Raw genomic sequence first — 63,653 nt, forward strand, 5'->3', positions numbered from 1 at the left:
TACAGTAGTCAACCCAACTGGAGATAAAAGCATGGATGAGCTTCTCTTGGTCTTTTTGGGACACCAAGCCCTTGATTGTGGCTATATCTTTAAGATGATAGAATGCTGCTTTGGTGACCGCTTTGATATGACCGGTGAAAATGAGATCTGAGTCTATCAGAACACCAAGATTACGCACTTGGTCCCTAATTTTTAGGGCCTGAGAATCCAGCTCTTTACTAATACTAGTTCTCTTAGTTTTGTTGCCAAACACAATCTCTGTTTCATCTGGGCTTAATTGTAGACAATTGTAGACAAATTGTAGATTTTGGTTCATCCAGGCATTTATGTTCTCTACTCAGTGTGACAGTGGACTGAGTGGACTGAGAACTGATCCCTGTGGAACTCTGCATGTCATAGCCACCCTATCAGATTCATGATTACCAATGTTGACAAAGTAACTCCGCCCATCTATATAAGATCTGAACCAATTAAGGACTGTCCCGGAGAGTCCTACCCAATTTTCCAGCCTATCTAGGAGTGTTCTATGATCTACAGCGTCAAATGCTGCACTGAGATCTAATAAAAACAGAACTGTTAGTTTATCTGAGTCAGTATTCAGCCGTATATTACTTAAAACTTTTATCAGAGACATTTTAGTACTGTGGTGGAAGCGTCGGAAGCCTGACTGAAATAGGTTTAAGAGACTGCTTGAGTTCATAAAACGTCTGAGTTGATTGAAGACAACCTTCTCAATGATCTTGGCTATGAAAGGGAGATATGATACAGGTCTATAGTTGTTCAAAATAAATGCATCCAGTGTTCTCTTGTTTCAGCACTTCCTGTTGCACAGGAAGAAGGAACATCAGCTGACCAGAATAGACTAAACACACCTGCAGTTCAGATTCCTCCGTTGCCATAGGTACCCACTTGTTTTGAAACTAGCAGGTTTTAGAGGTTTTGGGAAAATGCCTGATTGCAGAGAGCCATGAACTATTTGCTGCAGATCCATTGTTTGACTGGGTCCGTCTAATACTTTAGATTTTTTTCACTAAAGAAACACAATTCATTACATTGCTCAGTGGACATGAGTTCTGATGCTGTCTACTTAATTTTTTTTTTAAGCTTGTCGCCCGTGGCAAAGAAATTGGGGGTATTGTTGATGTTCCGGTTGATCATTCCCGATAAAGGTTGCTGTCTGGCCCTGTGTATAGATGTGGATTTGATAGTGGATTTGAGTTTTAAAGCATAAATAAAGCTAGGTTGTTGTGGGTGTGTCTGTCTATCTCATTCTGAATGTGTGTGTGTGCGCGTGTATTTAGGTTAAGGTTAAAGTTAGGGGTTATAGGGACAGAAATTATTTAGTTTTTTTTCAAAAAAGACCAGTATAACGTGTGTGAGTGAGCAGGAGGTGAAATATCCCACTGGCCACCAACGCTGAGGACCACTTCCTGGGCTACAGGAGGACACCCCTGTGTGACAAGTCTGTCAGACATGTGACGGACATATCCGACCTCTGTGAGCCGTACTGGTGCTCACACGGACATAGACTAACCCAGTCTGCGCCGGGGACAGTCTCTGACGTGCTTTTGACAGACCCCCTGGTTGGGTCCTGAAAGATTACATCACATATCTTCATTACGGGGAGTGTGTAGCCTGACTGTTACGAACACTGGACCAACAAACACATGGTATCTGCCAATCTGCTCTCGAGCGAGACAGTTAAACCCACTTGCTCCAGGGTAGTTGTAAATAACGGCAGGCGCCCGTGGCTTTGAGCGGTACGTCTCCAACACGCCAGTGTAAATTCAAAGGGCTAAAAACAAGTCTGTCTAGTATTTTATTCTCTCTCTCGGAATGTGATTATGCCCTTGGGGTTGGTACATAGTCATAAACATTGAGACATTTAGACATAATCAGAATTGTATTTGCTAAAATGGTGCTGCTACTGATAAACAATATATAGAGAGATTACACCTATGCTTCAGTACGTTTACATATATTATCAGCAGAAGAGTGGAGAGATTTTGAAATAATGTAAGATAAAGAGAAAGTGTGAGAAGTGATTATATAATATATTGTGCATAGATAATCAGTTGATGTACATTTACAGGATCTGTAGAGTATATATATATGTAAGGAGCTGAGATGAGCTTGAGCACAGTATAGTGTATATATAAATTTAGTTAACAATTAGAACAATTAGGTGACACTTGATCGGCTGATTTTAATCTTACACATCTCTACTGGAAAGACATTATTGGTTGAAAAGACAGTGAAAATGTCTTGAAATGTGTTCACGTAATTGTGCTCAATGGGAGATGTTTTTTCTTCACACTGGTGCAGGGAACACATCCTCTGATGTGCCTTCACAACATGACATGAAATTAGCTAAATATATCTTTGTGAAAGTGCTCCGAGTCATTTATGTGCCTATGAGGAACTTACTGCAGAAGTGTAACTATCACAATTACTGGTAATACTGTACCTTAAGGTTTAACCAGAAGGCATTAGGGACTCTGTTGGCACTCCAGTGTGGTCTGTCAATCTCTAAACAAGCATGATGGTTAATTAACTTTCAGTTGTCCACATGCTTTTCCTTCTGAAAACATGTTCAGATGCAAAACCAAATAATACAACGACGTTGAATGACGCACACCATGTTTTCCATTGACTCCTGTTTACACCCCTGGATGCACTCTGAGCCTCAGTCAGCAGACCTAACATAGATGTTAAACAATAATATTGAACACCTTTTTAAAAACCAATATTTAGATACATAAAATAAGAGAGTGACAGGCTAATCTCACGTGATCCACTCTAAAAGGAAGCCAACAAACAAAAATACCCAGAGCAAAAGGCAATCTGGCACAGAGGTTACGTCTTAAATGGCTCCCTATTCTCTAAAGGCGCCTGTCAAAAGAAGCACACTAAAGTGGGAGAAGTGAGACATTTGGACCGAGAGCAAGTTATCCACGAATCAGAACATGACTACCGTAATGCTGAAGTCATTCATGTCCAGGCTTGTCCTCTGAATGAGCACGTCACTGTTTTTGGAAAGGTCATCCTCTGTGTGTGTCTGTGTGTGTGTGTAAGTGTATCCACAGTCAACCAATTAGCTCCACTTAGCTAGGGAAGACCAGACAAACAGAAGGACTGGAGCTGTTTACCTGTCAAACTAACTCCAGTGACACACTGCTGCTTCTAAATGCCTGGCTGCCTTTTTGTGTGTGCAACTCCCTCTTTGTTAGGGGTGAAACCACGTCTGACCCAAAACACCCGGAGGCTGGTCAAGGGACCTGTTGCCATGGCTAATGACGTTTTGACATGTTTTGTTTTGGTTGTGTTGCCATATGACTTAAATCTTTTTAGGGTTCAAAACACAATTTTTAGAGCTTAGTCACATCTGTGAGAGGGACTGTCTTGGAAACTGTGTGTGTGTTGGTTAGTGTATTCGGAGAAACATAGGTGTGATTATTTGTGTTTTCTATGCCTCTGAATGTGACTCTTGTTGAACCTGTTGACCTGGAAACTGATATCCCATTGGCTTCACACACACTATCTGAGCTCTGGGTCCTGTCGAGGGAGACAACACAGTAGGTGATAAACTCCATTTTGTATCTGGAACTGTTTATAATTATATACATTGGGGAGAACAAGTATTTGATACACTGCTAATTTTGCAGGTTTTCCTACTTACCAAGCATGTAGAGGTCTGTAATTTTTATCATATGTACTCTTCAACTGTGAGAGACGGAATCTAGAACAAAAATCCAGAAAATCACATTGTATGATATTTAAATAATTAATTTGCATTTTATTGCATGACATAAGTATTTGATCACCTACCAATTAGTAAGAATTCCGGCTCTCACAGACCTGTTAGTTTTTCTTTAAGAAGCCCTCCTGTTCTCCACGCATTACCTGTATTAACTGCACCTGTTTGAACTCGTTACCAGTATAAAAGACACACACTCAATCAAACAGACTCCAACATATCCACAATGGCCAAGACCAGAGAGCTGTGTTAGGACATCAGGGATGAAATTGTAGACCTGCACAAGGCTGGGATGGGCTACAGGACAATAGGCAAGCAGCTTGGTGAGAAGGCAACAACTGTTGGCGCAATTATTAGAAAATGGAAGAAGTTCAAGATGACGGTCAATCTCCCTCGGGCTGGGGCTCCATGCAAGATCTCACCTTGTGGGGCATCAATGATCATAAGGAAGGTGAGGGATCAGCCCAGAACTACACGGCAGGACCTGGTCAATGACCTGAAGAGAGCTGAGACCATAGTCTCAAAGAAAACCATTAGTAACACATGACGCCGTCATGGATTAAAATCTTGAAGCGCACGCAAGGTTCCCCTGCTCAAGCCAGCGCATGTCCAGGCCCGTCTGAAGTTTGCCACTGACCATCTGGATGATCCAGAGGAGGAATGGGAGAAGGTCATGTGGTCTGATGAGACAAAAATAGAGCTTTTTGGTCTAAACTCCACTTGCCGTGTTTGGAGGAAGAAGAAGGATGAGTACAACCCCAAGAACACCATCCCAACTCTGAAGCATGGAGGTGGAAACATCATTCTTTAGGGATGCTTTTCTGCAAATGGGTACAGAACGTCTGCACCGTATTGAGGAGAGGATGGATGGGACCATGTATCGCGAGACCTTCCCTTAGTAAGAGCATTGAAGATGGGTCGTGGCTGGGTCTTCCAGCATGACAACGACCCGAAACACACAGCCGGGGAAACTAAGGAGTGGCTCCGTAAGAATCATCTCAAGGTCCTGGAGTGGCCTAGCCAGTCTCCAGACCTGAACCCAATAGAAAATCTTTGGAGGGAGCTGAAAGTCCGTAACCTGAAAGCGACAGCCCCGAAACCTGAAGGATCTGGAGAAGGTCTGTATGGAGGAGTGGGCCAAAATCCCTGCTGCAGTGTGTGCAAACCTGGTCAAGAACTACAGGAAACGTATGATCTCTGTAATTGCAAACAAAGGTTTCTGTGCCAAATATTATTTTCTGCTTTTCTGATGTATCAATTACTTGCAATAAATGCAATGCAATAAAATGCAAATTAATTACTTAAAAATCATACAATGTGATTTTCTGGATTTTTGTTTTAGATTCCGTCACTCACAGTTGAATAAAACCTGCAAAATCGGCAGTGTATCAAATACTTGTTCTCCCCACTGTATAAACACCTATATAGATAGCTAGATTGATACATGGATTAGATAGACAGACAGACAGACAGACAAGTGCAGGAGCTCCACAAACGTTTTAAGCTTATATTCTATAAAAATCACAGGAGTTCCATCAGTGCTACATTTGACATGCCAGGACAGTGCGTTCCAGAGATCTCTTGCCTAAGTCAACAAAGGGCCACAGGCACTTTCTGTGTAATATTTACATGTTTTGGAGCACAGTGATATGCTGTACAGAAGACAAGGCCTGGGAAAGTGTCAACTGATAAAAGAACGCTGTGGACCTCTGCATACACTTTTTGTAGGATCTTGGACATAATTAAAAAATAGATCTCCAAATTCTATTCCCTTTACAGTCCGCTAACCTGGTCTTAAGTACAGCACTATAAAGGGAAAGGGACATTTAAGGACACAATCAAGACAACATTTCATAACAGGTTTAATTGACCAATAAAGTCCATGTGTGAGTTAGGTAATGGTACATGACCCAGAAGGAGCTCAATAAATCTATTTGCAATGTTCTCTTGTTCACGTCGAATCAATTTCGGTACATTAAAACCTAGGGGCTATGAAGAAGGAATCATTGTTTTTTCTGCCCTACTTTTAAGGCCGCTAAAACACAAAGACTCATATTGAATGAAGAAGGAAAATGAACGATTGTTTAACTATTTATCAATGCTATCTATCTAGCTAACCTACTTCGGATCAGATTAGACATGATGGCTTAAATAATTGAATTGCTAGTTAGCAAAACCAAGTGTTTTATGATTGCTACAGTTATAATATAAAAGCTCTAATAACACAGGTTTTTAAATGGATAAAAATCACCATGAATTTATGGCATTATTTAATTTTTACCTTATCCAGAGCGACCCGTACCAGGTCGGAGTGAAGCATGTTGAAATGAGTAGAATTCTATTTTCACATACAAAAGTGATTGCTTTTGTAAAAAATAAATAAAATAAATCACAAATATAATCGTCAAACTCGTTTAAAAAATTGGAATAGATTTGTTTCTGGGCGACACAAGAATGCGGCCATGACGACAGCACAACCTAACCGCACAGATGTCTACTCCTCTCCACTTCTTCCAGCTGACTTCGTCAGTTGTCCAGTTCACCGCGGGCTACCTTAATTGAACAACCTCCGTTTCAACCCAGACTCCTGCCACTACCACTGTCCCCTTTCTGAACTTCCAACATATTTCCAGCAATGTGGTGGTCTCCTACCCAGGAATCCAGGGCCGACCCTGGTCAGTTACAGACGTGCCGGCAGTGGAACGCAGGCTTATATGCTCCTCCATTGATTTCCAAACTTCACTTCAACCCCTCACCCAAATTCCTTCCACTTACACAGTTTTAGGTCTCTGTTCAACCGTATCCTGAAAACCCAGCGCCAGTGTGATTGGAAATGTTCCCACACTGTTGGACACTGTATTCATAATAAACGCTGCTCATGTCAACTCAATTGGAAATAATGAAAATTTGGTAAAACCTGATTAGCTAGCCCCTCTCTCACAATGCAATGTACATTGTACGTGTAAAAATATTAATACACATGCTCAGAATGTTAGTGTGATCAATGTAAATCACGTGAATTTGATGCTATAAGTGGGGCTGACAGACGGTAGCTCCACTACAGCGTAATTTCGTATTTCAGACCTGATTTGCAGTCTGTCTGTCTGGCACCAACATTAGTCGTCAAGAAGAGCGAGGAGAGTAGATTGTGGTTTTTGAAGAAAAAGTGGCTAACGGTTAGCATACAAAAGAAGGCACTCTTCTGTTTTCCATATCTGCTATTTGGTGGAGATGGTACTTGGTCGAGGACGGGTTACAAAGATTTGAAACATCTTTCTGAGAGGATTGCAAAACATGAGAGCAGCGGGAGTCATCTGGACAATGCTGTGAAATTGGGCTTACTTGGAAGGGTAAATGTCGCAGCCCAAGTTGACAGTGCATACAGGCGCTCCATCGAGTAGCATAACAAACAGGTGGAGGAAAACAGGTATGTTCTCAGTCGGATCATTACATGTATTAAACTGTGTGGAAAATGTGAAACCACACTGCGAGGCACGACGAGTCAGTGGACTCCCTGAATCCTGGAATATTCAGATGAATTTTCGAGACTATGTGTGAGGGCAATTTGAGAGTTCAGAGGCACTATGACGCTCAGCCCATCTTCAAAGGGACATCTAGCACTGTACAAAACGAACTGTTAGACTGTATATATGTATATAAGTGTACAGGGAGGAGATTGCCAAGTAAATGGACGAGACATAATTTGTTGCCATACAGGCACCATTGAAGCTGGGATAAAAGCTGATTGCTCAGACTTATGATGGTGTGGCTGTAATGTGTGGAAATGTCAGAGGGGTACAGATGCTAATGAAAGAGACATACCCACATGCCCAGTTTGTTCAGTGCTATGCTCACCAGCTGAACCTGACCTTGCAGCAACTTTGTTCATCAACTTTGATGAGCATCCTGAAGGTGTTTTTTTGCAGATTTAACAGTTTTTTCTCTGGCGCTCCAAAACGTGTTGCGGCACTTGCTGAGGCAACACAGAGACGCATTCCAAGGCCACCCGCTGTACGATGGAACTTTAAAAGTAGAACTGTCAATGCAGTTTTGGAAAACCGCGCTGCGCTGTGCTGCTCCTGTGTATGGAGGACATACAGTGGGGAGAACAAGTATATGATACACTGCCGATTTTGCAGGTTTTTCTACTTACAAAGCATGTAGAGGTCTTTTATGATTTTAAAATAATTAATTTGCATTTTATTGCATGACATAAGTATTTGATCGCCTACCAATCAGTAAGAATTCCGGCTCTCACAGACCTGTTAGTTTTTCTTTAAGAAGCCCTCCTGTTCTCCACACATTACTTGTATTAACTGCACCTGTTTGAACTTGTTACCTGTATAAAAGACACCTGTCCACACACTTAATCAAACAGACTCCAACCTTTCCACAATGGCCAAGACCAGAGAGCTGTGTAAGGACATCAGGGATAAAATTGTAGATCTGCACAAGGCAGGGATGGGCTACAGAACAATTGGAAAGCAGCTTGGTGAGAAGGCATCAACTGTTGGCGCAATTATTAGAAGTTCAAGATGACGGTCAATCTCCCTCGGTCTGGCGCTCCATGCAAGATCTCACTTCGTGGGTCATTAATGATCATGAGGAAGGTGAGGGATCAGCCCAGAACTACACGGCAGGACCTGGTCAATGACCTGAAGAGAGCTGGGACCATAGTCTCAAAGGTAACCATTAGTAACACACTACGCCGTCATGGATTAAAATCCTGCAGCGCATGCAAGGTCCCCCTGCTCAAGCCAGCGCATGTCCAGGCCTGTCTGAAGTTTGCCAATGACCATCTGGATGATCCAGAGGAGGAAATTGGAGAAGGTTATGGGGTCTGATGAGACAGAAATTGAGCTTTTTGGTCTAAACTCCACTTGCCGTGTTTGGAGGAAGAAGAAGGATGAGTACAACCCCAAGAACACCATCCCAACCGTGAAGCATGGAGGTGGAAACATCATTCTTTGGGAATGCTTTTCTCCAAAGTGGACAGGACGACTGCACCATATTGAGGGGAGGATGGATGGGGCCATGTTTCGCAAGATTTTTTACAGACTTCTACATGCTTTCTAAGTGGGAAAACCTGCAAAATCGGCAGTGTATCAAATACTTCTCCCCACTGTATGCACACAACCAGGATGGGATGAGGCCACCATAAGTGAGGCATACGGCCTGTCAAAAAAACTCAGGGACCGAGCCTTTCTGCAGCTGCTGGATTTTTTTTTCTTCCTTATGCCAGAAGTTTATGTTTTATACAAAACTCTGCAAAACAGAGCAAGCGTGCATCTGGGATTAGCAGTGCGCTCACCCGTTTCAAGGAGAATGTCCAGAATATGCGGAAGCAAACTGATGAATGGGCTGCCAACATTTACGATGGAACAGACAAGCCAGGCCGACGAGTAACCAACACAGCGCACAGTGATGAAGGAGGCATGTTTCATCTCCCAGGTGGAGCAGAGGTTTTCACAATGTGACCACCTGATCGCTGCCAGGCTGGTTGACAGCTCACTCTTCCCACAATATGTCCTGTCATTCCCTACATCTGAGCTTGACTGTGAGGTGAAACTATGGCCTCTAGGAAACGAGGAAAAGTTGAAGTCTGAGCTGACCACTCTGTACCGCCACACTGAGCTTAACACTGGTAAGACGGCCCTGTCTCTGTTAAGATCCATCCATGAGAACAACCTAGAGGAGGCTTTTGCTGAGACTGTCACTCTGCTGAAAATTATCATAACAACACCTATGATGACATCCGAGTCAGAGAGGAACTTTTCTACCTTGAAAAGGATAAAAACCTTCACTCGCAATACCATGGGACAGCCGCGACTCAACGCATTGGCCATGTTGACCATCGAAAGCCAGCTGATTCAGCAGCTACATGACTTCATTCCCAAAGTAATTGAAAAGTTTGCCCAGAGGAAGAACCGCCGCGCTACCTTTCTCTTCAAGTGAGCCCTCAGCCTTGGTGAGTGAAAGCATATTTTATCATCCTGCCTTTGTGGTGCTGGTCCGTGCATTGGTCATATTTTAGCGCTGGATCGATTGATATAGATGGTGACGAGTGTCAGTTGTCCATGCTTATCTATTAAGGTTGTTGTCATAGAATGAATCTGAATCCCTAAAAAGTTGTCTTTCCGCTTCGTTGGGCCTTTAGGAGCGTTGAGCTCATTGCTGTTCGTGTATGGCCCTGTAGGCACATTGGTTCTAAGCTTGGTTGCATTCCTAATTTAGGTTTATGAATGTGACTGTGGTAATTTTACATGTGTGTGCGAGAGAAGGACAGCAATTACACAAGAAGGTCTCTCTCTCTCTCTCTCTCTCTCTCTCCAGTATGTGTACTACAACACCTGGTAGAAGCAAGCCGCTCGGTCGTTACAAGTGTTTAGTGGAGCCACGCTGTTTGTTGATGTGTTAAATAAACACATCAGTAGAAAGAGGGAGTTTTGTAGCTTTACTGGTATGTATCCTATATTCTGAAATAGTTTGTTCCCCACCAATAAAAAAAAAAAGCCACTGCAAACATTATCTAAACAGCCCAACAAGTCTTTATTGCACAACCTTGACAGAAGTCCTAACCTCTCCATTCTGTTTTATAAAGACTGCCCTGCTTCATTATTAGCATAGCATTGCCAAAATCAACACAAAAAACATGTATTAACCTGTTTCGATAAACATACATTACATGACTGAGTTACATCACCCAAGTTTTATTTATTTATTTTTCATATAAAATCCTGGTTGGAGGATTCCCTGTTTCGGCTGACCCAGTAATTCCAGGAATATTCCAACCAGGATTTCAGCAAAAAATATCTAAGTCAGATATGAACAGTTCCTGTTTCTGAATTTTAAACTGTCATAAACAGCAGGAGAAATAATGTTTAAACAGGCAATGCAAACGCCATGTCGGCATTTGCCAACATTTAATTAGACCACACGTAATTATCATATTGACATATGAAATCTGGTGCACTGGGCAATTGAACAGAGACACCTCGGAACAGTAATCGCTGACTGACATTTCCCTTTCACAGACACCTTCATCCAGGGCACCTTCCAGTCAGTATATTCATCTTAAGGTAGCTCACCACTTATTTAATCAGGTATCTAGCACCTGTGCCTGGAGGAAGTTTTTTTTTTCATGTTATAGCTTCAAGATTTACCTAGAATTGTGTTCTTATGTATTTGGTTAGTCCTGAGTGGGTGAATACCAGATGTCTGTTTTGCTGATTTCAGGCACATTCAAGTAAATGTGAAAGGTAATTAAAGGTAATTAAACGGTAGAGGCACTTTGAGGTCTTACAAAACAACATATTGGCATAATATCTCATGACTAATTTGTAACATGCAGCATATGAAACATTTCAAAATAGATGTTATAGAACACAATTGGATGGTGCGATACAGGACTTGAGCGCCACTTTTAAAACGGTTGTCTGAAATTACACAAATACCCGAGGAGTGCATTATTAATGAACTAGCTCAAATCTGATCTTGATCTAGCAAATACATTTCAAGTCTGTTTCTATTCTCCATTGTGTTATTCCATATTCAACATGGCGGCTACAACATGGCGGTCAATGCTAATGGGTCACTCCCTCTAGTCACATCTGAAATATTTAAGGTTGTGACGCTCAGGGAGCTCTTCCTTGTTCAGTTCACTGGCCTCTGAGCTTCAGGATGGTTTCCACAGCCTCGGCCAGATTGTTCACATAACCATCGGCTGTCACCGTGGGATGCTTCTCATCGATGGGCCTTCAGGAGAGAGAGAGAGAGAGAGAGAGAGAGAGGACAAACATGCACGTGAGAGACACATCAAACGCAGCCGTTTAGTGTCACCGCGCAGGGGAGACCGACACACAGCAGCACATCGGTTCTTTGGTGGGTGTCCCTTTGGTTGATGCCTGGCAATGTGGGTGGATTGATTTCCTGCCTGTTGGGCCCTGTCCGGGGCCTCCCCCGAGTAGGGCCACAGTGTCGTCGGACTCCCCCGTCTCAGTTCCAAGGTGTTACGCTGCTATATTATTGTGCTGGGGGATTTGAGGAATGCACTTTCTAACTTTTCTCAGTCTCCTCCAGTTTTAAATCTTAGGAGGAGATGAGGTCCTGGTCCACACCTGCGGAGTACCTGGTTTGGGGGGCCCGTTGCTGTCCCTGTCCTTGTCCACCTGGTCATACTTTTGACCTAGTCTAGAATCAAATAGACTCTGGATTTAGCCCGGAGAAATGTATTTATTATTCTAATTGGACTCATAATATCTCACCCGGCACAGCCAGAAGAGGACTGGTCACCCCTCTGAGCCTGGGTCCTCTCTAGGTTTCTTCCTAAAATTCGGCCTTCTTAGGGAGTTTTTCCTAGCCACTGAAATCCAACACTACTGTTGTTTGCTCCTTGGGGTTTAAGGCCGGGTGTCTCTGTAAAGCACTTTGTAACAACTGCTGATTTAAAAAGGGCTTTATAAATACATTTGATTGATTCTTTCAGAGTGGTACTGTGATCCCCTGGGTTCTGCCGTCCGGACACAGTACTTAAGGACAACGTGTCAAGAACACATCTGAGCCAGCGAAGTGCAGTCTGGGCTGGCACGTTGGCAGTAACGAGGGCCAAAGTCAAACACAGGAACAAACAATGGCGGTAAGTGGGCGTCGCCCGCTGATCCCACTAGAAAACCGGATGAACCACGACAACGGCTGAATGCAGAGGGAGATGAACAGACAAAAGACGCACTCGTTCGCTGGATCCCTGGAGCGTCTTCCCACTTCCTGCTGACCACCACCGTTTTAAAACAACGGAGCGTGAACAAACTTGTTTTTATTTTTTATTATTTTCATGTTAATATCTGAACCCCCTCAGAAGTGGGCTACCGTGTCTGTTCTCCGTCTCAATCACTACACATTCCTTAATGAGACAGCTCACCTCCAACGTACTCCCAGAAAATCCAGAAAAACAAGTGGCTTTGTTTAAATACAAATAACTTCCACCGAAGTTGTGAACTCAAACCAAAATCTATTTTCTCTGCAAGGTTTTTCCTAGAACTGTAGACTTGTTGACAGGCAACAGGCCAAGTGAGGTCCTGCCTTTAAATCATTCCTCCGGGCTGCATTGCTACCTTTGTTTAGCTTGTGTGTGTGTGTGTGTGTGTGTGTGTGTGTGTGTGTGTGTGTGTGTGTGTGTGTGTGTGTGTGTGCGCCTGTCTGCATGTGTTTGTTCGGCTGGTTCGCTGATTGATGCAGATATGGCTGTTTGCTATTTAATCAGCTGGCAGGGGAAATGTGATGCGTTTGGCAAGGGACCAAAATGCATGGCAGTGAGGAAGCCTTCCCTTCTGTTCCTTCCTAAAGCTGATCTAAAGACGGGTTACTCCCACAGCCATTCATCTGCAGGGCTGGCTGGGACTACCTCTCATTTATAGACTAAGGCCTATCTAAAGTCCCCGGCCCTCTCCGGGCCTGTCTGGTCCTCCGTCACGGCCCAGGAGTGAGAGGGGCCTCCCTCCCCAAGACAGAGGCTCTCCAGATGGGACGGCTTTGTCTCAGTTCAGGGCTTGGGGCCTGGCGTGCTGCTCTCTGGAACATCAATTCATCCTGCCCTCTATGCAAACACAGTATTTGAGTGCCACTGGTGTATGGAGAGAGAGAGAGAGAAAGAGTGAAAGAGGCAGAGCGAGGAGCAATGAGAGGCAGAAAGAAGGACAAAGAGAGGCTGGGAGAGGGTGGGAGTGAGAGAGGCAGAGAGAGAGAGGGGCAGAGAGAGGGAGCATCTAGGTAGGTGCTGTATTCAGTGTTGAATATTAAAGAGGCCTGTCTTTCAGCAGCAGGACTGCCCTCTAAGGGTTATTGGAACTGACCAATTAACAGCCAGGCAGGGCAGTGTATATGTGTGTGTGTGAGAGAGAGTGTCTGGCTCACAATCACCCATAAACTAACCAGTGGCTGGAATGACAGCACATGCACATACACACATTTACTTTGTTATCTAAATAGGGACACAAAGTTGATCGCGCTAAAAATAAATACTGATACTAACACTCTACCTAAACCCTACCTTAACCCTAACCTCAATGAAATAACATTTATGCCTATCCTAGACCTAATACATAATCCTAAACTTAACCGGTAATGCCTAACCCTAACCCAGACCATACGTTTAAGGCAGAAACTCACACAAACATTTTACTACTTGAGGGGAATGCAAATATCACTCCTATTCAAAATCTTGTTTTCCTGAACCCAGAAAGTTAACCAAAACAGCTAATATATCCTCAACTTACCTACTAACCCTAATTGTATATTTTTCCAGAACCCCTAAGCCAAAACTTATCTCTGAGTCTGACCTTGCCTTCTTCCTGCCAGTCCCTGTCTGTATGTTTATGTCCCTGTCTGTCTGTGTCCCTGTCTGTCTTTGTCCCTGTCTGTCTTTGTCCCTGTCTGTCTGTCTGTATGTTTGTGTCCCCGTCTGTCTGTGTCCCTGTCTGTCTGTCTGTGTCCCTGTCTGTCTGTCTGTGTCCCTGTCTGTATGTTTGTGTCCCTGTCTGTATGTTTGTGTCCCTGTCTGTCTGTCTGTCTGTGTCCCTGTCTGTCTGTCTGTGTCCCTGTCTGTCTGTCTGTGTCCCTGTCTGTATGTTTGTGTCTCTGTCTGTATGTTTGTGTCCCTGTCTGTATGTTTGTGTCTCTGTCTGTATGTCTGTGTCCCTGTATGTTTGTGTCCCTATAGCAGGTTTCTTTGCTGCACTCATGAATAATGTAGGCAGCCTGGTCAGTGTGAGTACGCAGTATTCAGGACAGAGGAGGTAATGTTACTGACTGACCGCTGAGATAATGGACAGGGACCACACTAGGTTCCGCCCCGACCAGACATTCAAACTTATTCCAAAAACGTTTGTATGTTTATTCTTATACAATAACCTGCACGCTCGGATGTTTCCTGTAGATTTATTTTATACTGGCAACCCGACTGCAGTTACAGTGTGACCTGGACCTCCAGTACCCAGGCTCCACAAGGACCTACCCTGTTGAGATACTGGACCACACCTAGGGCTAGAATAGGTGCTCCGGGTCAACACTACAGCGTCAAAACATGGCAACAGATAGGTCACAGACCCGTCTCTCTCTTCGAACTACACACACAGAAACCTTGAAGGAAAATCAAGAAAAAACTTGACCATGTACAAACTGTGAGCACGGCCTTGCTTTCCGGGGAGGCCAGCAAAATCAGACCAAGCTCTCAAGAGAAGACTCACACTGCCCACAAAATCAGGTGGAAACCGAGCTGCACTTTCTGACATCCTAATGACCACATTAGAGACATGTTTCCCTCAGGTCATACAGACCCACATTTGCAAGCCCCTATATCTGTTAGGTGAAATACTGCCGGGTGCCATCACAGCTGTGGTGATCACCTGGCAGAATTGTGATCTGTGTAAAAGTTTATAATTTTGCCACTGTTAACTCTGGAGGATGTCATGAAGGAGCGTCAGCAGGGTGGATGTCATGAAGGAGCGTCCGCAGGGTGGATGTCATGAAGGAGCGTCCGCAGGGTGGATGTCATGAAGGAGCATCCGCAGGGTGGATGTCATGAAGGAGCTTCAGCAGGGTGGATGTCATGAAGGAGCGTCTGCAGGGTGGATGTCATGAAGGAGCGTCCGCAGGGTGGATGTCATGACAGCCTTCATCTGGCTTATCGGGGCGCTCTGCACTCTCATTGACACTGCGTCAGAGCCCTTTAGGTTGGATGTCTTTAAGGTTGACGATGTGAAAGTGATGCTGGTTTGACTTGTGTCGTATAAATAATGGTTCAGTGAGAGGGGGGAGTTATGATGTAGCCCCGTACCTTGGTCCTTGGGGAAGAAGGACTCGCTCAGCAGGCTGTTTAAATCATCATCTCACTCTCACACACAAACACACGGCCACACTCACTCGCTCACGTTTTCTCTATATCACTCCTGCCTGCCTGCCTGCCTCTCTCTCACACACAAAACAGAAACAGACAATAAATGCCTCTCCAGAGTAACACAACGACCGCCACTCAGTTCATTCACTCACTCACCCGGAGGAACAGATTAGGTAACAACTCCTCAATGTCTGTGTGTGTGGGAGTAAGTGAATCTCTCTCTCTCTCTCGCTCGCTCTCTCTCTCTCTCTCGTGGGTTGGGAGGTATGCAGCAGCCTCAACTCCAGCATGTTAGAGTAGAGCTGAAGCCTTTGTTCTGTGCCACTTAATTCCTATCCCTGGCCTACCTCAAAAATGTACCCTGCTCCCCAGATAGTGCATTGCTTTGTCACTTTCTCCCACTCTCAGTACATGCAGTAGTCTGTATCACACACACACACACACACACACACACACAGGCCGTAATATTTTGAATAAAAACAGTAAGACTACAATAACTACTGTAAGACTACAACAACAACTGTAAGACTACAATAACAACTGTAAAACTTCAATAACTACAGGGAGACTAATAACTGTCAGGGGTATTCGACTCCTACCCTACCAGGTCTGGAGCCTGCTGGTTTTCCATTCGACCTCATCATTAAGTGCCCCCGCCTGGTGCCCCAGGTCTAAATGAATCCCTGATTAGAGGGTTGCGATGAAAAAATGGTGGCACTGGCTTCGAACTATTGTAAAACAAACCTACTGTAACTATAGTAGCACTACAACAACTACTGTAAAATGAACCTACTGTAACTATAGTAGGACTACAACAATTACTGTAAAACTAACCTAATGTAACTATAGTAGGACTACAACAATTACTGTAAAACTAACCTACTGTTACTATAGTAGGACTACAAGTGGTTGTAGGATTTCCTGCACATTAACCCTGACAACTGATCTTTTTCATGCTGGTGAAGGACAGAGGGGATTCCCTGGGCCTAACCGGAATAGAAACCACTAGCAAACTTGTTTCCATCTAAAAAGTGTTCTCTGTTCCCCGGCGTGTGATTATTGACTGTGTGTGTGTGTGAGAGTGTGTGTCTTACCGTTATCTGAATAACCACCCCCATGAATGGAAACAGTTGATCCCTGGCCTGTAACCGCTCTGGAAATGAGGTTGCTCTATCAGCACTAAATCTGGTTTAAATCTGAAACCAAAGCACCCTCCTTCCACCTTTAAAGACAATCTGATTCAGTAGAGCCCAGCATTAAACAGACCACGATAATAGAAACACCCTATTCAAGCCGCATATTCTGAACTGTTTGTAAATTTTTTCTTATCTGACGGTAGGCCTAGTCTTAGTGAATATATGAATAATTCCTCTCCACCACATTATTAGGCCAATGGGATCCCCTAACCCTACATTATCACCTAACCCTATGGGATCCCCTAACCCTACGTTATCCCCTAACCCTACATTATCACCTAACCCTATGGGATCCCCTAACCCTACGTTATCCCCTAACCCTACATTATCACCTAACCCTATGGGATCCCCTAACCCTACGTTATCCCCTAACCCTATGGGATCCCCTAACCCTACATTATCACCTAACCCTATGGGATCCCCTAACCCTACGTTATCCCCTAACCCTATGGGATCCCCTAACCCTACATTATCACCTAACCCTATGGGATCCCCTAACCCTACGTTATCCCCTAACCCTATGGGATCCCCTAACCCTACGTTATCCCCTAACCCTATGGGATCCCCTAACCCTACATTATCACCTAACCCTATGGGATCCCCTAACCCTACGTTATCCCCTAACCCTATGGGATCCCCTAACCCTACGTTAAAAATAAACGTATTTGCTTTGCCGTTATGGGGCATTGTGTTTACATTTATGGCAAAATAATTTAATCAACAGAGTGTCTGTTTACACCACACAGGCTCAACACACTGAGGGAGCAGCAAAGGCCAGAACTCCAAAACAGATCAGAACTATTTACTACTGTAGGCGTGTTCACACTCCACCTTAGCCTGGGGCTTAGAACATTGCAGTGTGAAAAGGCCTTGTGTTTTCAAAGGGACAACGATGTTGGAATAATCCAGGTTGGAGGTTCTGCAACCAGGCAGCCAGTCAGGCAGCCAGTCGGGCAACAGAGCTCAGCTAGCCTTATTGTCTCATTGTGGGAGTCAAGCCTCTCTCTGACAAAACACCAGTTAATAATTTATATCTCATTGATATATAATGTGTAGACAACAAGCAAAGAGCCCTGTCACCAGGGAGGGAGATGGAAACTTTATATCAGAGAGAGAGAGATATAGAGACAAATATACAGAGGGGAGAACTTTGATACACTGCCGATTTTGCAGGTTGTCCTACTTATAAAGCATGTAGAGGTCTGTAATTTTTATCATAGGTACACTTCAACTGTGAGAGACGGAATCTAAGACAAAAATCCAGAAAATCACATTGTATGATTTTTAAATAATTAATTTGCATTTTATTGCATGACATAAGTATTTGATCACCTACCAACCAGTAAGAATTCCGGCTCTCACAGACCTGTTAGTTTTTCTTTAAGAAGCCCTGTTCTCCAAGACCAGAGAGTTGTGGACATCAGGGATGAAATTGTAGACCTGCACAAGGCTGGGATGGGCTACAGGACAATAGGCAAGCAGCTTGGTGAGAAGGCAACAACTGTTGGTGCAATTATTAGAAAATGGAAGAAGTTCAAGATGACGGTCAATCTCCCTCGGTCTGGGGCTCCATGCAAGATCTTACCTCGTGGGGCATTAATGATCATGAAGAAGGTGAGGGATCAGAAACATCATTCTTTGGGGATGCTTTTCTGCAAAGGGGACAGGACGACTGCACCGTATTGAGGGGAGGATGGATGGGGCCATGTATCGTGAGATCTTGGACAACCTCCTTCCCTCAGTAAGAGCATTGAAGACGGGTCGTGGCTGGGTCTTCCAGCATGACAACGACCCGAAACACACAGCCAGGGCAAATAAGGAGTGGCTCCGTAAAAAGCATCTCAAGGTCCTGGAGTGGTCTAGCCAGTCTCCAGACCTGAACCCAATAGAAAATCTTTGTAGGGAGCGGAAAGTCCGTATTGCCCAGGGACAGCCCCGAAACCTGAAGGATCTGGAGAAGGTCTGTATGGAGGATTGGGCTAAAATCCCTGCTGCAGTGTGTGCAAACCTGGTCAAGAAATACAGGAAACGTTTGATCTCTGTAATTGCAAACAAAGGTTTCTGTACCAAATATTAAGTTCTGCTTTTCTGTTGTATCAAATACTTATGTCATGCAATAAAATGCAAATTAATTACTTAAAAATTTTAAAGATTTTCTGGATTTTTGTTATAGATTCCATCACTCACAGTTGAAGAGCACCTATGATAACAATTTGACTTCTACATGCTTTGTAAGTGGGAAAACCTGCAAAATCAGCAGTATATCAAATACTCCCCACTGTAGCTGATCGAGAACAACATAGACAGACATGAGAGAAGACAGATTATAGAGACAAATGGATAACTATGACAAATATGCATACAGATGACGGAGACACGTGAGAGAGAGACAGATGACGAGACATGATAGAGACATGATAGGGACACATGATAGGGATGTATTAAATGGGCCGTAAGAGGGACACGTCGTTAATAGTGTGTTCAGAGTAAAGGTCATTTATTTATTCATGTTTATGTTTATATGGTAATATTTATATTGGGTCGACGGAGCAGCCAGTTCTAATCTACGTTAAAGCCACCAGAAAATATACAGCAGCATCAGTAGCATGTGAATATGATTCCCCCAGGCTATGCAAGCCCTCAATCTGTGTGATATGTTCGTCTGTGTGAATGCCAAGGTATTAGATGTTAAGCACCCGTGGATCCTTGTTAAGGCGCGGGAAGAACACGGTAAACCGTTCCAAACGGCAGATCACAGCGGCCTTCCTCAAATTATTTACTTTGATTAAGTAGTGGCCGTGTGTGAGTGTGTGTGTGGTGGCTAACTGGCTCCATGCTGGTCTGTGTGTGTGTGTGCGTGCGTTACTATATATTTGAGAACCAGAAGTCCTCAAGTACAGCCACACATGGAAAACGTCTGTGAGGACATACAGCCTATTCTTTGTCTAGGTGTTGAGTTTTTGTGGTTAGGACTGGAGTTACTGTTAGTTTTAGGGTTAAAATTAGGGTAAGGGTTAGAATTTGAGTTTTGGGGTTAATGTTATGAGAAAAAGGGTTTAATGGGATTTCATTTTGGCCCCAAAAAGTCCATACCAATAAAACAAGCGTGCGTGCGTTTGCGCGCGTGTGTGCGTGCGTGCGTGCGTGCTTGTGCGTCAGACAGCTGGACTGCACGGCCAGCCAGAGTAAACAAGGACGGACACTAACAGAGGTCCAGTCCCCGGGGGGGATGCAGTAATTCTGGTCCGACTAACTAGAACAACCCCACCCACGCCGGTCCAGTCCCTGTGCTTGTAATGCCATGTAACTCCACGGCCGGTTCTGCTCAGACCCGTCGCAGGAAACGACCCATTCTAAGGTTCTGTGGAGATGGTGTTCACATGGCCGCGGTCGACAGCACAGCACGGTCCGGTACGCAGGCTGTTCCTGTTGTCCTGACCGACCCGTTCAGAGGCTTGGCGAGGCCGGTGAATCGGGCGGAACCAGGCGCTGCCAGCTCACCACGCAGCACTTGGCGCCGAACCGGTCCGGTAATATTCAGGCCCCAGGGAGAGTAGCCGGTGCTTTCGTCGCCTGCTAACAAGGATCCCCGCGGGGCCGAAAGTATGACAGCCACCGGGTTATCCTGCAGTCAAAGTGTACAGTTATTTAACCTGCTTTGTCCCGTCGAGATTCGAGTCGCTGACCCCTGACAGAGTAGCTGTACCCTGAACATGTAACAGAAGACTAATCTGTTCTAAGGGCTGAACGTTGCCCTGGGGACAGATAGCTGCTCCTCCCCTGCCTGCCTCTATCGGTACATCCTGAGTTTCAGGAAGGCTTATCTTTCAGCCCTCATCTCCTGGTGTTGTGTAAACCCCCATGGCCATTACAGAGGACAGAGTTTCAGGTGTCTCTGCTTCAACCCTAGGGGGGAGTGATCCTCCGCAGAATGCAGACTGAAGAATGAGGAGATCCGCTCGTTCGTCACAAATGGATCCCAGAATGGTGCTAAAGGCTAAACCTGCTATGTTGCCATGGCTTCCACTGTCCTTTGAAGCCTGTGACTTTTTCCAAAGAACTGGATTTGATTTGCGGTTATTCCTGCAAAGCAGCCTGGGTTACTGTTAAAGAACAAATTCCTACGGCAAGTGTCTTGTGAATGGCACTGTGTCTGCCTGGCAGTATGGTTCAAAGTCTGGTGGCGACAAACCTCAAATTCCATGGGCTCCAGCAGAAGGGGGTCAAAATAAAACCTTCCGCCGTCTGGGTTGAATGACTAGGATGTGGGACAGGGCTGCATTTTCGCTGCGGCGGCTACATGCCGTATGTCGGACACGCGCAAGCTCAACTATGGCTGTTCGCTGGAGAATGTGCCCTCCTCCGAATGCATAGGTTACGGCGAACATGTCCTGGTTTAGAGGGCAGTTTAACAAGAGTCAGAAGAGATCAGCGCTGGACGTGCTTCGGCACAGGTCTCGTTCTCCTACTCTCGCCAGCCCCCTGCTTGGATAATCTTGAACTGGACTGGTGGGGAGGGTACTATAAAAATAATAAATGATCCAAATTCCTTGTAATGCACTTTCCTTTCCTGACTAGCAAAGCCTTCGCACTACCACTTCACTGAGGAAGAATTAAGACAAATGCTAAACTGTATGTCGGCATGTTCTCCTGTAGACTGACAGCCAATGACCTCCCTCTAAATGTACAGTAAACAGCAGCATCAGCTATTAAATGAAGACAACTATCTTTTCAAGTCAGTTCGTCATGGTGTATTTCACTCCTTGACCTTATCGAAATACCTTTCTATTCTGTGGCTCAGAACGCTGTGTAAAGAACACCCCCATCCACATACACACACACACACACACACACACTAAACCGAAGGTGAAACACTGGCCCTGTAGGAACCACATGTCATGTCAACAGTGGTTACAGTGAAAGTGCCTGCATTGGCTTACAGGCTGGCCAGAGACAGACGGGCAGACAAAGAGACAGGCAGCCAAGTATGGCAGCCCAGCCTGTAAGCACCAGCCGCTGAGATAAAACTGCGTCTGGAAGGTCAGAGGGCAGAGAGCAGGACCGGCGCCTGTAGAATCATCCCACACTTCACATCAGTGCCCCCGGTGAATGGACTCAGGGGACACTGGTGCTGCTGGGGAAATTAATTCATTAACAACTGGACTTCATACCATGTGGCGGGCGGGCCTGTTCCGGGTCTGCTCTTCTGGAGTCGATCCGACTATGAAGATATAGGACTTGGCAGGATGCCGCTGGCACTGGGTTTGAGTCACGTGTAGTGCCACAATTGGGCAAGTACTATGGAACCACTCTTCATACCCCGCTGAGACACCGCCGCCGCACACACCCCGCTGAGACGCCGCGCCGCACACACCCCGCTGAGACGAGACGACGCGCACAGCCCGCTGAGACGAGACGACGCGCCGCACACAGCCCGCTGAGACGAGACGGCGTGCCGCACACAGCCCGCTGAGACGAGACGAGGCCGCCGCACACACCCCGCTGAGACGAGGCCGCCGCACACACCCCGCTGAGACGAGGCCGCCGCACACACCCCGCTGAGACGAGGCCGCCGCACACAGCCCGCTGAGACGAGGCCGCCGCACACAGCCCGCTGAGACGAGGCCGCCGCACACACCCCGCTGAGACGAGGCCGCCGCACACACCCCGCTGAGACGAGGCCGCTGCACACAGCCCACTGAGACGAGGCCGCCGCACACAATCTGATGAGGGGAATAAGATACAGACTTCCCCTTTTTCTAATGTCTTAGCTCACATTTAATGCTTTTTAACTGCAAACGCAAACCTCAAAGGCATGCACGCAAGCACACACACACACACACACAAAACAGGTTCCTGGACTAACATTTTTGTACGCCCTACGTACCTTAGCATTTGTCCGTTTGGTTTTCAGCATTTCTACACAATTTAAAGGCTGGAAAACCGTTCACTGGAGACTGATGGAACTACTCAGACCCAGACTGTTCCCAATTTCTATCTTCATCAACATCTTAAGTCCGATCTCTGAGCCTCAGAGGCTGAGGGATTCTAATGTACTTCACTTTGTGTGTGTGTGTGTGTGTGTGTGTGTGTGTGTGTGTGTGTACTCTGAGACCTGGTAGAAACCTGTTTTACATTAAAGAACAACGTTCTCAGAGCTTCCCCTTAGGAACTTACTCCATTTCTCATGTTTGATTGCTAGCATGACAATCAAATCTCCATCAGCTGGCTAGACTAAAATCCCCGGTCATTAGAGAGGCTGCTCCTCAAATGGGAGCCCATTCCCACAGGTCTCTGCTTTAAAAGTAGTGCCCCAGATAGTGGATAAGGAGCCCTTCGGGATGCACGGTCATTTGTGCCGACTGTGATGCCATGACTTTGCCCAACCTTATAGAATTATCCCTCTAGAATAACCCACCCGTGACAGAACATTGGCTAAGACATTGGGAATTCTTGGGGGGGGGGGCAAAGAAATCAGGAAATGTCTGTTCTAGTAGTGCTGATTCTACGGCCCCAGCCCTCCCCTGAGGTGGCTGTATAACGTAACATCACAATCAGTTAAAATGAAAGACCATGTTACACACACTCCGTGTCTAAGACGTTCCATGACAAATTCAGATCATGTTTAAGTTAGGGCGGTGTTTACACAAGGTATTAGTCACAGTAATATGCAGACTCCCGCTCATTGCGACACAATCAGCAGCCATGAGAAGTAAGCCATTGGTGTAACTCGTCTCACCTGCCCCGAGACACTGAGTTAAAATGGCTGTTTTCAGCAGACAGAATACAGACGGGTATTACCAACTGTTGGTTGTATTTCTGCTTAGGTACGTGTCTGTACTCTTCTCTGCATAATCCAAAGGTTTGTGTTGCACAAAAAGTGTGTACCTCATGGCACTCTGGAAACGTCTCTGGGAAACAAAGTTAGTCAAACTGTAATCGACGAGTGTGTGAGTGTGAGCAAGCTTGCATGTTCATGTTCACAGTGCAGCCACATGTGAGTGCATGTGAAATAGCAGAACTATTCAAGTAGAACTACCTAAAGGTGATGGTTTCACGTGCCGATGACAGGACCAAAGCCCAGAGCCCGAAGGAACTGAAGCCACAAGCTGGGAAAACACAGAACCCGGCTGTGTCGTGTCTAATCAGGACTTACTTCATCATTTTTTTAATCAATTCGATCAGTATTTTTCTTTTAACCTTCTACCACTACAAGGATGTACTGAGTTATCAAACATTCCAGGGAGCAAATTGTTCTCAGTTAACAAGCAAGCATTTATAATCATCAGGAGAAAGACAATGCCGTTTTCCATTCCTTATCTAGCATCTTGGTCAGGGCCTTTTTTCATAACGACTTCAGTTTCTTTCATCCCCCTCCATGTACATTCTGAGCAAAGTACAGGCATTTGAAATGGCACCATAATCCAGGGCCTGCTCTCCCAAAATAGGCCCTTTCTCTACCCCTCTGCCCTCCGTTCTCTCATCGCTGAGCCGAGGAAGTGAAAGAGTATCAAGGGGTATAGGGGGCAATTAGACCAGTCTTAAAAACACATTCTACTTTTTGAAACAGAAAACGGTATTAAGAACATTCGTTTCATCGATGAGGAACAAAAATCCCCAGAATGTCAGCGTAGTTCCGTCTTGGGATCCACATGGTTAGTGGAAATGATGACCTGGTGCTCCAGATGTACACATCCAGAGGGTTTTTGGGTCCCTGTTCATCTGTAATGCAGGCGGCCATGTTGAAAGTCGTGGTGGGAAACTACCCAGGAGGTCAGAATGAGCACTGAGACTCGTGATCCCAAATGACAAGCTATTCCCTACAAAGTGCGCTATTTTTGACCAGGGCCCACTGGTAACATGTAGTGCACTAAACAATAATTTGGGTCTCAGCCTTGAAGACTGATGACTGATGACTGCTCTTTGCTCTCCAGACAGGGTTCACTGGGCCTGCACTGCAACTACACGACAAGTCACACACACTCAGAGTATGCGTGTGTGCGGGAGTGTGAGAAAAACACCCAGTCACAGCTGTGTTTAAGATGCTCTACCGAGATAAACCAGCGCCAATAGTATCACTAGAACAGCTAATAAAATACAATATTACTGGTTCCACACGCATAGGCCTATATTACCTGATTCACCACTCACAGACCTAAATTACCTGATTCGCCATGCATAGACCTAGATTACCTGATTCACCACTCACAGACCTAGATTACCCAATTCACTACTCATAGACCTGGATTAACTAATAAACTGTCCTACTCATAGATCTAGATAACCTGATTCACTACTAATTTACATACAGACTGATGAATACATTCTTAGAGTTGTGGCAGAACTGCACTTAACAGTTTATAAAACATATATTAATTCAAATAAATGAAACTCTACAGGCCAGTTTCCAAACACAGATTAAGGCTGGCCCTGGGCCGAAATGCATTCTCAACAGGGATTTTCTTTTTTGTCTAAACATTGTGACTGCTAAAATGCCCCTAAAAGTGGTAGAATGGGTGGTCCGTCAGTTGTCCTGTAGTAAGTGTGGTTCTGGATGGCCCTCTAGTGGTCAATAATGGGAGTTCTGATATCAAGAGAAATCTGATAAAGACCAAAAACCACCTACCTGTATTTTCCGGTTCTCACCTGGACACCCTTCATTCCACATTCTTGGGCCCCACCCACATCGTTAACCAAATCATCACCAATCATCAGAGACTGTCAGAGACAGACACACAGAGACAGAGAAACCCCTCTGAATACATACAAATCATCTGTTTGCTCCGGCTGATAGTAAATGATGCCACAAACATCTACCTCATGTGATGGAATCCCCATGTCATCGAGAACTTTCTGAAAGAACATTGGGGCTGGCTTCCCGATGACCTCAGCCTCTACATCACAGGCGTACTGAGGAGCACAAAACGCAGGGGACACAGCAGTTGAGGACAAGTCTGCAGCAGATAGATTACCTCACTCTGAGGTTAGTGTATGTGTGTGTGTGTGTGTGTGTGTGTAGCACCCACCTCCAGTGCCTTCATGTAAACCCCAACATCCAGGTTTAAGCCATCATCCTCTTTGTAGTACTTCCTGTAAAACCAAACAAGGTTATCGTTAAGCTATAGGGTACTTCTCCTATAGGCCCACCCAGGGTTCTAGAAACTGTAGGTATATCTCCTATAGGCCCACCCAGGGTTCTAGAAACTGTAGGTATATCTCCTATAGGCCCACCCAGGGTTCTAGAAACTGTAGGTATATCTCCTATAGGCCCACCCAGGGTTCTAGAAACTGTAGGTATATCTCCTATAGGCCCACCCAGGGTTCTAGAAACTGTAGGTATATCTCCTATAGGCCCACCCAGGGTTCTAGAAACTGTAGGTATATCTCCTATAGGCCCACCCAGGGTTCTAGAAACTGTAGGTATATCTCCTATAGGCCCACCCAAGGTTCTAGAGCCTGTGGGTGTTTGTATATATAATACCCTAAAGAGCAAAGTATTAAAATAATAGACAAAACAACTGTATCTTGTCAAAATCAAATTTACAGCAAAGGCCAGACAAGCAATTAGGATGAACCGCTCTGGGACAGAACAACTGATTTTTGCCCTCGGCTGGGCTCCGGGATTTGATCTAGCATGTTTTGGATATTGGTTTAGATTTAGCAACTGCTAGGCTACAAGCCGACCTCCAATTAACCACAACAATATTTCTCAGTAACATATGCAAAATCTCCCTGGCTGGGGATAGTAACTAATACATAGAACCTGAGTATAATCTGTAGGTGATCAATAGATTACTGAACACGCTACTAACAGGAGATTAAACTGAGTTCCGGGCTAAAATAAGATTTGTTACAAAAGGAAGAGCACCGGAAATAAACGTAGAGACCAGCTAATCTGACCCTGTTGCCGTGCCAAACCGACTTCATGTTAGACAATCAAAAACAACATGGGAAATGGTCTTATGACGTTAGGAAATCAAACAATTACGATAAGGGTGAATTATACATTCTAAATGTGTATTTGAGGGCCACTGAGAAATCAACGGGCAGTCATTTCTAACTGTTTGCCATGCACCCCGCCGCGATGGTGTAGGGCAGTGTTTCTCAATCCTGGTCCAAAGGGGTGCAGGTATCTGTTTTTGCCCTAGCACTCACACACCTGATTCAAACGTTGCCCTACCAGTTACACACTTGATTGACACAATCAACCTATCATCAAGTGTTTAATTTGAATCAGGTGTGTGAGTGTCTGGGCAAAAACAAAAACGTGCACCCCTTTGGGTCCCCAGGACCAGGATTGGGAAACGTCGATGTCTTGGGTGGCTGAGGTTATGGACTACTTTTGCCCACTATAGGATTCTGTTACAACACCCACTGGACTGTAGATCAGGCAAGAGAAAATACAAATGGACCAAGGACTCAAAAGTAGTTAAGATGCACGTTTCACAAACATATAACAGAAATGCAGACTGTGTGTGTGTGTGTGTGTGTGTGCCTACCCTCTGCCCAATGAGAACAGAACTGGATCCTCCAGACCGATGAGGACCCTGAAGGCAGTGTTGAGGTTCTGATAGGAGAACTTCTCTGCTGCGTCTCCGATGACAACGCAGTTTGGATTTGTCTTCTCAACATGGTCAAACTCAGGAACGACATCTGCAATGAGCCCAGACCCACAGTATCCATGACCACCATGGAACCACTGGCTGACTTTACACACGCAGCTCAATTCTGATCTTGAAAAAACCTGATGAACAGTCAGACCTCAGACACACATCATGAGCAGAATAAATTTTTGTGCATTACATATCAGATTTACATGAGTTAACGTGAGACAAGCTAGGGGTTCCAAGACTGTTTTGCCCCATGGCTCTATTTTAAAATATACAAAATACATATAAAATAAATGTGCATCTTAATTTCTATATGTTTTTTTTCTCCTAAATGCACTTTTGACCAATTAGATCAGCTCTTTTCCCAAAAATATCTGAAATGGGCTATCTGCGTAAATGCAAATTTCTGAAAACCGTCTAAAACTCAAATTGAGGCATAAAAACTGTGAGCAGTGGGAAGAATTTACTGAAAACACCATTAACATAATTAGCAAAGTCAATTGATCAGTACCATCATGGACCAGCAGGTGGGGCCGTAGTCCCCTCTCCTTCAGGATAGCAACAGCAGCAGGCGCGGGCGAAAATACCTCAGACACAGAGATTTCAAAGCCCATCCTCTGCAGTTTGGCCACAAACTTCTCCCGGGTGGCCTGGGTCTCGTTGGTACAGAAACGAAGCTTCAGATCTGATGCCCTCAGCCTGTTACGGGAAAAATATGGGTTGTGCCACTGGTATCCCTTTCACCAGACTGACAGGCCTTTGCCTAACATTTATGCATTTTACCAGAACCTCAGATCCAGCGTGGCACTTACTGTAGTGACCGCAAACATTTTCATTCTTTTTTTGTAATTGCCTCCTGTGGGAATCGAATCAACTGTCGTTCCTAATCAAATTTCAGTAAATGCATTGATATACACAATTATATATTTTGTTCAGGCATTTTCATGTTCTGTTTGATGGGGATGTGTGGGAAAGGTGGAGGATTTTATAGTTTTTTTTGGCTGAGAGCTCAGTGGGCCAGGATTGAAACCCACGCTGCCACTGTACATGTGCACTGCATTTAGATCTCTGGACCACCCAGGACCGCTGGGAGTTTCAAGCTTGCTTGTCAGTGCTGCTTCCGGAATTGGCTTATACAGAGGCTCACACTCAGGAAATCTGCTTTGCTACCTGACAGCCATCCTCAAGCGCCATACATTAGGGGGAGGGCAACGGGGAAAAATATGAAATTGCATGCACTCACTACTGTAAGTTGCTCTGGATGAGAGTGTCTCGTAAATTACTTGGAAAGCGTAAAACGTTTGGAAGCACAAAGTGGGCACAAAGGGACGACGTAAGCCTCATTTCTCTCTCACACACACACACACACACACACACACACACACACACACACACACACACACACACACACACACACACACACACACACACACACACACACACACACACACACACACACACACACACATTTATGCTATGTATTAACAGCCTGGAAACAACCAGAGGTTTCACTTAATAGTGTCTTATTTTTCCTTATTTTTTTTTTTAATCAACAACGCCTTAATCTCCATGTACTGGGATTAAGTAAAGCCAGGTGTGTTTACTTTATATTAGGTCGGATACTATAACCTTAGTAGACTCCAAAACAGATGCAGTGACACCACACACTCTAGACTGCCCTGGGCCATACAGAACAACACACCAACCGAGAGCAATGAGCAGGTGTCCACAGTCTATACACAGCTGCGCTGCATGATTATGCATTTAATTGATTGTACAAATACAGGGTCATTCGGTGCTGTAACTCTGAAGCAATCTTGACACCATACATGTTCAATAATTGACAGTGGGGTTGAGCTACACAGCAGACCAATCCCTCGGCCCCCACAGTCTGAGAGAGTAATCCTTCCTCCAAGTGCCACTGGCCAGTTGCCATCGATCGACGTCTATCTACCCTCACCTTTTCACAGCTTCTACAGAGCCTGGAATTGGAGTGCCACCGTCTTCCCCAGCATCATATAAAACGCCGCACATGTCTAAAATCACACCTTTTAGACTTTTAACGGAGTCTTCCCAGCTAGTAGCAGCCATAGCAGAAGTGTAACACACAGAGAGAGCATGCGCATAGAAAATCTCACTGGGATATGTAGTCTTAAAGCGACACCAAAACGGTGGGGAGGCAGTCAACGTTGTTTTTTCAATAGAAAACATGGAATATATAAGTTTACTTGCAATTAAGTTGTGTGCTTTTCAAAGATCGTGGGAACTTATAGGGAAAATATGAAAACTAGGTTACATAACTGATTTATAAAGATGCGATAAAATGTAATCCAACATTTTGAGAGAAATTACAATTTTGTATTACCTACCACTTCATCATTGGAATTCATTATTGTGGTTTATTATTAATCCAAGTCATGTTGGACATATATGTTTTACCAGTTTACACAGTTATTTGAGATGTTTTTATGACAAACATTTGTCAGCTTGTCGGGTCTTAAGTTTCAGTAAATTGGCACAAATTTCTAAAAACGTGTTTTTCACTTTGTCGGGTATTGTGTGTAGGATGATGACGTAAAAATATTTAATCAATTATTAGTCAAGTTTATAACATAAAGAGTGGAGCATGTTAAGAGGTCCGAATACTTTGAATGTACTTTATATAGGAGTCGGCATGAGTTACACTCTGAATGATGGATGGTTATGGAACTCTTGTGCAATCCTTAGCAGTTACTGTCCACTTTAACATGACAGTTTGTGTTGCAGAATGCAGTTTTGTGAGCTGGTCAAACATAGGCAGTTTTATTTGGCTGGATGGCTGCTGTGAAAAAGACCAAATTACCGAATAAGGAATGGTATACATTTTATATACAGACTATTTTTGTTCAGGTTGGGTTTTTTCAATATCTTTAAAGCCATTTAATTAAATGTTTACATTTGAAACAGTCAAGGCTAAAGCATTAGATTCGACGATGACACATCACACGTGCTTTTTGCTTCATAAATATAACAAAACAAGCTCGCTGCATTACCCTAAAGTTATTTTCACAGAGAATGCCCACGTCGAACTGTTCCAACTCGATCGCAATTATTTCGGATATTGCATCATTGGAAGTATAGCGCATCATCCGTGCTGCGCTAGACATTTCTAACATAGGGTACCACTTCAATGACTTCAGTGCATTTCTAGCGCTACCTTGAGGGTATATGGGTATATATATTTGCACATTCGCTCAACCCAAATTTGATGTGTAATTCTTGAGATATGCCAGGATACAAAAACACTCGATATGTTACAACCCCGGGGGGGTAAGGGGCGGGTCATTAAATAAAGCCTACGCAAGAGACGTAAAGCCTAATTTCAACAGTGTTCGTTCCTGTCTACGTGAACCAGCCCAGGATCTGACTAGTGTTTGCTGTCTCCTGTTTCTAGACATCATAAACTACGCGGTTTTCAAGGGGAGTTCACATTTTATAGGTACAGTAATTGTTTGATCTACGATTCGGCCAAAAAGCAGGTTCTTTCTAGTGATTAAACTAACGTTTTACTCGGTAACATGAGTTTCTCCGGCTGGATGGCTCGAGTAGGAGGTGGGGGGCACTAGCTAGAGAGCCGGCTTTTACATACGGCTAAGTAACGCACGTTACTGTAAGCTAGTTAAGTCGCGTAATAAAGTCTTGTTTAACTAACGATCAAATATTACATTTCATGCAATACGAAATAAATGCGCGTTGATAGCTCACAAGCTGGTGAAGTTGGCTAGCAAGTTAGCATAGCGTACAGCAATGCCAGTGCAGGTAATTTTCCATTAAATTGGCAGTGGCGGATGTGCTTAGTTTGTGATGGTTAGGAGGACAGTAGCAAGCAAGTTTATTTATATAGCACAATTCATACATCGAAGCAATTCAATGTGCTTTACGAATAAATATATGAAAGTACAATAACATAAAAAAAAAAAAAAAAAACTCAAATAAGTAGTGTTTGTCCCGGGGCTCTCCGGGGAACATTGAATTGGTCCTTATGAAATTTTATTAAGGTCGTGATGCTGTTAATGGATATAGGGACGGCTATATCAGAAATATTGAGAGTGGAAAACAGACCTTAATATACCTATATGCCAAATTTGCCTAGATGGCCGTCAGACGTGTTGATTTGGTTTTTGAAACCCATTGATCTATTTTCTGAGGTTGGATTTTGGATGAAAGGTAAACAATTAGTCACCAGGATGTGTTAACTGCACCAGATCTGTGAAAAATTTTAATTTTCAAACATAATGTTGAAGATGAAAGTCACTATCCTAGTTAGTTAACTAACTTATTACTGGAGATGACAAACTTGACCCATTTAAGAGATTGCATTTCCGATAGATTGATATGTGCAGACTGGCCCAAAGTGGGCCAAATGCCCTGGTAAATGTTTTCCCACCTGCTGGTCCTAACTTTGTTTGCTTAAAATTATCATTATCTGGCTGATAATGGGGGCGCAAGGATATAATTTGCCCTGGGCTTCTTCAAAGTAATACCAGTGTCTGGGGAAATGCTTGGTCAGAAATCCGGTCCCTGGTTTGCTGCCAAATATGCTATGGTAATTAAAGCATTATAAGCTTTTGTATGGACTGTGGAGGCATGCAAAAGGAAGACCAGGTCAGTGGCCCTTGCAGCTATTTCCGCTGAACTCCAACTTCCTCTACCTGTGTCAGGGCAGAGGGAGATGAAGTTGTCGTTCGTTAGTGCACCCTCAAACAAAACAAATTTGCATATAGAAAATAAACAACCACTGGTGTTTATTGGACAAGTCCATGTTATCAGTTCCTGCCTGTTTTAGTCCGTTTTCCTGTTTGGTACTTTGTGAACGTGACCTCTGGGGTTGTGCGTGTGACTGGCTGTTGTGATCTTATTTTAGCCTTTGGTTGGGGCGGCAGAGGGGGTGTGTTTGGGAGGCAGTTCTGCAACGACCTATCACTTTGCTTTAACCAATGTCAGTGCGTGGGGTCAGGGGGGTCAGGTGGGTGGTGACGTGGAATGTCAAACATTGCGTAACGGTAAGCCGCGTTGTCGAAGTCCGTATTGGATTTAAGTTGCGTTGTACTAGCCAGTTATTGATAACTCCATTTTGTGGGTGGTTGACATGCCCTGTTGCACAAGGCTCGTGGCCTTATTTACCTGTAAATATGTCCTTGTTTATTCCATGCTATGTCTTATTCTTGTACTGGATGGGGAACTAATGAATTTATGGCAACTATTCTCATAGCTGCGTGGTGAGTGTGCAGAGCAACCTGCACTGGCTGGCAACCTGGAGAGGAATTTCATTATGTGTTCTGTGATGTTTTTAGTCTATAAAATAAGTTTAAAATGACAATATATGTCCATTCCAGAAATACCCCCCTGCCATCCTACCCGTGTCAATGTCCTGTATCATCTGTTAATTCTTAGAAACGTTCTATTTTTATTTTTACTGAAAGTTGAGTGAATCTCTGAGCTGCCAAGCAAGCATTCTCAGAGAAGGTGAAATCTGAATAGTAAAGATTAGCCTACAGTGGGGATTTCATATTTCACTTGCCTGCAGTACTAAAATTCTTCAACGAGTAGCTTTGAAAAGTGTTCACCCATGCCCCCATCAAATGGAAGTAGGCTTAAAGAGTTCAGAAAATTGTGATAAAACAGTATTGCACATTTTATTTTTTTTCCAGGAAAATTAACAAAATACATGTATTAAGTCATAGTGCATGTACAAAATGCATTATTAGCCTTTTCCGTCAACTTTTCTGAAGAAGCAAGGCCAGAATGCCTGATCAGTCGTCACACATTTTCCGCTGTGTCGATATGAATCATTAAACCTGTAGTGTCACTTGATCGTTCATCAGCGTTTCAGACGTCAGACAAGTGATCGGCTAGCTGGTTTCTTTCACAGCTATTTCTCGTATCACACAACTCGACCAATACCTTCCGGCAGTTCAATCCGTGGCCTTGTGACAGCGCTGCCTGCTGGAGCCAGTAAGGACCGCGGAACGGTCCCCGGGGGGATTAATTGACCTGATCCGGTGGCTTCCAGAGAGGCCCTGCGGAGATCAGTTCTACTATTGTGCCGTGTGTGAAAGAGAAAGGCGGCTCAGCAGATCTGCTGGGGCACCGGGAATATGGCGTCTCCCAGGCTGAGCCCATGGTGGCGCGTGTTTGAGGTTCGGTCTGTCAACACCCCCACCTTGTAGCCCCGCTGGCCCAGGTGAAACGGGTATATCCAACAGCAATGGGGTCATTATCGCAGGATTCACCCTATGTGCTTTGCGTGGCCCCACCCCCCACCACCACCACCCCCAGTGCTTAAAGGCAGAATTAAGGGGACTGCATTGTGCTCTTGGGCCGACGTGACCAACGTCTCGCTAGAACTCTGCCCCGTCCAAATGATGAGGATTGTTCTCTAGGTTTCTCTGTCTGTGTTGAACCTGGTGTGCAGAAGTGCTTTCTTCCTGTTGCTTGGCATAATAAAGTCGTCTGTCTACTCCGAACGCCTGCCTGTAGCAGCTGGATTGGTGCCTAATGAATACTCTGTCTCCGCCTGTAGCGGACATTAAACCAATGAGAGGGATGATTTCCAAGCTGCACTGTCGCCTGAGGAGTGCCACCCCGGCCCTGAGAAGAGCCGTCCACTCCGGGACGCGTCCCGCCTCCACCGCCGCCTCCAAACTGAAGGCGGACCTCCCCCTCACGGCGGAGGAGGTGTATGCCAGGGAGGAGCGCTATGGAGCTCACAACTACCACCCGCTCCCTGTAGCGCTGGAGAAAGGAGAAGGTGAGTGAGGCTGGTGATTCTGTTCAGTTGGTTCATTTGTAGGATCATGGCAAAATTTATTTAACCCTTATTGAACCAGGTATGTCAGTACAGAACCAAGTCAGAATTTTGAGGGCATCCTGGCTTTTTATATCCTGGGAGTATACGCTCCTTATCCCCCCCCCCCCTTCCCCAGGTCTGTAATCATAACGGGATACGCTCCCTGCCCCCCCCCCCCCTTCCCTAGGTCTGTATGTGTGGGATGTGGATGGGAACCGATACTTTGACTTCCTGAGTGCGTACAGCGCCGTAAACCAGGGTCACTGCCACCCCAAGATCATTGCCGCTCTGAACGCCCAGGCCTCCAAGCTGACGCTGACCTCCAGGGCCTTCTACAACGACGTGCTGGGGGCCTACGAGGAGTACATCACCAGCCTGTTTGGCTACAACAAAGTCCTGCCAATGAACACCGGTAAGGGGGCCGCTGGCTCTGCTGGCTTGGATAGTTTCCTTTCACAACATTGTATATGTTTCCAGGCCGGCTCCGCTGTGCTGCTCCGTGGCTCTGCGTGGAGGTATTCCCATGCCTGGGTGTTTGGGTGTAGCGAGTGACGTGGTTTGTCCCTTTCTGGGCCAGGTGTGGAGGGTGGCGAGACGGCCTGTAAGCTGGCCCGCAAGTGGGCCTACACTGTGAAGGGGGTTCCCAAGAACCAGGCCAAGATCATCTTCGCTAGTAAGTCCATGCCTTTGGCTTTCACGCCATAATGTCCGTGCTGAAATTCAATGCGCTTGTCTATGTCAGAGTCCATAACCTGTCCATAACCTGTCCATACCAGGCGTGGACATTTTATAGTATGGTTAGCCATTGTTCTAACATTGTTGAATGGCAAGTTAGGTTTTCCCAAGACTACTGAGAATGTTCTGTTTTATAATTCCGTTTATGTTAATATGTGAACGTACGTCATCACCCCTTTGTAGATGGGAACTTCTGGGGACGTACGATGGCAGCCATCTCCAGCTCCACCGACCCCAGCAGCTACGAGGGTTTCGGGCCCTACATGCCTGGCTTTGGGCTTGTCCCCTACAACGACATCGCTGCTCTGGAGGTATGGGTCTGACGAGGCCGCGCAGCCTCCCCGCCACGGCTGTTTACGTGTTACTGCAGGTCTGGGACACGGGCGTTAAGCTTGTTACATGTCAGGGTGCGGCGTCTGCGTGAGTCACTCCTCCCTTGTAGTTGATTGATGAATTAAGGTCACAGATTACGTGGGAACTCTGGTCACATGGTTCTCCAGGTCTTCGTTGGACTCTTTGAAAGGAAAGTGAGCGAAGCCAGCAGACTATGCCCTCGTGTGCTGAGTGACCCTATGGGGTTACTATGGGTGGGTTCTGTTCAGAGCTGAGCCACGACAGAGAAGTCCAATGCTTTCCAGTAATGATTATAATAACAATCTGCATTTAGGTTTTTAGTTGTTCGTGAGCGTGTCGAAAACGAGCCTTGCTTTCACATTGTCTTTATACCCAGTGCAGGGAGCTCTTACAGCCCTGTTAATCCATTAATGTGATTATCACGACACTGATTACTACGACCGCCTCTTCCAGAACGCTCTCCAGGACCCTGACGTAGCGGCCTTCATGGTGGAGCCCATCCAGGGTGAAGCGGGTGTGGTGGTTCCCGATCCAGGGTACCTCACCGCGGTCCGACAGCTGTGCACCAAGAACAACGTGAGTTCCTGTCCGTGTCAGTTTAGAGGTCAGTACGGGTGACAACCGATTCCCGCTGAAACGGATGGCTCCTCCTACCCAAATGACCTTTCACCCCGTCTTACCCCCCCCCCCCTCTTATCCGGGACTGGGATTTCGATCTGGCGTTTTGGATACATTTTTAGAATGGTGGTTTTTGGTAGGAGCTTGGTGGTTTTTTTAATGTGGGGATCGTGTGACTGGCGGGGACAACAGACGACTGAGGTGTCTCTCTCCGCCTCGTGACCCAGGTGCTCTTCATTGCTGATGAGGTTCAGACCGGGCTGTGCCGTACAGGCCGGCGGCTGGCTGTGGACCACGAGGGAGTGCGTCCTGACATGGTGATCCTGGGCAAGGCTCTGTCGGGTGGAGTTTACCCCGTGAGTGGCACCCGTGCCGAAACACAAATCCACGTTTCCACGGGGACTGTTTTTTTTTTTTTTCCCGGCCGTTCCCTGACTTCTCTGCGTCTCCGCAGGTGTCCGCGGTGCTGTGCGACGACGAGGTGATGCTGACCATCAAGCCCGGAGAGCACGGCTCAACGTACGGCGGGAACCCGTTGGCCTGCCGCGTCGCCATGGCGTCGCTGGAGGTAGGTGGCGGACTTGGTGTCAGTTACTGGGTCCAGCTAAGTCCAACAGTACCGTGTCGTTGTACCACATGGACGGAAGCTCTTCTAGAGGGGGTGGTAAACAACACCTTATGTTTGACCGACCATGGTGCCTTATTTGGGGTGGGGGGTGTGACTGATTTAATCTGATGTGAAGGCCATTGTACGCCACCTGATTGAAGTAGATATGAATACTTTCAACTGATGGAATCCATTTGCCACTATTCTCCCAGCATGTCGTTGTCGAAGCCGGTGATGTTGGTGCATTGTGGGTAATTTCGACATAACAAGGCTATAATAATCAAAATATAAAACGTGTAATAATGTTGGTATATTTTATGCGTGCGATTTTATATCTATCTATGGTGTTTTGTTGACCAATAATCCATATTTCTGAAGTTAAAAAGTTAGCATGATTTGTATAATGTTAGTTGGCTTTCGTACACAGGCCCTGTACACAGGAGCCCTCTGAGGGCCACACCCCCCTTAATTCAAAATTCAAGCATTTTTTGAGGGCCCCTCTACACGTTAGGGCCCTGTATACTTAGTACCCCCCCCCCCCGCCCACCCAGACCAACGCCACTGTCGGTCGTGCCCAGTTTGCTAACGTTAGCCAAGCCAAATGCTCAGGAAGCCATTGCTACTCTATGGCAGGTTGTAACTTATGCTCCTGGACGCAGTTGCTTACACCATTACTTTGCCCCACTCAAGTCCTTTCCTAAGCCTTCGTGAAACCACCTGGACAGAGAGAGTTGTTGTCCTTTAGTGGTGTGGCTCGTACTCTTCACTACAGGTTCTCGAGGAGGAGAAGCTTGCGGAGAACGCAGAGAAGATGGGCCAGTTACTCCGGGCTGAATTGTTGAAGCTTCCTAAAGATATTGTCCCCATCGTCAGGGGCAAGGGGCTCCTCAATGCCATTGTCATCAAGGAGACTAAAGGTATGAACAGACCGCCATCACACACACCCCATCGCCAGGGGCACTACACAACCCCGTCCTCATGCAGCTGAAGCCAAAGGGCTTGGCAGCACAATGTGACCACCTGATGAGGGAGACTGTCCCCAGTTTTAGATGAACAACCAACATCTAGTTGGCAGGGTTTTGCACTGACCCCCCCACCCCGTGTGTGCTGTCTTTCTCTCCAGACTATGACGCCTGGAGAGTGTGCATGCGCCTGCGTGACAATGGCCTGCTGGCCAAGCCCACACATGGTGACATCATTCGACTGGCCCCTCCCCTAATCATCAAGGACCATGAAGTCAGAGAGTGCGCTGACATCATCCAGAGAACCATAATGTCCTTCTAGAACCACCTTACAAGTTGTTCTGGAACACTGGAGCCTATATGGACCCGCCTTTCAATCTTACTGATCTTAAAAACGACTACCATAACGTCTGCTGTGAATGATTGGAAAGTTTTACCTACTTTAAACATTTACTAGTAAGTGTTATTGAATTATATTTTAGAAGTACTCAAGTGCATTTAATATTAATACTTTTTTGGAATGTACATGTGGGAGGCTTTTAAGAAATGTTGTGAAGTTCTGCCATTTAGTAAATGGCAAAATAAGTGTTATCGCTTGATTAGCTTGTCTTTTGAAGGGTTACACTGCTGCTCCATAGCAACATGGGGTGACATTCTACCCGGCGCCGTTTTAAACTCTTCCAACGGAAGAGTCCTGATTGGATGGATTTTTATGGTCAAACTGTGTGGTTCTCACACTGAGGGAAGTGTTTTTTTTTTGAAAGACAATGAAAGATACAATTTATTTAATTCTACAGAATAATTTATTTCATGTTTTGCAGCTGTAGCTAGTTGGTGAAATTTGCTTGATTCTTTGTTATGCATAGTGGGCATGGGCAAAACCGAGAAAGATATTTCAGTATTTCAAGGGGAACTACTTTAATTGTTCTTTGAAGTTATACAAAAAGAAAAGTAAATGTTACAACTTAACTGCTGTATGAATGGTACTTTTGATACTTGAAAGTAATGAAGGTATTCTAATTGGACTGTCATCTGCACGCTGATTGACAGAAGGGCACTAAAGGCAGAAGTTGACCAGGGCCCTAAGGAGCAAGTGCACTAACTAGTGAACCTAGTGCCCTAGGATATAGGGTGCATTTTGAAGTGCGTCCTGTGTTTTATTTCTAGAGAGGAATGTTAAACGGTCTGTTAACTGTTGCTGGTTGGTTGTAATAGGGATTCCGTTGCAAGAAAATACTATCATTGAAGTTGTTACATAACATGTTCATAGTAATAAATAGCTGAAGTCCTATTCTGATGTCCTGTCAGTTATTTCTTTTTCCATAATGTGTTTTGAAGAGCCCTTGGGATGTTGAACTAGCAGGTTCCCAGACCTGCACTCAATATTAATTAGCTTAAAACCACATTTGGAGTCACTCTTTTTGCAAAGATTGATATGAAAATGTATACTGGATAACGGAAGGTAGACTCAGCAGGACAATATGCTGGCCACAGGGCCAGAACGGACAGTTTTGTGTACTTTCCAGCAACGCAAAATACTTGCCTGAGAGCATGAAACGCAAATGTTGATTTCTTAACACTAGGTGGTGCTATGTTCTCACTTTTCCGTCAATGTGTGTTCAACCTTGACCCGTCGATCCCTGAGAGACCAGACAATTCGAAAAAGCAATGTGCCGACCTCACACGGCATGGCTGTGTCCTCCACGCTACTCTGAAGATCCAGACGAAAGAATGCTGGGATGTGTTGTTGTGAGTGACAGCCTGTCATCCTTGGCAACCACCCACACGTTGTCCGCTCAAGGCCCACGAGGCCTCCTCCTCACCACCATATCTCCATATCACCACCATATCTCAGGGAAGCCATCAATAAGGGTTGACTGACATGAGGTGGAACTGTGTATCTACACAACAATAAAGTAGACTTTTCTGCTTGCCTTTGTCTGTTTATTGTTTTGTCTGTACACTGTTTGTAGATAAGTATGTTGAAAATTAGTTCATGGGTTCACTGGGTTATTTTGCAGGTTGCAGTGGCAAGCTTCAGCTGCTGATGTCTCTCCCCAGCCCAATGCTGTCAGTAGGACTGTCAGCAAGCACAGAGGCCATCGTGGTCTGGTGACTCAAAATGGCTCGGAGTGAAAGGCTTACAGTGTCTCTCAAAAGTATTGGCCCCATTGGAATTGTGTTACAAAATCTCTTTAATGGTTTTTGTTAGGGTTTTTTATCTTTAATCCCAAAAAAATAAATGGTCTGCATATTGTTCTAAATTATTTACAAATACAAAACCTGAAATGCCTGACTGTAATATGTCAGTATTTGAAATGCCTTTAGTCAATATTTGGTAGAGGCACATTTGGCAGCAGTGGATCAGACTCACTACCAGCTTTACCCTTTGGAATGATTTTTGCTCATTCCTTGCATGAATTTTCAAGGTCCTTCCAAGTTGGATTAACATTAACATTGCAGTAGAAGAGAGGTCCAGGCTAGAACCCTGCGTGGGAATGTTACCGCCCGCTCCCGCTACGTGTGTTCTACTCCCACCCGAACTCGCAAAAATTTTGTCACAGCTTGTAGAGTTAAGAAATGTACACAAATGTTAAGGCTCTGCAAAACGTTCATAATAACAGACAAAAAAACTGTGCGTTAAATTAAACGGACCATATAATAAAACGTGTTAATGTCCAGCTACAAACACTGCCCCAAAACGTTTTAAAACGTTTCGCTTTAGACATTTTAATCACGTTTAAGGTACTGTAGCTGATTAACGGGTAGACTATGGGCTGAAATGTGCCACCAGAAACTGAATTTGAATTATTTATATTTGAATTTGAATTGCTAAACTTGAATAATTGCATTGAAAAACTGAATTTGAATCACATAATTTGAAATTATATTGTTTAATTTGAATAATTGCATTGAAAAACTGAATCTGAATTTTATAATTTGAAATTGAATTTATTCGTTTGGATCCGAAGTCCAATAAAATGTGATCCTCACTGAAAATTAAACTCTCTATATATTTTCACATTCACTTCTCACAATTCAGATTCAGTTCTCAAATTCAATTTCAAGTTACTGAGACAGACATCCGGGTAGTTGGAGGATGAAGGAAGAGCAATCGAGCGCAGATCAATAGATAGCGTTCATTGGCGCATAGGACTCCTCTTGGGCAAATCAGCACATACGTTTTGGAGGAAGTGAACTAGCGATCACGTGCGGTGAGTGGTGAATATGCTTTTTACGTCCGAAAATGCCCGCTCCCATGAGATTTGTGTTGGGACCCGTGGGATCCCAATCCCAATGCAGTCCTCTAGTTCAGGCTTTCACTGAGCTACTCCAAAACATTAGCCATTTCGTTTTGAAGCCACACCAGTGTGGCTTTGGTTGTAGGTTTTGGGGTCATTGTGCTGCTAGAAATCTTCTGCCAAGTCCATGGTCTCAGCAGATTTTCTTCCAGGATTTCTTTGTACTTTGCTGCATCCATTTTGCCCGCTATCTTCACAGGCTTTACACAAACTGACACAGAGAATCATCCCCACTGCATGATGCTGCCACCAGCATGCTTCACAGCAGAGGGGGTGAAAACTTATGCAATTAACTAATTTCCATTTTATAATTCATTTAAAATAATTAGAACATTTTATTTTTGACATGATGGACTTTTTTTTGTTGATTAGTGGCAAATACTCCAATTTAGATTTTATGTTGTAACATAGTTCCCACTTTGCTGATTTCTTCCTTTCTCAAAGGTGGCCACTATGTCTTTTGATATGTATATTGGCACTGTGAAGCTGTGAAGAGAAGTCAGTTATTAAAGCTGTCTATTGCAGCCTGTTCACCAAATCTTCTATTAGAGTGGGTTGTCATTAAAATTGGTTTTGTGTCACTTTCTTTTGCCTGCTTTTGCTCTCTCTCCCACTCTCCCCCATCCTCAGAAAGGTACATTTTAAAGTTCATAACAGTATCAATGTAGCTAAATTAGGCAGCTTCATTAAATGGTGAGATGATTAGGAAAGCTAGCATGCATCCTGTTATGTTCTGCCAACATGTACTAATCTAAACAGCATGTAATCCATTAATCTGGCTGACTTGTGAAACAGTAAATAAACATTATAACACTTAATCTAACACCTCCTCTCTGTCCTAATTTATTCATAATTTAAATTAAAGGTTCATTTTCATTTAATGTTTCCCTAATTATTTGCCCCAAAATGCATTTGATCTTTTCCTTTACAGCTCAGATGGAGGCAAAGGGAAGAATGCAAGCAATGAAGGAATTATACTGAATCAAAATATATATTTTTATGCACCATTATTGACATACATTCATTTGGAATTGAATTATTTTTTATATTCCACACATATTTTTGATTGTATAATGTAATTTCTCCGGAATGGGAAGAGGCATTGTTTAAAACATCAAAATTACTCCAAAATAATTTTGTTCATGATCATCATAAGATTGAGTCAATTAGCCACCCTACATCTCAATGTTGTGCTTCAGCGGCGTTTCATTTCGGATGTTTTTACTACCTCTTCTATGGATTTCTCCTCTCTAATAAAGTACCTAGAAAAGCAATAAAAGCGATGACTTCCATCTGCAATGAAAGCTGGAATGTTGAGTGCTCTGTGATCACGTTGCTTTGCTTTATGAATCATGCATTCAGTTTCCACTTAACAGACAGGTCTCTCAGTTGTGGTTCTGAAGCTAGAAGCCCTATACTGTGAAACTCCCGGCCAGCGTGCCATGGGGGCGAAAAGCAAGGAGCGACAAGCTGTGTTTACCTGTGAAATATGAGGGGAATTCTGTTTGGCAGGGGAAGTGAGGGTTGTCATGGAAGCACTCTGAGCTCATGTCCTAAATGGCGTCCTATTCCCTAAACAGTGTACTACTCGGGAACAGCTCCCTGTGGAGAATGTGGGGCAATTTGGTTTGCAGTGTAACTCTACAGGTGGTTGTGTGTTCCTGGGGTGCTTTGATCATGACATTCAGGCACTGACTCTCACCCGGTCCCACCTCTGTAACCAGGATCGGAAGGCCCACTGTAGGTTATTCTGCAGATGAGCCAACTATTTGGCACGGCGGTGACAAGCCGGTGGGTCGGTGAATTTCTGAGCATGGCAGAACGCTGACATTGTCACCCATCGATCTACAGTGAGGGAAAAACGTATTTTATCCCCTGCTGATTTTGTACGTTTGCCCACTGGCAAAGAAATTATCCGTCTATAAATTTAATGGTAGGTTTATTTTAACAGTGGGAGACAGGATAACAACAACAAAAATCCAGAAAAACGCATGTAGAAGATGTTAGAAATTGCATTTGCATTTTAATGAGTGAAATAAGTATTTGATCCCCTCTCAATCAGAAAGATTTCTGGCTCCCAGGTGTCTTTTATACAGGTAACGAGCTGAGATTAGGAGCACACTCTTAAAGGGAGTGCTCCTAATCTCAGTTTGTTACCTGTATAAAAGACACCTGTCCACAGAAGCAATTGATCAATCAGATTCCAAACTCTCCACCATGGCCAAGACCAAAGGACCAAAGCTGTCCTAGAATGTCATGGACAAGATTGTAGACCTACACAAGGTTGGAATGGGCTACAAGACCATCACCAAGCAGCTTGGTGAGAAGGTGACAACAGTTGGTCTGATTATTTGCAAATGGAAGAAACACAAAAGAACTGTCAATATCCCTCGGCCTGGGGCTCCATCCAAGATATCACCTCGTGGAGTTGCAATGATCACGAGAACGGTGAGGAATCAGCCCAGAACGTGTTATGGACATTTTTGAATTAAGAGAATTTTGTCTCTGTACTTACTCCTTAGAAAGTTCTGACCGATTGAATTGCCATCACAAATTACACAGGAGGATGTTGTCAATGATCTCAAGGCAGCTGGGACCATAGTCACCAAGAAAACAATTGGTAACACTACGCCGTGAAGGACTGAAATCCTGCAGCGCCAAAAGGTGCCACTGTTCAAGAAAGCACATGTACAGGCCCGTCTGAAGTTTGCCAATGAACATCTGAATTATTCAGAGCAGAACTGGGTGAAAGTGTTGTGGTCAGATGAGACCAAAATCGAGCTCTTTGGAATCAACTCAACTCGTCGTGTTTGGAGGAGGAGGAATGCTGCCTATGACCCCAAGAACACCATCCACACCGTCAAACATGGGGGTGGAAACATTATGCTTTGGGGGTGTTTTCTGCTAAGGGGACTGGACAACTTCACTGCATCAAAGGGATGATGGACAGGGGGCCATGTACCATCAAATCTTGGGTGAGAACCTCCTTCCCTCAGCCAGGGCATTGAAATGGGTCATGGATGGGTATTCCAGCATGACAATGACCCAAAACACACAGCCAAGGCAACAAAGGAGTGGCTCAAGAAGAAGCACATTAAAGTCCTAGAATGGCCTAGCCAGTCTCCAGACCTTAATCCCATAGAAAATCTGTGGAGGGAGCTGAAGGTTCAAGTTGCCAAACGTCAGCCTCAAAACCTTTATGACTTGGAGAAGATCTGCATAGAGGAGTGGGACAAAATCCCTCCTGAGATGTGTGCAAACCTGGTGGCCAACTACAAGAAACGTCTGACCTCTGATTGCTAACAAGGGTTTTGCCACCAAGTACTAAGTCATATTTTGCAGAGGGGTCGAATACTTATTTCACTCATTAAAATGCAAATCAATTTATAAAATTTTTGACATGCATTTTTCCTGGATTAATTTGACGTTATTCTGTCTCTCACTGTTCAAATAAACCTACCATTAAAATTATAGACTGATAATTTCTTTGTCAGTGGGCAAACATACCAAATCAGCAGGGGATCAAATACTTTTTTCCCTCACTCTATCTATCTATCTATCTATCTATCTATCTATCTATCTATCTATCTATCTATCTATCTATCTATCTATCTATCTATCCATCTATCTATCAAATCTACAGTGTATAAATCTAATCTATATATCCAGGGCATTTGTAAAAAGGGTGGTTTGAACCCTGAATGCTGACTGGCATAAAGCTGAGGTATGCGAAATCGTACACCAAGGGTATTACATTTTTTTTTCTACTGTTCTAATTGCATTGCCAAACACTTCATAATTGCAATAAGGCACCTCATGCCTTCCTACTTAAATTGAATCGGACTGGGAATACCGTAGTAACTCACCGGAATGGGTAAGCTATTCATTTATTCTCTATCACCACTGATAAATCAGAAGGAATCGGTGGGCCTATGGCCATAGCTCAAATGAATGTGCCTTGTGCATTAATAAGTCTGAAATTTAATAAGTCTGAAATGTAATAAGTCTCTAATTTATGGCGTCTGAGTGGGTTGATAAAACAGCCAGTGCGCAGATGTCATAAAGGGACCATGGAAATTATCCATATTTCCCAAAGAGCAGAGTAAATCTCTCTGTGTAGCAGTACAATTTCCTCCAGTCCTATACCTCCCTCTCTCTCAACAGGTTCGTGGAGGACACTATTAACATAGATCTTCACTGAATCCAACCCCCTGTCAGCCCATTATGCAAGGATGCTGCTTGTGTTCACCGCAAACCTGTTGAGAGAGAGCGGGAGGTGCATCATCCCAGAAGAACTTCAAGACGAACGTTCCCAGCTTAAAGCAGGTGCGTCCCTGACTTTCTGGCCGACAGGACCAAACGCGTTAAGCCCATTTTGGATTTTATTATTATCTTAATCTGTTTTGTCTGGTAGCCTTGTTCAACTGTGGATTCCTGACCGTTGACAGATCAATTAGATTTAAGGGGCAATTTGTCATTGGTTTACTAATCTGTGCAAATAAAAGATTGTATTTAATCTTTTATTCTGAGTATCTGGGCCTCATCTATAGCTTGGCCAGTCCTGCACGACTTTGGTGTGGTAAATGTTTAATTGTCTATTTATTCTGATGCTTTATCCTGCCAGTAAGAACCGATTGCATTAAATACTTTCCATCGTACCAGTAGCCCAGTTCAACTGTGATTGGCAGACCTTGTGTTCATTGCCAGTAAACCCATGTGGAAAACCAGCTCTCTAGCTGTTCCAGCTGTGCTTGTTTCATCTGTCTGTTTCCTTGTAATGTGGTCCGAGACCACAGCACAGTCAGGGTGGAGGTGACACTGTGCAACTCTCCCTTCCCCGTTACTCACCTGTCTTTGTCCTCCTGTCGATACCACGCTGTCAATTTCACTTGATGTTTTTTCCTCCTGGACCGACCCTCCCCTCCTGCTCCAGTGGCCGAGCGACTCTCTGTGAGCTCTGACCCCTCTGAGATCCAAAACTACAGAGCGCTCTCCATTCTGTCGTTCCTTTCCAAAACACTTATGTGTGCTGTCGCTGGCCAACTCCCCCGTCCTCTTCGTCAGAACCATCCTCCTCGACCCTGACCAGTCAGGCTTCAAGACTGGTCACTCAACTGAGACCGCTCTCCTCTTCATCACAGAGGCACTTCCTGCCGCACAAGCTGACAAGTTCTCCTCTGTTCTCCTCCTCCAAGGGACTGTACGCTGCCTTCAGTGCCTCGAGCCATCTCGTCCTCCTCTCCACCCTTTTCGGAGGCGGCCATTTCAGGTTCTGCACTTTCTTTGGACTTGGTCCTACCCGACCAGCAGAGTCTATATCCTCTAGTGCCCTTGGCCTGTCTTACCCTTCTCTGTCCTCTAGACGTAGATGATACTCAGTGGAGTTTCTTCTCTTTTATAGTGTAGGTTTTATTTTTGCAGTATTTGAAATAACTCCAGATGCCTTCACTGAGGAATGTTCAGAATTTCTATTGTTCTCTGTAATTCTTGTGCTTTCAGTGCTGGCTTTGCTTGTCAGCAGCGTCATTGTGCAGGGGGTGTACGACTGTCTCTGCAAAAGACTGTCTGCTACGTGACTACAAATGTCCAGGAGTCCAGGGCAGGGGTTAATGAACAGTGGGTCAGGACCCAAGTTAGGCCCACAGGAGGTTGGAAGTCAGTAGTACGACAGGATGGTAATCTATCGTCACATGCTGCCTCTTCTCCATTTGGTTCCTTTAAGGACAGTTCGGGTCATTAGGGTTGTGAGCTGAAATGGTTGAAGAAATACAGCTCTGTGTGCAAGGAGGCGTGCAGGAAACATCGCCTGACCTCTATAACCCCGTAAATCCACTGTTCCCCCCTGGCCGGCTGAGGGCAAGTCGCAGTGCAGGTTCGATCAGAACCCAAAAATATCCTGCCCCCCTGAACAGTTTCTTCCCCCCCCCGGCTGTAGGCCACCATCTGACCCATTGAGAATAACATGACTGTGCTCATGGCACCAACTCACCACAGGAAATAACCAGCTGCAGCAAAACAACAAGGTAGATGTTTGGGTTGGATCTGTACAGTTGTAAATCCAGTGTGAAATGTTGGAAACCTTTTTAGAAAAAAGGTGCCATCTTGGACCAAAAATATGTTTGTCCCATTGGAGAATATAACATTGCGTGTAGGGGGTGCAGGGAAAATGGTGGACATTTAATAAAAGATAAATACGCAACTAGACTAAAACAAGACCTGAACAGAAAAACGTTATAAAAGGAATGGAATCCAGAACAATGACCGACAAGACACACTAGGGAAGGAGGAGCTTAAATAGGGACAGAGATCAGGAACACAGGTGAGGGTAATGAACAAACAGGTGTCCGTGCTCCCAATGAGGTAGAGAGAGGGTTGGCGCTCACTGGCTAGCCTGCCGTGCCACCATGTGACAGAGAACGCTTTGAAGAACCTCTTTAATTCCAGTTAGAATCCACAGAGGATTCTACATGGAACCAAAAAGGTTCTCCCAGGAACCTTGAATAGATGTTGCGTGTTCTGTCCCTGCCGTGTATGTTGCCAGCCAATAGCAGCACCATTATACGGCTCCTCCTCTCCTTTTCTCCTGTCCTCCTCCCTCTCCTACACCTTTCTCCCTCTCCATATCCCTCACGCCTTTTTTGTCTTACAGTCGAGGTTAAATGAATCGATCATGTGTGTGTGGTGTGTAGGTGTTTATGTTGTGTGTGCTTGGGTGTGTGTGTGTGTGTGTGTGTGTGTGTGTGTGTGTGTGGGTATCACAGGGTCCTTAATTATCCTGAATGGATCAGAAGGGTGTGACCTAAGAGCAATCACCTTAACTGTCACGCTGTGAAACCTGCAGCTAATGGATCTTTCCCTGGGGGTGAACTGAACATTCTCCTCCTGTCTTCTAAGCCCCTTTCTTCTCCTCTCTCCCCCTCTCCTCCTCTCCTCTCACCCCCCTCCCCTCTCTCACAGTAGGAGGAGGACGCACCGTGTGTGTGGACTCCTAGCCCGGAACAGTCTGGAAGTGTCTTCTCTTCATCATCGGCTGGTGTTAACGACAAGAGACTGTCTTACCCTCCTTTGTCCAGATTTCCTCCTATTTATTTAGGAATGCCCCTTTTCCACTCCTTCGACCCCAGGAAGACCATCCACCCAAACAATCTGACCCCCCCAACATATCCCTCACATTAACCCTGTTACTGCGTTGTCCAAATAGGACCTTGACAGATTTTCTCAAATGTGAACTCAATATATAGACTCAGTATGCAGACTCCATATATCCAATTATTTCCAAATGTATAGTGCTAGACAATTCGCCAAGCCATTATTTATATATATATTTTTTTGGGCAGTCCAAGTCTGATCTGTTGTTCTACTTTTAAGATTAGTTCTTGAACATGTGTGATGCCAGAAGATCTGATGTGATTTGCTGAAAACACCAATAAGTGGGAAGGTCTGAATTGGGATGGCTGTGTACATTCAGGCCCACAGCCGTCGGTCTAAATTACTGCACTATGGTGCCATTTCAGAGGAGAATGCAGTATTATTTTAACTTTGAATGTGACTCAAAGTCCAGAGGGGAGGGTCCTATTTGTGTCTCTGTGAGAGAGGTATAATTAAGAGTCTAGACCGAATGACGAACGGGGAGGGGGCACAAATAACCAGAGACAAAGGGTTTTTGTCTCCTACGGCACACAGTAGGAAAGACAGCCACAATCCAAAGACAGGGACTGCAATCTAATCCATACAGGTCGATGGTGGCATTGTGCGTGGACTGGCAGCCATTGTGAGCAGAATACACAGGGTTTAATTTACTTGGTTTGATGGTTTACGGCTGTCGTTTAGCCGACTACACGCTGATGAATTGAAGAGGAGGAAAGGCATTAGCTAGTTGGCTGCAGGAATTGTGACAGGACAGAACAGGTGCCGCAAAAGAGAACGTTCAGATTGCAGTGCCGTGATTCATTCCCAGTCAGCATGGAAGTCATTGCATTGTAAGGCCATGTCAGCCGTGGATGCTGGGAAGGGGTCAGAGGAGTGCAGGTCACGGGGGGATAGAAGTTCACTGCCCAAATTGTCAAATCTCTAATGATTTGTTTACTGTAACAGGCCCACAATTCTTGCTGTCTGTTTTCTCAGCGTAACATTTAGAAATGATCATTTTCTGGTTGAGAAGTGACAGCTGGCAATGCAGACGTCACATCGTGGTTGTATCGAAAGTTTCTAGGGTTAGGGTTAATGTGTACAATGTGGTCTGGGTTTCCCTGGCCTGTGTGTGTCCAGATAACCCTTCTCCGTCTGCAGAGATACACGAGAAGAGGATGTGATGGCCCCTAATGACACCCAGGAGGAATACAGGCTTCATGCCCAAACCCTGGTCAGGGAGGAAGGATGGTTATTCTGCTTCTTGTCCTTGGAGAGGATGGATACAGACAGGCAGACAGACAGGCAGACATGCAGACAGACAGACAGACAGACAGGCAGACAGACATGTGGACAGACAGACATACAGGCAGAAAGACAGACCGAGAGACAGGCAGGCAGACAGACAGACAGATAGACAGAGAGACAGACAGGCAGACAGACAGACAGGCAGACAGGCAGACAGACAGACAGAGAGACAGACACACAGACAGACAGAGAGACAGACAGGCAGGCAGACAGACAGACAGACAGAGAGACAGACAGGCAGGCAGACAGACAGAGAGACAGACAGGCAGACAGACAGACAGACAGACAGACAGACAGAGAGACAGACAGGCAGGCAGACAGACAGGCAGACAGACAGGCAGACAGACAGAGAGCTGAGAGCCCAAGTGGTTTAGACCAGCAGGAGAGGAGATGGAGGGATGGCTGATTGGGTGCCTGGAGAGGAGACAGTCTATATTAGACAATAACTCTATCCCTCCCTCTCCTCCTCCCTCTTCTTTATTATGTAATAGACCAGGACTGCCCAACCCTGTTCCTGGAGTTATACCATCTTGTAGATTTTCTTTCCCACCATAATTTATCACATCTAATTGTAGAAATTTAGTAAAACTTTTTGTAAATATTTGATATATTTTCATGTGACAACACTGAAGAAATGACACTTTGCTACAATGTAAAGTAGTGAGTGTACAGCTTGTATAACAGTGTACATTTGCTGTCCCCTCAAAATAACACAACACACAGCCATTAATGTCTAAACCGCTGGCAACAAAAGTGAGTACACCCTTAGTGAAAATGTCCAAATTGGGCCCAAATAGCCATTTTCCCTTCCTGGTGTCATGTGATTCATTAGTGTTACAAGGTCTCAGGTGTGAATGAGGAGCAGGTGTGTTAAATTTGGTGTTATTGCTCTCACACTCCCTCATAGTGGTTACTGGAAGATCAACATGCACCTCATGACATAAAGCTTTTGTCTTCATATTTGATGAGCATTTTTTGGTCATCCACTGTTCTGGTCTAACTTGGCTTATCAGGATGGTTTGCCATAACTTTTCCTACTTTTTGATGAACAACCGTGTCAAATTGTTGTTTTTGGTAAGCCTAAGGTTTTGGCTATGTTTCAGATAAAAAACACATCCTTTTTTTGTTCAAAGTCTGCACACGCTAAAACCATTTGGATGGACATAATGAATTAACAGCCATGTTGAAAACGTGTGTCAGATTTTGAAAAAGATCTCTCATTCAACACATTTCAAAAGCCCTTCCTGTGTCTTTCAAATGTGTATAATTGCCCCACTGAAAAAAGGATTTCAACGGTTCTCAGATGACTCCTCAAACTTGTTCACCTGGGCTTCATATTCATTTTGGTCCTGACAAATTCCTGGTGTTGCAAGCCCCATGACAACTACCAGCAGAGCTACAGGGGAGCAAAGCAGACCAGAGGACTCATTACAAATAGAGGCAAATGGAAGCAGCTTTATTATTCTAGCTCATCGTCTGGCAGATTAATTACTAATGAGGAGTGTCAACATTCATTCACCAGAGTGGCAGATCCAAGAGCAGGGGAATCGATGGTGGCTGTACCGCAGAGAAAGATAATTATCAACAAGACCAGACTAGGGAACACACCTACATACACAAACACCTACACACTGAGACACACACACAAACACATGCACCCACAAACACATGCAATCAAACAAACACACACACACAAACAAAAGCCCATAAAGTTTTCCAATTAATCACCTGTACTATGTGATAACTTTTGTATTCACATTACTTTATCCACTACTACTACTGCTGCTAACACAAATATGACTACTATTACCACTACTACAATTACTATTACCCCTACTAGTTCTACAACTGCTACTAATACAACTATTACTACTACTACTACTACTACTACTACTACTACCACTACTAGTTCTACTACTTCTACTAACCTATCACCATACAGGAATTATTATTACATCATACAGAGCTATACAGAGTTATAACACCTAGCCGCAAAAATGGCCTCTTATAACCCCATACCTGGACTGTTATAACACCTAGCACCAAACATGCCCTGTCAAAACACCTAGCACCATACATGATTGACCTGTTATAACACCTTACGTCAAACATGGCCTGTTAGAGCACCATACATGACCTGTTATAACACCTAACACCATACATGTACTGTTATAACACCTAGCACCAAACATGGACTGTTTTAACACCTAGTACCATACATGGACTGTTATAACACCTAGAACCATACATGGACTGTTATAACACCTAACACCATACACAGACTGATATAACACCTAGCTTCATACATGTACTTTTATAACACCTAGCACCATACATGGACTGTTATAACACCTAGTACCATACATGGACTGTTATAACACCTAGCACCATACATGGACTGTTATAACACCTGGTGCCATACTTGACCTGTTATAACACCTAGCACCATACATGACCTGTTATAACACCTAACACCACACATAGACTGTTATAATACCTAACACCATACATGGCCTGCTATAACTCTCCCTTAGAGGGAGTGGATTTCAGTATGGCTGTGACAGCTCCTTTGGCAGGCTGAACTTCCAGAAAGTGATGTCTTTATCAAAGGCTACATGCCACTTCTTAAAATGAAGATGTTCCCTTACAAATGATCCATTGGAAACTGGGAGTAGGAGACAAGAGGCACGTACTACAAGCTATAATTACTAGACAGCCTGAGTTGGAAATGACAATCGAATCTCAACCTCAATCTGTCAGAAACGAGCGGAGCGGAGTGATAGAGCCGCCTGTGTGATGTGAAGTTAGAGTCTCTGGGCCTTTCTGAAAACACTCGCCAGACGGACAGCCATTAATCTCCCGTGGAAGGGGAGCGCACGGATATCCAATAATGAATGTTTCATCACTCTGTCAGCCCTAAAACCACATTTCCTTAGGAAAGATATCCTCTGGTGCCCCAGCGCGTGGGTAAATGGGCACTCAGGTGCCTTCAACACACCTGCAGGTTCAACGTTTAGTATGATTTCACCCATTTCGACCGATTCACCTCACATTCCGAGTTATTCCTCTGTGGTGAGCAGTGTCCTTCACCATTCTGCTGACATTGTAGTTTCTCTCAGTCAGCCAACCAACCAACCACCCAACCCCTGGGGAAATGTGAAACAGACTTTCTAGTCATACTTTTCTCCTTACTCCCTATATAGAGAGACATTGGCCCTGGTGTAAAGTAATGGTAGTAAATAGGGAAAAGAGTGCCATTTGAAAGCACTTTGTCTCTGCCTAGTCAGCCACAGTCTCTGGTTTGTTCTTTGAACGATCTACTGTAATGGGCCTGAGATCAGTGTCTTAGAGTTTTCTCATCAATATTTTGACAGATTCACAACCAATCCTAAGCTTTAAACGCCCACTAAAAGAAACTCAGAGGAAGTCTGCGTCCTTCAGAATAGTTCTGTCACCTCATCATCATCTCATTTCATCTTCATCCGCTTATCCGTATCAGGTCGCGGGGGCAGCAGCTCCAGCAGGGGACCCCAAAGTTCCCTTTCCCAAGCCACATTTGCCAGCTCTGACGGTGGGATCCCGAGGCGTTCCCAGGCCAGTGTCGAAATATAATCTCTCCACCTGGTCCTGGGCCTGCCCTGAGGTCTCCTCCCAGCTGGACGTGCCTGGAACACCTCCCTAGGGAGATGTCCTGGGGGCACCACCTCAACTGTCTCCTTTCGACGCAAAGGAGCAGCGGCTTTACAACGAGTTCCTCACGGATGGCTGAGCTTCTCACCCTATCCCTAAGAAAAAGCCAGCCACCCTTCTGAGAAAACCCATTTCAGCCGCTTGTACTCGCGATCTTCTTCTTTCGGTCATGACCCAGCCTTCATTACCATAGGTGAGGGTAGGAAGGAAAATTGACCGGTATATCGAGAGCTTTGCCTTCCGGCTCAGCTCTCTTTTCGTCACAACGGTGCAGTAAAGTGAATGCAGGACCACATCATCCGCAAAAAGCAGTGATGAGATCCCCAGGGCACCGAACTGCAACCCCTCCCCACCCCGACTACGCCTCGATATCCTGTCCATAGAAGTTACAAACAGGATTGTTGACAAAGCGCAGCCCTGGCGGAGGCCAACCCCTACCTGGAACGAGTCCGACTTACTACCAAGAACCCGAACACAGCTCTCACTTTGGATGTACAGGGATTGGATAGCCCTCAAAAGGGACCTCCTCACCCCATACTCCCGCAGCACCTCCCACAGTATCTCCCGGGGGACCCGGTCATACGCCTTCTCCAGATCCACAAAACACATGTAGACAGGATGGGCATATTCCCAGGCCCCCTCCAGGATCCTTGCAAGAGCAAAGAGCTGGTTGGTTGTTCCGCGACCAGGACGGAATCCGCATTGTTCCTCTTCAATCTGAGGTTCGTCTATCTGCCGGACCCTCCTTTACAGTACCTTTGAGTGGACTTTCCCAGGGAGGCTGAGAAGTGTGATACCCCTGTAATTGGCACACACCCTCTGGTCCCCCTTTTTGAACAGGGGAACCACCACCCCGGTCTGCCACTCCTTAGGCACTTTCCCTGACTCCCACGCAATGTTGAAGAGGCGTGTCATCCAAGACATCCCCACCACACCCAAAGCTTTCAACATTTCTGGACGGATCTCGTCAATCCCCGGAGCTTTGCCACTCTGGAGTTGTTTGACTACCTCAGTGACTTCTGCCATGGAGATTGAAGATGCTTCCCCATCAGCCTTCAGCTATGCCTCCACTAAAGAGGGTGTGTTAGTGGGATTTAGGAGTTCCTCAAAGTGTTCCTTCCATCGCCCAATTACCTCCTCAGTTGAGGTCAACAGTGTCCCATCCTTACTGTACACAGCTTGGAAAGTTCCCCTTTTTCCCCTCCTGAGGTGGTGGGCGGTTTTCCAGAAACACCTTGGTTCCGACCGAACCTTGCTTCCCCAAACTCCTCCCACACCTGCTCTTTCACAGCAGAGGTCGCAGCCCTTCGGGTCTGTCGGTACACTCCAACCATCTCCGGAGTCCTCCGGGATAACATATCCCGGAAGGCCTCCTTCTTCAGTCGGACGGCTTCCCTGACCACCGCTGTCCACCAGGGTGTTCGAGGGTTACCGCCCCTTGATGCACCTAAGACCTTTAGACCACAGCTCCCCACCGCGGCTTCGGCAACTGAGGTTTTGAACATCGACCACTCAGGTTCAATGCCCCCAACCTCCACAGGGATGCCAGTAAAGCACCGCCGGAGGTGTGAGTTGAAGATCTTCCGGACGGGGGCCTCCTCCAGACGTTCCCAGTTCACCCGCACTACCCGTTTGGGTTTTCCCGGTCTGACCAGAGTCTTCCCCCACCCCCTGACCCAACTCACCACCAGATGGTGATCGGTTGAGAGCTCCGCCCCTCTCTTTACCCGAGTGTCCAAAACATGCTGTCTCAGATCCGATGACACATTCACAAAATCAATCATCGACCTTCGGCCTAGGGTGCTCTGGTACCATGTACACTTATGAGCATCCTTATGTTCGAACATGGCGTTCGTTATAGATAATCCATGACTAGCACAGAACTCTAACAACAAACGACCACTTGAGTTCAGATCAGGGAGTCCGTTCCTCCCTATCCTGCCTCTCCAGGTGTCTCCATCATTGCCCACGTGTACGTTGAAGTCCCCCAGCAGAATTATGGAGTCCCCTACTGGAGCCCCATACAGGACTCCATTCAGGGTCTCCAAGAAGGCCAAGTACTCTGAACTGCTGTTCGGGGCATATGCACAAACAACAGTCAGAGATTCACCCCCACAACCCATAGGCGTAGGGAGGCGACCCTTTCATCCACTGGGGTAAACTCCAACATAGCGGCACTCCGCCGGGGGCTTGTGAGTATCCCAACCCCCGCCCGGTGCCTCACACCCTGGGCAACTCCAGAGAAGAATAAAGTCCATCCCCTATTCAGGAGTACAGTTCCAGAACCGAGACTGTGAGTGGATGTAAGCCCCACCAGATCTAACTGATAGCGCTCCACCTCCCTCACAAGTTCCGGCTCCTTCCACCACAGAGAGGTGACGTTCCACGTCCCCAGAGCCAGCCCCTGCCGCCCGGGTCTGGTCCGTTGAGGCCCCTGGCCTTCACTGCCACCCATATGGCAGCGTACCCGACCCCAACAGTTCCTCCCATGAGTGGTGGGCCCATAGGATGGAGAGGGGGGTGACACGTTGCGTGCACTACTTTTGATAAGATCCCTATGGGCCCTAGGAAAAACTTCTGCACTAAATAGGGAATAGGGTATCATGTGGGAGGCACTGATTGTCTTGAAAGTTACTCACACTGCTTTATGAAATCCATGCATTTGAATGACAAAATATTTACATTGGATTAAGCAAGGCACTTACAAGGGTGGTGCCGAAAGATGGACACAGCAACAGGTAGACTGGCTGGAACTAAAGAGAATTTAAACACCACTCAGGTGATGATGTCACCCGTTGAGAAGCACCGGGCTTTATTCATTATCAATATCACTATTTATTTCCCAAATGTAAAACAACGCGAAACGTTCAAATGTGTCAAGACGATTTCTTAGATCCCCTTCGCTTTAGACGCTACTACGTGTAATATTCCACCCTGTGTTTGAAAGAAAACAAGAAAAAAACATCAATTTTCCCAGTGGCGTCTGTTGTTTGGGCAGTCAGTCTGTCTTGCTGGTTTTATCTACCCGGCCCAGCAATGGTGGGCAGAGGGCCGAACAGTCTTTTCAGTTCAGAAGCTGGCTGGTGCCGTCAAGAGATTATAGATGTGCCGGGCCGTCTGTGTGTCTTAAGATTGAGTGTGTGAGTGTTTGTGTGTGGATATATGGTGGGAGACTCTTTAATGAAGCTGTGTGTTCGTGTTTGTCTGTCCCGTTTGCCTGTTAAGATTGAGCGCATGTTTGTGTGTGTATACACGCAATGTGATAGAGGCTCAGTAATACGAGTCTACGAGTGTGTGCGTGTGTGTGTGTGTGTGTGTGTGTGTGTGTGTGTGTGTGTGTGTGTGTGTGTGTGTGTGTGAAAAGATAGATGAAACCTCCTCCACCCAGGCATAAAGACAACACCAGCTGGCCCAGACAGGCATCAAAATACCATCGGTGTACCACAATGACTTGCGTGTTAGTATGGGGGTGTGTGTGTGTGAACCACAATGACATAACACCTCAGCCCTCACTCATTCCAAAGTGTCGGCTGCAGACATTTTATCGGACAGAAGGTAGGATGAAATTGAAAAGCTTCCCGGCCGGCGGCCACAACCATAAAGGGCCACGCACACACTCCCACCCACCGACGCACGCAGCGCCTAAGACAGCTCATTCCTGGCGCAGTGTGGGTGTAGATTCAGTAATGCAAGGTGCACGGCATCAGCGGTTACGGGATCAAAAGGGAGAGGCAGAATACAACGAAACAACTCCGTTGTCCTTCCCATTGAAGGGGTTAGGGATGCTGGGTGCATGTAGCTTGCTGCTAGCCATTCGGGATGTAACTGCGTGTGGATAGCGGACAGCTTGTGGTGGTTTCAAGGTTTCCGAGCTTTAGTGTGACGACTCTCAGATTGGATGCGGGGTGGCATTTGGATTGCATTAACCCAGACAGCTGGTTTGTAGGTGTCAGTTTTGCGAAAAGTCACAAAGAACAATGTTTAACAATATCAGATATATTAAAGAGGACTAAGAAAAGGAAGAACGTTACCCCCTCCTTTTGATTGATGTTAATAAATGCCTGGGATTTAACTGCTAGCCAGACAACCAGGGATGCTGAGAGAGAACCAGTGCTGTGCTATCTGTGGCATGAATGGGGTGATGGGAGCAGGGTTGACATTTGGTTCAGGGTTGACATAGAATCAGGATTGACACTGAATCAGGTTTGACATTTGGAATGCACGGAAGAAAGAAAACAGTTTTAGTGGCCAGGCTGCCATTTACTATAGTGAGGAATGGCAAAACATTGTTTTATTAGTATAATAAATACGGTGATGCATTTAATTTAATGTTTAAGAGAAAAGCTTAGAAGGAACTTGTAAATAAGTCTTTACCAAAGATCCTGGTGATTTGTATTTAGTAAAGGCCAGTTAATTAGTGTGCAAAGGTCATTGATGGTAATAACGTGGACAGTAGTGTTGTAAATTCCATGTAATTTAAAATTTTTGTTTTTAAATTGGAAGCCTAAACACTACATAGACTTAGTCCAGGATGGGCAGAATAGTCATTTTTAAATGGATAAAAGTTGGCAGCTAGTCGACAGAAAAATAAACCTTTTCTCCATTTAACTGTAGACTGAAGTAGAAAAATTTAAGGTGTCTGACCGAAGCACAAACTAATGAGAGGTATTGGGTGATAAGTTAGCTGAAAGCAGCCATAGAAACACAAAAACAGGAATAGAAGGTCTTTAGCAGAAAGACAGGAGTAGAAGGCCTATAGCAGAAAGACAGGAAGGTGGTATAAAACAGAGAGACATGAGCAGCAGGAGGTCTATAACAGAGAGACATGAGCAGATGGAGGTCTATAGCTGACAGACAGCACCAGAAGGGGATCTGTAGCAGAAAGACGTGAGCAGAAGGAGGTCTGTATCAAAGAGACAGGAAGTAGAAGTAGATATATACAGACAGACTATAAACAGACAGCAGCTGAAAAAGGTCTGTAAACGACAGACAGGAACAGACAGAGGTCTATTGCAGACAGACAGGAGCAGAAGTAAGTCTATAGCAGACAGCAACAGTGAAAACTCAACCTGTTTCGGCAGAGACGTTGCTAAAATGACAGATCGTTAGAGATTCTCCTTACAGTAGATAGACAGACCTGCCTCCTTGGAGGACCCATCCTGAAAGAATACAACACAACCAGCAATGACAGCCCCTCAGTGTGAGGCAGGCTTTCAGAGCCAACGTTCGGACATTGCCAAACTCTCTGCTTCTCAGGTGTATGGAGGAGACCCTGAATTTTTATATGGATGAAAACAGTAAGAGTGTTTCAACATCAGACAACTTACCATGAGGTTGAATTCAAAGCATCCCAAACCGGCAGCACTGGACACAGAGCGGCCATTTAAAAAACAATTTGTCTGGTGGAGAAAGTCAGATTAACAGATTTCACAGTTTCAAGAGGGGGGTTGGCCCAGTAGTTGGCTGAGAGGGCAGGGCAGCGTTACCTGCGTTTTACTGAGAAATAACTTGAGAGCAAAAGGTAAAAAGGCAACCAGATTATGCCCCGCTGCAAAAGAGACAACTTGATGTCAACTAGAGGAAACACAATGTCTCCACCTCAAAACGTGAGAGCTGCTGTGTGTCACAATCATTCCTGGTGAATGAACAACAACAGCCTGGCGAAGCAGGCAGAGGGGATTAGCAGATGCTCAGTCGGAGACCAATGATGAACCACTCAAACACACCACACACACACTCTAAACCACACACACACACACACACACTCTAAACCACACACACACACACACTCTAAACCACACACACACTCTACACTACACACACTCTACACCATACACTCTAGACCACACACACTCTACACCATACACACACACACACAAACTCTACACCACACACACCCTACACTACACACACTCTACACTACACACACTCTACACCATACACTCTAGACCACACACACTCTACACCATACACACACACACACAAACTCTACACCACACACACCCTACACTACACACACTCTACACTACACACACTCTACACCATACACTCTAGACCACACACACTCTACACCATACACACACACACAAACTCTACACCACAAACACCCTACACTACACACACTCTACACTACACACACTCTACACCATACACTCTACACCACACACACTCTACACCATACACACACACACACACACACACACACACACAAACGCACACACACTCTACACTACACATTCACACACTCTCCACTACACATATACATACTCTACACCCCACACACAAACACACACACTGTACACCACACACACACACAATACGCCACACAAACTCTACGCCACACACACGCACACATACATTTTATTTTGGGTTGATGGTTTAGGAATGTGATGTCAGAAGATCAGATAAGGAAAATATTCTGTGTCTAACTGGTTATTAAGGAAGCCACAGTGCATGGTGTAGTGTGTGTGTATGTGTGTGTGTGTGTGTGTGTGTAAGTGTGTGGGCAGTGTCTTTTTCCAATCACAGAATCCCCTTGGCTACAGACATTCCGCCACTAAAGGTCAAATAGTGTACAATATAATTGTACCTGGCTTATGAAGGCCGGGGGTCCTGGAGGGGCTTTCTGACAGACACAGGTGGAAACTCAGCTGTTTTCAGGGAAGGTCTGTGGATGGATGTGGAAAAGATCATTTCCATTTGCGGTATAGTTAAATGCAAAGTATGAGGTAAATGGTAGGTATTTTAACGGAACAGGCTGTCAATATGTTTGCTATTCGAACTGAAATTTAGTTTGGACTTAGGAACAACTTTCCAATCGTCCCTCACAAAGCCCTGATTTAAATGTTAAGATCCTGAGTCTGAACACATTCCAAGGATACATCCCTATGCAGTCCACTCCCTTGCCTGGACCCAGATTTTGAAAGTGGAACTCAGTGCACTACATACAGTAGGGAACAGGGTGCACTTCGAGACACCGCCCAAGGGTTTGCAGAATTGCCCTGAAAGGATCTCACAGAGGGAAACAAGGTGTGTTTTTTTCTTCCGTCTGCTCTTGTTTCTACATTAATAGTGAATTCATTGCTTGCCAAGTCTGGCCCTGGGAAGCCGCAGATATCTAGGTAATGGAATCCCAGCTCCTTGACATTTCCTCTGGAAAATGTACTGCGGTTCTCATAGGCCTCATAGTGCCCTATATTTGCCCAGAGCCCTATGTTGATACACACAGTAGTACACTACATGCAGGGAATAGGGGGTCATTTGTTACGGAGATTTAATCTGCGGAATTGAGGCTTAATTTCCGCCGAACAAATTTGGTTTTCACATGGACTGTCTTTCAGGTCGTCCTTCCCGTCTGTCGGTTGTGAACAGACTGCCAGGCCCGATAACGAACGAAGCCGATGCCTGCGTAACAAATAGCCCTTCCTGTGATTAACGTGCATCGGGGCCAAAACCCGACTGCAGGCCTGGACTTGACATCACCTCAGGGACATTTATTCGCAGCGTAGCTTTAACTCCGGCCTGTGGCCGTGTCCAGAAACTACGGGTCGGGCGAGTGCGCATCCTAAACCAGCCCTCAGACACCCTCAATGAGTGGGGGGTCATGTCCCGGTATGAGCCACTGTTGACGGTACTTCTGGAGCAACTTAGGAAAAGTTCATACAAGCTTATGTGTTTGCGTGGGGCAGGTGTGTGTGTGTGTTGGTGTGTCCGGGGGTGGGGGGGTGGGGGGGGGGGTTGTAGGTTTGGGGGGCTTTTGTTGCTAATGGAACAGCTTTTAGAGTAACTTGAGTAACCTTCCAACTCCTGCCCAACAGGAATTTTAGGGACAGCAAAGAGACAAGCGGAGAGACATTGATACTTGGTCTGAATAGGGTCAGTGACTCTGAACAGTACTGGCTAGTTGTGGGAGTTGTTGCTGTGTTGTTTTAAAGATGCTATTGTTTGTTACAGTTTGGTGGCTGGTGGTTTCTCAGTGATCTATGTCAGAATGAAAAGAAGAAAATAACAGAAAACTAACAGAAGAGGATGTTGCCTTCACTAATATTATGTTGAAATTGAACCAGAAGGAGGGAAAATCTAATGAAATTCAATGAAAGTGTTTAGGGGGAGAGATAGATAGAAAGACTGGAAATTAACAATTAAGTTAATATTTTTTTGGTTCCAAAAGAATTGAGATCCAAATGGCACTGCATAGTTGGAATGACAGGGAGAAAGGCAAGTTGTCACAATAGGTCCAAATGGCACGGCATAGTTGGAATGACCCAGGGAGAAAGGAAAGCTATCATGATGGGTCCAAATGGCACCACATAGTTGGAATGACCCAGGGAGAAAGGCAAGCTGTGACAATAGCGTAAAAACAGTATCACAGCAATCCTGTGCGTCGGTGAGTGTACAAGTTTTACTATCTTCTTGGGCACCAAAACATTCCTTCAAGGATGGTAAAACAGAGAGACTGTGAGGAGTGTGGGGGTTGTGGGGGGTGGACAATGCCACCACTGTGTGTTAAGCTGCATGGAGCTTCACTGATCTATGGGTTTATTGCCTGTATGCACATGGCAAGGCAAGGTGGAATACTTCACAAACCGCAGACACTCTCTCATTCACTCCACCGCTCACTCTAGCTCTGTTCGCCTCCTCACTCTATTTGCAAGATCGCTCACACATTCATTCCGGTTCCAGATTCCCCACCCACCACCACCAGCTATAGTAACACCCATGACCACCCACCATCACCTATAGCAACACCCATGACCACCCACCATCCCCTATAGCAACACCCATGACCACCCACCATCGTCTATAGCAACACCCATGACCACTTACCACCACCTATAGCAACACCCATGACCACTTACCACCACCTATAGCAACACCCATGACCACTTACCATCACCTATAGCAGCACCCATGACCACCCACCATCACCTATAGCAACACCCATGACCACCCACCATCACCTATAGCAACACCCATGACCACACACCATCATCACCTATAGCAACACCCATGACCACCCACCATCATCACCTATAGCAACACCCATGACCACCCACCATCATCACCTATAGCAACACCCATGACCACTCACCATCATCACCTATAGCAACACCCATGACCACCCACCATCGTCTATAGCAACAACCATGACCACCCACCATCAACTAAAGTAATACCCATGACCAACCAGTATTGCCTATAGCAACACCCATGACCACTCACCATCACCTATAGCAACATCCATGACCACCCACCATTGTCTATAGCAACACCCCTGACCACAGACAAAGACAGATATACAGACAGACAGACACACAGACAGAGACGGTCACACTGACTGAGCACTAGCTACCTGGCAGAGAGATGGTGGGATGATGTGTGTCTTTGGCCTCTGAAAGACCTCCCCTCAGGTCAGGGGTCGCACTGCCAGACACCAGAGGGATGAGAAATGGGAGGGCGTGAAAGACACAGAGAGAGAGACGAAAAGTGAGAAAGAAAATATATTTTTCTATTCAGCTTAGATTTCAACACATAGTACACAGTACAGGGTACGTTTATTTGAAGTGTTGAAAATGTAAATAGAGGGGACTATATGTGTAGACCTTTTATGTGTTAAATTAGCAAGAATTACTATGCTTAAGGAAAGACTATATACAATAGGCATATATTCATATTCGTCTTCAGAGAAAAATTTTTTTGAGCAAAGGTCCACTTTTTACAGTGAAAATAATAAAATATCCAATTAAATTTTTTTTCTATCAAAGCTGCCGGTTTATTATTTTTTTCACAAAGCTCTTTTGTCATGGAAATGAAACAGCATTTGAACAGAGCTGCAGGCCAATAGATAGTGTATGTTTTAAGAGAGAGTGTCACATCTTTATCTGTGGCTTCCTCTGGCTTTCCGCAGCCACAACGTTCGACGTCGCCAGTCTATTAAGCTGCTACCTTTCCCCAACCCTCTGCACTTGAACATAGACCCAGACGGTCCCGTCTTAATGCACACACCCGTTCCCAATTCCCTAATCATTAAGTGTATTCATGTTCCATCTTTGTTTAGCAATGAGAATTCTACCAGCGCGTAAGGGTGGTCGTGTAATAATTAGTGGTTAGTGGTTCAAAGTTCAAAGTTCATTAGTTAGTGGTTACAGCGTGTGCAGCCCCATTATGTTAAAGAATAAACATTCCTGTACTGTAAGCCCTGTGCCTGGTTCCTTCTTTCATGCAATCACCCTGACAGAGAAAGTGAGAGAGGGAAAGATAGCAATAGAGAACACTATAAGGCAGAGGAATATAGAACAACAGGACACGTAAAAAGGAATGAGCGGAAGAAGCGGAGCATTTATTAATCTCCAGCTGCAGATGACTGCAGCTTCTGTTCTTTGGTCTTTCATTCAACTTCCTTTGCCTTTCTCTTTTCACAGCCAATAAAATGTTTGTTTAGAATTGCTCAGAGTCCATCAATAAAGATGTGTGTTATGAGGGGACGGACTGATTAATGCTTTGGTATTTACGAACCACCATCATGTCAAAAGCACCCATTCTTTGTTTCCAGACACTGTTGGGAAAAGCAGTAAATATTTCATTGAATTTTTGTCTGTCTTTCTCACTGCCTCTTTCTCTCTCTCACTGCCTCGCCTCCTCTTTTCTCCCCAACCTCAACACTGACA

The 63,653-nt window shown here is 45.2% G+C and overlaps 2 protein-coding genes across 3 annotated transcripts; one reads left to right on the forward strand and one right to left on the reverse strand.

Moving 5' to 3' along the window:
- Positions 1-10,282: 10,282 nt before the first annotated feature.
- Positions 10,283-29,566, reverse strand: lhpp (phospholysine phosphohistidine inorganic pyrophosphate phosphatase). Of its 2 annotated transcripts, XM_010868840.3 has the most exons (7): positions 29,414-29,566; positions 27,965-28,152; positions 27,343-27,496; positions 25,870-25,933; positions 25,661-25,753; positions 25,470-25,561; positions 10,283-11,512 (listed from the first exon to the last, which is right to left on the reverse strand). In XM_010868840.3, the coding sequence occupies exons 1-7, from the start codon at positions 29,542-29,544 to the stop codon at positions 11,416-11,418; spliced, it is 819 nt and encodes a 272-aa protein (XP_010867142.1). In that variant the 5' UTR covers positions 29,545-29,566; the 3' UTR covers positions 10,283-11,415. The 2 variants fall into 2 exon arrangements, with proteins under 2 accessions (XP_010867142.1, XP_019903113.1); XM_020047554.3 differs by lacking the exon at positions 25,470-25,561.
- Positions 29,567-30,804: 1,238 nt separating this feature from the next.
- Positions 30,805-38,849, forward strand: oat (ornithine aminotransferase). Its single transcript, XM_010868851.4, has 10 exons — positions 30,805-30,931; positions 34,016-34,243; positions 34,470-34,694; positions 34,860-34,955; positions 35,201-35,328; positions 35,825-35,947; positions 36,217-36,345; positions 36,444-36,557; positions 37,369-37,513; positions 37,720-38,849. The coding sequence occupies exons 2-10, from the start codon at positions 34,030-34,032 to the stop codon at positions 37,878-37,880; spliced, it is 1,335 nt and encodes a 444-aa protein (XP_010867153.1). The 5' UTR covers positions 30,805-30,931; positions 34,016-34,029; the 3' UTR covers positions 37,881-38,849.
- The last annotated feature ends 24,804 nt before the right edge of the window (positions 38,850-63,653 follow it).

This window comes from Esox lucius, chromosome 6 (assembly GCF_011004845.1).
Source record: "Esox lucius isolate fEsoLuc1 chromosome 6, fEsoLuc1.pri, whole genome shotgun sequence".
NCBI lineage: Eukaryota > Metazoa > Chordata > Actinopteri > Esociformes > Esocidae > Esox > Esox lucius.

What these genes read in the sequence shown, in the direction of transcription:
- lhpp (XM_010868840.3), bottom strand. Translation starts at nt 29,544, where the DNA reads ATGGCTGCTACTAGCTGGGAAGACTCCGTTAAAAGTCTAAAAGGTGTG. An exon ending in TCTGTAGAAGCTGTGAAAAG is followed by an intron (nt 28,153 to 29,413) that starts GTGAGGGTAGAT and finishes TTCCCGTAACAG; the next exon opens with GCTGAGGGCATCAGATCTGA. An exon ending in GTGAGAACCGGAAAATACAG is followed by an intron (nt 11,513 to 25,469) that starts GTAGGTGGTTTT and finishes TCTCTCCTGAAG; the next exon opens with GCCCATCGATGAGAAGCATC.
- oat (XM_010868851.4), top strand. Translation starts at nt 34,030, where the DNA reads ATGAGAGGGATGATTTCCAAGCTGCACTGTCGCCTGAGGAGTGCCACC. An exon ending in GGCCAAGATCATCTTCGCTA is followed by an intron (nt 34,956 to 35,200) that starts GTAAGTCCATGC and finishes ACCCCTTTGTAG; the next exon opens with ATGGGAACTTCTGGGGACGT. An exon ending in ACGACATCGCTGCTCTGGAG is followed by an intron (nt 35,329 to 35,824) that starts GTATGGGTCTGA and finishes CGCCTCTTCCAG; the next exon opens with AACGCTCTCCAGGACCCTGA.